General features: G+C 47.7%; 9 protein-coding genes across 16 annotated transcripts; 4 read left to right on the top strand and 5 right to left on the bottom strand.

Moving 5' to 3' along the window:
* Positions 1-2,862: 2,862 nt before the first annotated feature.
* Positions 2,863-9,546, bottom strand: LOC100846417 (F-box/FBD/LRR-repeat protein At5g22660). 5 transcript variants are annotated; one of them, XM_014901493.2, is made up of 8 exons: positions 9,406-9,546; positions 8,592-8,955; positions 6,954-7,027; positions 6,361-6,488; positions 5,808-6,020; positions 3,932-4,863; positions 3,657-3,839; positions 2,863-3,412 (listed from the first exon to the last, which is right to left on the bottom strand). In XM_014901493.2, the coding sequence occupies exons 6-8, from the start codon at positions 4,598-4,600 to the stop codon at positions 3,176-3,178; spliced, it is 1,089 nt and encodes a 362-aa protein (XP_014756979.1). In that variant the 5' UTR covers positions 4,601-4,863; positions 5,808-6,020; positions 6,361-6,488; positions 6,954-7,027; positions 8,592-8,955; positions 9,406-9,546; the 3' UTR covers positions 2,863-3,175. The 5 variants fall into 5 exon arrangements, with proteins under 5 accessions (XP_014756979.1, XP_014756981.1, XP_014756978.1 ...); XM_014901495.2 differs by lacking the exon at positions 5,808-6,020 and having other exon boundaries at positions 6,954-7,030; XM_014901492.2 differs by lacking the exon at positions 5,808-6,020.
* Positions 9,547-9,598: 52 nt separating this feature from the next.
* On the top strand, positions 9,599-12,523 carry LOC104584054 (putative FBD-associated F-box protein At5g56440). Of its 2 annotated transcripts, none has more exons than XM_024461963.1 (4): positions 9,599-9,818; positions 10,013-11,000; positions 11,541-11,694; positions 11,778-12,523. In XM_024461963.1, the coding sequence occupies exons 1-2, from the start codon at positions 9,686-9,688 to the stop codon at positions 10,747-10,749; spliced, it is 870 nt and encodes a 289-aa protein (XP_024317731.1). In that variant the 5' UTR covers positions 9,599-9,685; the 3' UTR covers positions 10,750-11,000; positions 11,541-11,694; positions 11,778-12,523. The 2 variants fall into 2 exon arrangements, with proteins under 2 accessions (XP_024317731.1, XP_024317732.1); XM_024461964.1 differs by having other exon boundaries at positions 10,013-11,020.
* A 947-nt stretch (positions 12,524-13,470) lies between these two features.
* LOC100846109 (F-box protein At4g22280) lies at positions 13,471-15,623 on the bottom strand. Of its 2 annotated transcripts, none has more exons than XM_010236132.2 (4): positions 15,486-15,623; positions 14,022-14,929; positions 13,641-13,819; positions 13,471-13,559 (listed from the first exon to the last, which is right to left on the bottom strand). In XM_010236132.2, the coding sequence occupies exons 2-4, from the start codon at positions 14,865-14,867 to the stop codon at positions 13,520-13,522; spliced, it is 1,065 nt and encodes a 354-aa protein (XP_010234434.1). In that variant the 5' UTR covers positions 14,868-14,929; positions 15,486-15,623; the 3' UTR covers positions 13,471-13,519. The 2 variants fall into 2 exon arrangements, with proteins under 2 accessions (XP_010234434.1, XP_014756982.1); XM_014901496.1 differs by having other exon boundaries at positions 13,641-13,807.
* Positions 15,624-16,475: 852 nt separating this feature from the next.
* On the bottom strand, positions 16,476-18,219 carry LOC100845806 (UDP-glycosyltransferase 83A1). The gene is made up of 2 exons (XM_003571462.3): positions 17,703-18,219; positions 16,476-17,616 (listed from the first exon to the last, which is right to left on the bottom strand). The coding sequence occupies exons 1-2, from the start codon at positions 18,217-18,219 to the stop codon at positions 16,700-16,702; spliced, it is 1,434 nt and encodes a 477-aa protein (XP_003571510.2). The 3' UTR covers positions 16,476-16,699.
* A 784-nt stretch (positions 18,220-19,003) lies between these two features.
* On the top strand, positions 19,004-21,002 carry LOC104584053 (putative F-box/LRR-repeat protein 23). The gene is made up of 2 exons (XM_010238163.3): positions 19,004-19,447; positions 20,024-21,002. The coding sequence occupies exons 1-2, from the start codon at positions 19,065-19,067 to the stop codon at positions 20,622-20,624; spliced, it is 984 nt and encodes a 327-aa protein (XP_010236465.2). The 5' UTR covers positions 19,004-19,064; the 3' UTR covers positions 20,625-21,002.
* Positions 21,003-23,071: 2,069 nt separating this feature from the next.
* Positions 23,072-25,368, top strand: LOC100845499 (putative F-box/LRR-repeat protein 23). Of its 2 annotated transcripts, XM_024460580.1 has the most exons (4): positions 23,072-23,506; positions 23,834-24,783; positions 24,897-24,961; positions 25,057-25,368. In XM_024460580.1, the coding sequence occupies exons 1-2, from the start codon at positions 23,106-23,108 to the stop codon at positions 24,564-24,566; spliced, it is 1,134 nt and encodes a 377-aa protein (XP_024316348.1). In that variant the 5' UTR covers positions 23,072-23,105; the 3' UTR covers positions 24,567-24,783; positions 24,897-24,961; positions 25,057-25,368. The 2 variants fall into 2 exon arrangements, with proteins under 2 accessions (XP_024316348.1, XP_024316347.1); XM_024460579.1 differs by having other exon boundaries at positions 23,834-24,961.
* Positions 25,369-25,479: 111 nt separating this feature from the next.
* On the bottom strand, positions 25,480-26,702 carry LOC104584052 (protein REVEILLE 8-like). Its single transcript, XM_010238162.1, has 5 exons — positions 26,596-26,702; positions 26,397-26,454; positions 26,119-26,290; positions 25,921-26,043; positions 25,480-25,832 (listed from the first exon to the last, which is right to left on the bottom strand). Exons 1-5 carry the CDS (start codon positions 26,700-26,702, stop codon positions 25,480-25,482), a joined length of 813 nt encoding a protein of 270 aa, XP_010236464.1.
* Positions 26,703-28,139: 1,437 nt separating this feature from the next.
* LOC100845196 (putative F-box/LRR-repeat protein 23) lies at positions 28,140-30,994 on the top strand. The gene is made up of 2 exons (XM_010236130.3): positions 28,140-28,553; positions 30,159-30,994. Exons 1-2 carry the CDS (start codon positions 28,210-28,212, stop codon positions 30,823-30,825), a joined length of 1,011 nt encoding a protein of 336 aa, XP_010234432.1. The 5' UTR covers positions 28,140-28,209; the 3' UTR covers positions 30,826-30,994.
* A 1,043-nt stretch (positions 30,995-32,037) lies between these two features.
* LOC112271915 (putative F-box/LRR-repeat protein 23) lies at positions 32,038-33,724 on the bottom strand. The gene is made up of 3 exons (XM_024462166.1): positions 33,592-33,724; positions 33,110-33,493; positions 32,038-32,648 (listed from the first exon to the last, which is right to left on the bottom strand). The coding sequence occupies exons 2-3, from the start codon at positions 33,475-33,477 to the stop codon at positions 32,156-32,158; spliced, it is 861 nt and encodes a 286-aa protein (XP_024317934.1). The 5' UTR covers positions 33,478-33,493; positions 33,592-33,724; the 3' UTR covers positions 32,038-32,155.
* Positions 33,725-59,067: the final 25,343 nt, after the last annotated feature.

Below are 59,067 nucleotides of genomic sequence, written 5' to 3'. Positions count from 1 at the left end.
GAAACCGTAAAACGGAACGCATGCAGCCTAGCCTGCATTCACTTATTCATGCGATATACTCCCTCCGTTCCTAAATACTTGTTGCTATTTTAGTACAAACTTGCACTAAAACAGCGACAAGTACTTACGAACGGAGGGAATAACACACTGGTAATTCGATGGGCACACATACATGCATCATCCAAATACTTGAGGCGCCCGCCCGGTTAAGGCTAGCTAGCAGCCCACTCGGCAGAGGGCGTAGCATCCAGCGACGCATCCAACAGAGACCCCCGTGCGGCAGAACTCGCAGAGACCAGGCACCATGCCGCAGACGCCGCTGCAGCTGCCTGCACGCAAATCACTGCACGCAGTGCCGCAGAACGTGCCGCAATTCTTGCATTCTACCTGCCGCTGTGCCGCGGCCGGGCTTGCGTTCAGGATTAGCAGCATGGCACAGACGGCAACAACCACGGCAATCTTAAGACCGGAAGCCATTGTGTTACTTGTGGCTGTGGATTGAGCTTCACTAGTAGAAAGTAGCGAGAGTTTGTGCCAATATGATCGGCCAGGGGATGCTATTTATAGGCAGGCCAAACGAGTGCTGGAAGTTTGATCCATATATATCCTCCATATATGTCATGCATGATCGATGCATGCATACTATATACATTATTAGTCGCACGCTCCACACGCTGATGAGCATATTATATACAAGCACCGAATCACCTATTGATTTGGAGAGATTTATATATGATACTCCTATTATCTGCGTGGTCATGAGAGAATGCGCACAACTCTTACCCAAAATGAGATGATGCAGAAAAGGTACGTACGTGCAATATTAGAAATATGCATAATTCCCTTTATTTATTTGCAAAGTCAATGGCTTTTGTGGATCGCCTTCTGATCGTTGCCAGCATGCAAGGAAGAAGTGATCTCTCTCCACCACAAATTAAGTCTTCTCGTCATCCAGCTGTACTGCTAGATTTACTTGTTTCCTTTATTTATTCATCACCTTCTCTTTGGAATATATAATTTAAATTTAAATGCTCTAAAAAGCAAAAACTGCCGGACCAAGTTTATTTGACGTGTGTCAGTGGCTTTGCCAAGAGTTTTTGTTTATCGGGCTCTCGACGAAGACTTGACAATCCCGAGAGCTAGGTGAAAAGCACACGGCAAAGCAAAGGTCCTCGGCAAAATTGGATTTCGGCACTCGGCAAAGCAAGGCCCATGGCAAAGGTGGTGGACACATGTTCCCGTCCATCGTGGTTGACATGAAGGACGGCACATCCATCTTTGCCGGATGTCCCATAACAGACACTCGACAATGCCTGATTTTTTTTCATTTTCCTTTAGTGGTGTAAATTATGATGTAAAACACACTTTTTAATTTTGAAACTTTTACTAGGCCTTCATTTAGAATTCAAAATGAGTAATGTGAATTAAAATCTCAAATTATTTACAATTTTCTAGAGCTAATTAATAGGAAAAATGAAATAATACCTAAAAGATTGTCAATATATATGTGCATGGTGCCATGCATATTATTATTATCGGTATATAACATTGTATAATCTTAGGGTAAATATGAAAAGTCACTATAAAAATTTAATGTGATATATGCTTCATAAAATGTACTATCTCGGAAGAAGTTTCTTAACTTAAGGTTTACCTCCGAATTTAAAGCTCGAACCAAGTTGAACGGTGTGCCAGCGACCTCTCTCTTTGGCACCATAGTTGCAGCTCTATCCATAAAAGAGCAATACTCCAAGATTGGGGAATTACGCTATCCCATATGGCTAACAAGTAACAACTTGTAACGTTTACTTTTATACATTCTGAAACCTGTCTGTGTACTTTGGTCCGCCTTTAATTTTGCTCGGCAGAGTTCCCTTCAAAAACGAGCTCCAAGAGACATACAGTCGCCTCTGTGTACGTCGCAACAGCAACAAACAGACTCGACAGACCTTTTGGCCTGCTAGCTAGCTGTGCAAGTTATGAGCTGATCTATTACTCTCCTTATTCAACTTATTTACTTGGCCACTGGTCGTCGGCTCGTCGCTACGGCGGAAAGTTCTCAGGGAAGAATTAAACGCGATAAAATCAAACACGCAAATGAATATGCACCTGCAATTGCCCATCTTCCCTTTCTCTCGCACAGTACTGATCAGCACCTGAAACAATGCTCTTCTGGGTACGTGAAAATGCCACGCCTGCCGTTAGCCCTAAGACGGTGCAGCGTCAAGTTGTTTGCAAACAGGATAAAATCAAACACAAAACTTCACCAGAAGTAAAAATTGATAAGCGCATGGAAAATCTGGTCGGCACGACCAAATCCTGGCAACTGTAAATGACTTGGTTGGAGATCGTTTTGAAACCATAAACTTCCCTAGGTGGGTTTGGCAACTTTCCTCTCGCATGATTCAAAGGCTAACACGCTTAATGTTCAAATGCTCAACAGTTGTGCATGCCCATAAGAGGATGAGTAGAAATTTCAGATGGGAACAACATAAATTGGTGCGCTAAAGCACAAGGGCAACATCAGGGACAAGAAAGTCACTGGAGCATAAGTGCAGCGAGCACAGGAGCTATCCGTCATAAGAGCACTCAAACTAGATTTTACGGTAGACAAGTCACAGGTACTGCTGTGGAAATGAGAAAGCAAAAGTCCTTTAGGAAACAGAAGCTCTAGCCAGTAGTCAGATAGACCCAACCATAAAATCACCAACGCCTACAGCAAGTGAAAATAGTTTTTTGTTAGTTCAATTCCTTTAACAGAAATAATCACGAGCCCCGCCATCTCCAGTGCAGGCCGGGCTGCCTGAGACCTCCTCTCTGGCTGCCCGAGCTCTTAATTTGCTGCCATATTCTCATGTGAAGTTGTGAAGAATCCAATTTTTGATCAATTGATGAAGCTCTGAATATCAGGTACACATGACTACTGAAGATCAGCTAGCAAAACTAGCAAAAAGGCAGCATCTACAAAGTCCAAACCCCAGCTTACAATATTGTCTTCAGTTATTCAGCTCAAGATTCTCGATACTAAACATGGAAACTAAATGCATCTTCAGCATGCATCACCAGAAACACACGCATACCCAGTTCACTTTTACACAAAACAATACAACATGGTTTCATAAAAAACGACAGAGCGTCCAGCGTCAACCGAGAACTAACACCTCCCAACCATCGATTAGGACCTAACCAAATTTTGGAGGTCGAAAAGCTTGCAATGAAAAGTATCAGGCTCGATTACGATCTTCGGAATAGTGATGGCATTGGCTAGTATGACCCTCACAACACAGTCCACTGAACCATCATGCTCCCAGCAAGTGATTTTGACCTCCTTAAGATGTTTACAGTTAAACAGTTTGTCTGCTTTGTAAGCTTCTGGGTCAACCATTTCTTCATCCAGAGAGAAGTTTGCCAACTAATAAAAAAAACTTAATAAGTCCCCAATCAAAAAATCCGATGTGATAAGAATTTTCTTACAATAAAAAAACTACTGACAAGGTAACACATTGTTTCACATGCCAAAGTTCAATATGAAATATAGAAACTACTGACACAGTAACACACTGTTCACATGCAAAAGTTCAATATGAAATATAGAAACTACTGGCACAGTAACACACTGTTCACATGCAAAAGTTCAATATGAAATATATCCTTACCGAAGTGAGATGCACATTAAGTTTTTCTATGTTAGGTGAGCACCGAAGCAATTGGATCAGCCCAAATTCAGTACCATCCCTGGTGGACAATAGTGAGATGCACCTTTCATCGACAGACAAAACTTTCAGTTTGTTGAATGCATGGCACTTCCACATATCCCTTTGTAGTGCGTCCATTGCCATCTGAATATTCCACATGCAAAAAACGAGATATCAGCTACACAACATCAGGAAGAACGAAAAATACAAACTACAAAGTTAGAAGAAAAGGTTACCTGGCAAGGTGGAGACTCCAATGTCAGATCCGTAACATTTGACAGAGCATTCAGAATATTGCAGTGTTCAATGTCACTATTGTGCAGGCAAATTGAGGCCTTTACCACGGATGATACATTCACAAGGTGAGGAGCAAAATATGGAATGTCCTTCAGATACAGCGAAACAAGACTGGGGATATCTATCACAAGTTCTTCAAACTCATAATCCTCAATATTATAACCATAAGCGGGGCTAAGTGATTCAATGATCAAGTTCTTCAAAGTGCGGGAGAAGAACTTGAAGGCCATAACATGACATTTTATAATTGCTAGATCTTCCAATGCTGGACACCCAGAGAAGAGCTTCTCAATAAAATCAGCACTGCCGTAAACACAATAGAGATTGAGTATTTTCAGATGTGCTGAAGTGAATGAAGAGTGGTCTAGGTTAAACAATTCCCTGAGCACTGTCCTATCTGACCAAGTGAAGTAAAGCTCGTCATCTAGGTTAAACAAATGATGATCCTGATTGATCCCAAGCACACGAACATTGCAATTCAGCACATGGCAGACCCACGTGCCAGCTGTGGGGTGGTTGACGAAAACACTACCTTTTGTGTTCCTTAGGCGAAAGCTGTCCAGAGATATACCATCACGGCACAGCAGTAAGTTGTCCATCAACTTCATGAAACCCTCCTTGCTGGTGAATTCACCCACCTCAACATTAACGCATCGTAAAGACTGCCAAATGTGGCGCCACCTTGTAGACAGCGCACACGTCTGCACAGCCTGTCGTGCAGTTGTAAAAGACAAGATATGGTGGAGCACATCATCAGGGAGGCAACTGATCCTGTCGCGGGTGCTATCCTTAACCCATGGTAGTCTAACGCCTGTCAGGCATCTCCATGCACCAGGGGCATTCACTCAAACGGGTGATGAGCAACAGCTGTCTGCACAAAAATTAGAGATAATCAGGTTAGTGAAGGCCATAAGCAGAAATCTGGAAAGTCCAAGTGTGGGATTCAGGAGGAGTAAAGTTCTACTAATTCTGGCTTTAGGCTAAGTTGGATATGACAGGTGAAATGGGACTATCATTACTAAAACCAAATTTGCATTAGAGGAAATATCACCCGACTCCACTTATTGTGTCAGGACTATCACAAAGATATAGATTTAAGAAAACATTAGTCAAAGCCTCAAAGGTATGCACTCTGCATATTTCATTGAGATGGGGAAATATAAATATAGATCTTGTTATGTACAAAGATGGCCCAAAAAGGAAAATAGGAATTACTCTGATTGCTATTATCCTTATCTTCCATAGCCCTGAAAGCTACCTCCAGAACTTCCAAAGACGTTGGTTGGAAGATTTAACTATTTCTTTCCAACCTAATGTTTCATAACATATATGTCAACACCTCCCCAAAAAAGGTCCGCTGTTTCTCGTTGATGTGGGGGATATTTCTATCCCAACAATCATTTAGGGGGCGACAATCAAAGGCAGTATAGTTTTAAATGAAGTTTCATAACAAAAATATTACAAGAGGCCTCAGTTTGCAGAGCACAAGAAGATTCCCCTATACTTAAAATGCCCGGGTGTACATCTAGTCATCTACACACAAATTAGAACTACCAAATGGAAGGTAGAGCCCCAACAAACTGCAATCATCGTCGTCGTCATCATCAAACAATAATTCGCATAATGCATGAGAGGCGTCACCATCAACAAGTACATGCCAAGATCTAGGAAATAATGGGTAAAAGCATCGAGAACTTGAGGCTAAGAGACCCAAACCCTAGATGGCCAACAAAAGCGGATGGAACAAAACATTATGAGGCAAACCCTAGTCACGCGAGAGGGGGGGGGGGGTCGGAAGGAAGAACAAGACACTACCGAGGGTACAAGGAGGTGTCCGATCTCCGTGTGCTGGCATGCGGTGTCCGGTGGAGCAGCCTACGAGGTGCCCCGGCTCGCTTGCCGGCAGCGCCGACGACAGGATGGGCGTCGACTGGGAGAGACAGAGAAAAGAAACGCCAGGACTGTCTAATTGACAGCTAGTTGTTTTTCAATTCACAGTCATATTTTCAACGATACAAAACCTGGCACCTGTCCAACATCAAATTTCAGTCAAAACAAAAGAAAAGCCAAACCCATCTCGCTAACGGGCTCGATGCAGACCAAACGGGTCCAATAAAATTAACTTAAAAATAACCAAATCCACCACAACTACAACACCAAAACAGGCCAGCACAACTAAAAGAAAGAGGGGGAAAGCCATGCAGAACTAACAGCTGCAGCCACATAACGAAGCAATCATGTCTAAAAAAGCCCAACAAAGGAAAGTTTCTTGCACTCTATGTAAACTAAAACAAATCCGCAGGGTATGCTACAGATCGGTCGGTTGATTGAAGAGGAGCAGTTGGGATCTGGCAAAATTTCAACTAACCTAACCAAAGGAGATCAGCAGGTTGATGGTGCCATCCCTCTGTCTTTTATTCTCCTCCTCTGTTTTTCATGTTCTGTTCTCTGCAATGCTCTGAAAATCATCTCTGTTGCTACCTGTAGTTCACAGATCTGAAGAACAAAAAACAGTCAAGATTTGATACAGACACACACTACTACTGAAATTGCAGCAGGAAAATGCAGGGGACACTTCAACAAGAAGAGAAAAAAATAAGCTGCAGAAAGCAGAAAACTGTAGGCCATCATCTCTCTAATAGAATGAATAAATTATACAAAAAGCAATTATAGATAAAAAACACAACAAAACCAGAAAACTGTATACCATCATCTCTCTAATATCCAAAAACTTCTTGATTGACTTTTGAATGATGCACTCCTCTATTGGTAGATTTACGTTGCTGATTAACTACTATGAGTTAACTGAAAAACACGTAGATGGCGGATTGGCGGCCAGTTAATCAGGTGCTATTAGTGGTCAGCGTGTGTGAATGATTAGATTTACATTGATGATTTGGAAAAACAATAACAAATAAATAAATCCACAATGACCTTTAAAAACAGTTAAAAAAACTTTACCTTTGATTTTGACTTGCAGACTGAATATCACACTGATTGTCAACTCCTTCCATGCCCTACCCCTTCCTGCTTGACTGCTTGTACAAAAGCCACATACATATTATATGAAAAAACCAGATGATCTTGTGACCACTCAAAGACAACCTCAAAAGGAATTGACATAACCGAAGTTTGAAATCTAATCCCATTTTTATACAAATTGACGTCAACAGCACCTCGACCCCCTTGTGTCGCCCCTCCCAGGTGACACCAGGGGAAACCCCAGCCGCCTCTTCCAACTCGCATCCCCCACCCCTCTTCCTCGTGGCCACTGCCGTCGGCCTCTGCAATGGTGGCGTAGGCCCCAAGCCTAAAGCGTTAGGGGATTCTAGTGTTGGCGCGATGGCCAGTTCAGCCGTTGTGCGGATGCCAGAGCACTAAGATTTGGCATCCTACGTGCGGGTTCGGGCCCCGGGTGGTGGCCGGCCGCTAACTAGCAGTGGCGCCTCGGTGGTGGCCGCTGCGTCAGGCTTCGTCGTATGGGCGACGCGGCAGGCACCCATGTCCGGTGACGGGCGTACGAGATCTGGAACACGGGCAGTGGCCCTGGTTCACTAACAGTAGTCGACGCAGTGGCCGGATCTTGAGATGGTGATGCCCTTTGGCTCTATGTTGCTTGAGGACGACAGCGATATGAGACGCGACCTCCTAGGACCGCGGAGCTTCTGAGACTGGCGGCGGTATGGGTCACCCCACTCCACCTCTAGGTCAGGTTTGTTCCGGCTCAGCATGTGATACACAATGCCTCTCATGCGGAGTCGTCTTGCCAAATTACTCCCTCCCATCCTAAATTCTTGTCTCAAATTTGCGTATCTATTCATAAAAAATGTTTAGATACATATAACATGTCGACAACAATTTAGGATCAGAGGTAATAGTTGTTAGCATCAACGGGAGAAGTCCCTTTGTCGCCACAGGAGGTGGTGCAACTATGCCTGTAAGTAGACCTAGACATATCCTGAGCCAGGACAGGTTTCAGGACAGGCATCACAAAGCCTAGCAACAAAAGGCCAAACTTGGGCCCGACCCAAGGCCTTGAAAAAAATTTCCTTTTTGGCATTAAAAATAAAATAATCATTTTCGGGGTATAAAACGGTTGTGTACCTATTTTTTCTCAAAAATAATATTTTTAATGCTACCGAGCTTTTTTCGGGCTTTCGTGCTAGGACATTGGGCTTCGGTCCGGGAGGTTGGGCCAGGCCACCTGTGCCAAGTTCTAGCGGGAAGCAAGGTGGTATGGGACGTTTCCTGCTTCTAGCATCTCCTCTAGCGGTATCCGGCTAGCGAGATGTTGTTAGGCTGGCAGTGACGGCTTTCGCAACAAGTTCTTCGTAATCATCATAAAGATAATCACCGCCATAAGGGCTAAGTAAGGAAAAGCCTAAATTCTTCAGAGTGCGAGAGGAAAATTTGGTGGCTAGAACATGGCAGTCTATCAAGGATCATCAATAGATCTTCCAAAGCTGGACAGTAAGAAAAAAGCTTCTCAATGAAGAGGGAGCTGATGGAAAATCATTTGGGTATCTTACAGGTGCACCTAAGTAAATGAAGACTTGTCTAGATTTAATAATTTATAATATGCGATTATATGAGACTCACAGGTTAGCTCTGAGATGGTTTTGATGAGCACCGTAGGTCCAGCTCATGAGGCAAATGCTGTCTAGAAGAACACAATCTCTTGGCAGTAGTAAGTTCGCCATGAACATCAGGAATCTCTCCTTGCAGGAGAATCCAGGCCCCTCAATTTTAAGGCACCGCAAAGATTGCCAGACATAGTGCCACCTCGTGGACAGCGCGCGTGTCTGAACAATTTCTCACTGGGGAGGCTGCAGATCCTGTCAGTGATCATATATCCTCAGATCCTCTTGGTCTCATGTGCTTGTTGGACATATTCATCATCGGAAAAAGAAACTCTCAACCTGGCTTCAGGCCTTCAGAAGATGCCAGATGGTGAAAGGTAGCCCTGCATGCGCACACAAAAGTAGTGACTAGCAAGTTTGTATGTCAAAAGCAGAAAATTTGGAAATTTCAGCTGTTGAATGGTAACATTGAAGTAATTCTTGCTAGGGTGATATTGGATAGGTACAACAATGAGCTGCTGCTAGACTAGTATTCGAGTGAAGACTAAAAATTTCCTGAAGGACCAAAATCCTAAAAAATGCAAGCCCTCACAGTTCCACATTACAGGTACTAAGGTCACAACTCAGAAACTCGTTTTTGAGGTCGAGCTCCATGCTACTGGGCACGGGCGGAGGACCCAGTACGGCAAGGTACGGCGGCCGCCCTGCCTTGATTTTTGCCCCAGTCACGAATTGGGGAAGATTATGAAACGGGGAGCTAAAGGGCGGAATCCGTTTGTGGGGTGATGGGAGGAGAAACCGTCGGGAGCGAGAGAATCGAAGGGGAGATCAACCTGCGGTGGAGGCGCTCGCGCGAGGAAGAAGACGAGCTAGGGGGCTGGGGCGCTCCGCAGCGGGATGGGTGGCGGCGCTCGCACGAGAAGGAAGACGATCCACGGAGTCAGGCGGCTGGGTCGCTCGGCAGCGAGATGGGCCGGCCAACTGCAGTCTGCAGAAGGGTGCCACTCCACCAGTATACAAGTACATTCCGAAGAAATTACAGTTTAGTTTACAAACTTACAAAACGCATACATAACATCTTAAACTGAGACTGGTGATATCATTTAAGAATACATGAAGCAGAGTCCCGATTTTTCATTTCTCCTTCCCTCTTTCTTCCCCTCTGCGCGCCCTGAAGCAGCAACCGCGGAGCAGGACTGCAGGAGTCCCCGCCCTTCGGATTCATTCAGGAAGCATCAACCTCCCGGTGAGTCCTCCTCCTCCGATCCACTACCCTCCCACCACGCGAAGGATTCTTGCGAGTTCTTGTTTTGGGTCGCGAATCCGTCTGGCGGAATGCTGCGTGGCCAAGCTCTTCTTGGTTTCTAATTGCTGCGTCTGCGAATGCGAAGATTTTGGTTTCTCGTGGTCGTTGATTGTTGGTCGTCGTGCTCCGTGCAGGTAACTTGTTCGACGGAATGCTCCAAGGGGGTGGAGGGCAGGGGCCGCCGGGCGACGGGTCCGGCGGAGGAGTCGGCGCCCGCGACCGCCTCAGCAACCTCCCGGACGAGCTGTGCCACCGCATCTTCTCCTTCCTGAAGGCGTGGGAGGTGGTCCGCACGAGCGCGCTTTCGGAGGGGTGGCGCTACATGTGGGAATCCGCGCCGAGCCTCGACATCCGCCATGACGCCAGCGCCGACCGGCTGAGGTGCCACTACCGCCAGTTCGTCCAGGACCTACTGCAATGGCGGGACCAGGACGTGCCGCTGCTCAAGCTCCGGCTGCGCTGGACGTCCGATGGCATGGCCAACACGTGGATCCGTCGTGCTGTCAGACTCCACGCGAAAGCTATTGAGCTCTCCGGGATGCATCACCGCCGGCGGCCGCACCTGGATTGCGAGAACTTCTTGTTTGGTAGCCTCAAGATATTGCATCTCAGCCGTGTCTTTATGGATACCGACAACCTCAAGCAGCTCTCTTGTAAGTGCGTTTTCTTGGGAGAACTGGTGCTCAAGAACAGTAAGATATATGGCACTGAGATTCGATCAGTATCGCTCAGGCGTTTGACTATGGTCAGCTGCTTCACCCCTAAAGGCCTCTTGGAGTCTTGGTTGATGCTCCGGGCCTTGCCTTGCTGTGCTGCATCAGACTCAGACCTTGCAGTGTTCTTCCTCAGATCAAGCGTCCGAGGTCACTAGTGACAGCCAGTATCATGCTTGATGACGGCAGTGAATCTCATGATGATGGTAGCTCTGCAGGATCTCATGCCGAGGACCCTGACGGCAGTGGATCTGATGATGATGGTAGCTCTGCAGGATCTAATGATGTGCACCCCGACCACATTGTTGATTGCTATGGCAGAAATGGTATTGTGGTCTATGGTGGTGATGGTATTCTTCGAAGCTTCTATAACGTGAGAACAATGAAATTGCTAGCTCATCGAGGAGAGGTACATTTATGCCATTGCTGGTATTACCACCTTCTCTATATCTTGTGCTTTCTACGGTGTTTGGCCATATGGACAGGAAGGGGCTAATGGCTTAATTAGAGCATTTCTCGAATTTTACTGCATGATGAATTTTCGTTATTTCATCAATATGAATCAGTTTAGAAGTACAGTAGAACTGTGACACTATTGTTCATATTGTATCGTTGACCACTTAAATATCATTTCTACGTAGTTGTCTGATGGACATAAAGAAGTTCATTTTACCAATGGATCAGCCTATTGGATAGGTTGTACACAGACGATATCAAAACTACCTTAACAGTGTTGATATTTTATTCCTATCAAACATTAATCTACTAGTGCAAGTTTTCCAGTGCCCTGCAATTTTTTTGAATCACTACTGTTTTGGTGTATTGAACTCTGAACCTAACTTACAGTTTGATGCCCTATGATATCTTGTCCTAAATGCTTGGTTAACTTATTTGGCAGTAGACCTAATATGTGCAGACCATCATTACTAACTCCAATACTAATGTGCAGGTTCTACTGAATAATCAATTGAAGACGTGTCCCATGTTCAAAAACCTGAAGACTGTCGCTTGGTGAATGGTGTATAGGTCCTGACTTTGATGCATTATCAACCATTATTATGCATTCACCCAACTTAGAGAACCTTTATCTCCACCTCGATAAGGTACATATGATACGCTAATTGATGAATGTTTGCTCTGAGAGCGTGTGGTCAAACCCTTGAACAAGTTCATTGTTCTGCAAAAGGTCTACGACAACAGAGGTGAGGTCAATCCAAGCGGAAGATCATTTCCTTACATGCAGCTGAAGATGGTCAAGATCATATGTTCAAAGGATGACATGATGGCCCGTAGGTTGGCATAATTCTTCCACGCCGTTGGCGTTCCACATATCAAGATAGTTTTTGTCCCTCGGAACGGCAAGGGCAGCACAGACTCAGGGGAGAAGCGCAAGGCGCAGGAGGGAGATGCCGAGAGTTCAGCAAAGCAGAGGAGGGTATGAAAAAGCCAGGTACCAGAGTGACGGAAAGGGGGTATTATAGGAACAAGGTTGATGCAGTAATACTGTGATTGGTGTAGGTGTAGCTGAATACTGCTTCCAGTTGAAAGGCCAGCTTGCTGCTGTCCCACTATGTCAGTGGCCGTGGTGCCGGGGTAAATATCAAACTCCGAATGTAGAAAACAGAATTCTTAAGTGCATCAGCACCACCTGCTCTCTTAGGTGCATCAGCATCACCTGCTTAGTAAGGTGAAAAACGTGCATGTGTTTGTTGTGTTGCAATAGAAACAGTCTATCAAGATGTACAGTGACTAAAGCTTGTGGTGTCCTCTTCTATATCAGTATAAATGGATTGATTCGCTCAATGAGCCTGTTGCTGCTATCTGACCTGATTTCTGAATGCTGTTGATGTTTCTGAATTGTAACTATGTAGGATGGTCGGTGACCTGAGTTTCCTAAAGTTTAATAAACATACATCAAAGATGCTTTTAGTTCATGTTTTTCCTTAACATGAAAATTGGTCAAATGTCAAGGTCGACAAAACAGGCTTCCTACATCACCCCTCCTGGCGTCAAGAAGACCTGAAGCTATAGGCTCTGCTAGGGCTAAGATATGGTGTAATTACTTGCACAGTTAGTAGGTTACACATCTATAATAATTTTCATTCTTTTGAATTATTTCTTAGCATCATCGAGCAAACTATTGGCTTTATCGTCTTCACGTTTTGCTAGGAACTTCGGAGAACACCAGTGCTTAGGCATTTTTCTTATAAAGACCATTTAGATCGTAGGATTGTGGTTGTTATATGAGTGCATTCTTATGGCAACACCCAGAATGAACTCAAACTAACACCCAGAATGAACTCCAATCAGCAAGACAACAGTTTCACATCAGATGTAAAAATTCAGGGATCAGGTGCCATCAGTGCATAACAAGCAGGAGGTGCCAACGACTAACCACCACGATCCATCACTTGCATCAGCTCCTTCGAATTCGCCAGGAGCACATCTCCAGAAAAGAGAAATACATACTCAAATTCAGTTAACTGGAAGGATAGTGATATTGTTTCCCATGCGGACATCATGGTCATATAGAGAAAGGACTCTAGGTCCCATGAACCATGGTGAAAGAAAGCCATAAACATTGCAACGCATTGTATGCACTTGGATTGAGAACTAAAACTTGCCAGCCATCAAAAGCTCTAATCCTCAGTAACAAGGCCAGACTACCTACAAGAAGTTAACAGGGACGTAAGTTGCCTCTGGTAGCACAACTCCAAAAAGAAACAAACATCAACACTAATGAATGCAGAGAGACTTACTCCAAAGGATACAGAGGCTCATACGGATTGATAACAATTTCTGGGAGAGAGATGGCATTGGCGAGTATGACATTGACAATACTGTGCACCCTTTTGTCACCACGAGCGCATCTGATTTTGACCCTCTTAAGATGTTCACAATTAAACGACATGTCTGTTTTCTTAGACTTCAGGTTGTGCCTTTGGTGGCCCCAACCAGAAGCTCCAGCCTGACAAGAAGAATCAAAGACATATTAACACCTTGATTCACGACTAGAAACTCGTATGTGATAAGAAGAATATATCCTTACCGCACTGAGACAAGTTTCTTTAAGACAGGCGAGCGTCTAAGAAAGTAGAGCAGCGCACTGAGGTCAGCATCCACACACCAGTCACCAACAGACAAGGATTTCAGGTTGCTGAATGCCTGGCACCTCCAGAGATCTCTTCTTAGTACCTTGCTTACCGTCTCCGTCTCCTGAGAAGTGCCCTAGCACATTGCATACAAAAAAGGAGATATCAGCTACACAAGAGAAATAATGAAAAAGAACAATTGCTAAGTTAGAAGACAAAAAATACATCGTAAGCTGTAGGTGGCAACTGCAATTGCATACAAAGCAAGATATCAGCTATACGGCATCACAACATGAAAGAACGAAAAGAAGTCATGCAAAGTTGCAAGAAGAACATACATTGTCAGGTCGAGACACCAACTTCAACTTCATAACATTTGACAGAGCACTGAGAATGTTGCAGTTTGCATCAGAACTGGAGAAACACTCCTCGTCCAAACGAAAGGAGGCCTTTACCACAGATGAAACATTAACAAGGCAAGGAGCTAAAAGTGCAAGGTCTTCCAGATGCAGTGAAACGAGATTAGGGGTATCTATCACAAGATCTTCAAAATCATCATGAACATCGTAATCGTCATTGGGGCCAAGTGAGATAAAGGTTAAATTCTTCAGAGTGCGAGAAGAAAATTTGGTGGCAAGAACACGACTGCCTATCATTGTTAGATCTTCCAATGCTGGACAGTTAGAAAGGAGATTCTCAATGAAGAGGGCGCTGATGAAAACACAATTGAGACTGAGTACTTTCAGATGCACTGAAATGAATGGATAGGGATCTAGATTAAATAGCTCATAGTACTCAACTACCCGAAGCACACAAACTTTGTTAGTAAGAGCATGGGAGATCCACTGGTTGGCTCTAGGATGGTTGAGACAGTGAGCACCATTGCTCCAGCTGACAAGGCAAAAGCTGTCTAGAGGGACAGAGTCACGCTCCAGTAGTAAGTTGTCCATGAACTCTACAAATCTCTCCATGCTGGAGAATTCGGGTCCCTCAATTTTAAGGCATCGCAAAGATTTCCAAACATAGCGCCACCTCGTTGACAGCACACATGTCTGCACTGCTTCCCGTGCAGGCATGAGAGACAGGATGTGGTGGAGAATCTCATTGGGGAGGCTGCTGATCCCGTCACTGGTGATGTCCTCAAACCCTGTTGGTCGCATGCGCTTATTGGAGATAATCATCATCGGAGAAAAAAGGAACTATTGATCTCCGGAGCATTCACTTGAACAGATGGTGAGCGGCAGCCCTGAGCACAAAAAGTAGTGACTACAAGTTAGTGAAGTGAAGAGCAGAAGTTCGCAAATCTCAGCTGTTAAATTTATTTTGTAGTAATATTCCTGTTTTTTATTTCCGCTAAGCTGATATAATGGATAGGCAAAATGTCAAAACCCTCCAAAATGCCTGGCACAATATTCAAGAGAAGGCTCCACGAACCCTCCAAAATGTCAAACCCTCCTAGTCCCACATTACTTGATCATAGTAGGCAAAACAAATTCAATCTCATGGGCATCCAGTCAAATTGGATATGGTACATTTACAAAAAAGCATTCCAGTAACCAAACTTGAACGAATTGAAGACCACGATAAAGGGGTCCTAACCACAAACCCCTTCCTCAGCAAAATCTCATGCAAACCAGAGCCATTTCACATGAATGGGGGAGAAAACGACCGATATGACGGCGGCTCGCTCGTGCCATCGTCATTGAAGCTCCCCGGTGCTATCTAGAACCAGAAAGGGGACGCTACCGCACGATTTAGGTTAACCAATCCTAACAAGGAAAAGTAAACCGCGGGACGCTTACCCGGGAGAACGAAAGCGCGGGTAATCTCGCGCTCCGTCGCCGCGCGGCGGCGGAGCTCCGTGTGGCGCCGGCGGCCGGCGAGACGGTGAGGTAGCTAGGAGAGGGTGGCTTGGGTGGGAGGGAGGGGAACGTGCCGGCACTGGCACTACACGCAGCCGTGGATGGTGGGTAATACGTGGGCTTTTCGGGTTGTGGCTTAGCCTGGGTCGTAAATGGGCTTTCTGGGTTGTGGCTTAGCCTGGGCCATCTTCTCCTCTTCTCTCCTTGGGCTAGATGCCTCCTTTTTTTGAGAGAGAGATGGGCTAGATGCCTCCTTATCCAGCCCCTAAAAAAAAAGAAAAACAAGATGCCTCCATATCCACCGCAAGCCCACCGCCGTCCGAGTTCTGGTTAAGCCACAACCCAGAAAGCCCATTTACGGCCCAGGTCAAGCGCAATGGCCGCTGCGACCGGCGATCTCTGGTTCTGTATCCGATGATGTGTTTTCTCGGTCGACTTCCTCAACTCTAGGTGTCGTTGTACTTTTCTCCCGTTGAAATATAAATGAATTGTCTAAATAAATTGTCTATTTTTTCTATTAGATCGGTCTCTTGGTTGCATTGCTAGCGCATGAAATTCTTTATGGTATCAGGGTCAAGAGGTCTCGAGTTCGAGACCTGGTTGCCGCAATTAAATTGCAACGCACTTTCGATCCACGTTTAGGCCTACGGGAGCCACACGTGAGGAGGAGTGTTGAAGTATAAGTAGATTGCCTACTCTTTCCATTAGATCGATCTCTTGGTTGTATTGGCTAGCGCACGAAACAATTCACTTCACTCCCCATCTTGGGAGCAGCTGACGGTTTCCTATTTTGTTCAACCAACTTGTTACGGAGCAGTAATCTGGTACTCCGTTGCAAACAACTTGGGGGAGGAAAATATGCGCATAAATAATGGGAATGGCAGGCTGGCACCTCACTGAATTTTCATCAACTTGTTGACTCTGCTTGGATTTTAACCCTCTTCCAGCTCCAAATACGTACTAATCTTACATTGTTTTCAAGAAAAGTTAAAGGAGCACCTTATTTTCCACAATCATGCAATCATGTACTCCGTAGAAAGATTTCTCTTAAGAGAAATTCAATTACAAGGCCAAACGAGATTGCAGTCTGTCCAATTTTCCAACTCCCCGTTGCAAAGTTTGCACATTGCGCACTCTCAGTCTGAGCTTGTGTATCATGCCTGCTTCATGGCCTCCACAAACTTGTCAAAATTCCCATGCGAGGATCCCCCATCCTGAATGCTCTCATGTGCCGCCTTCTTCAATTCCTCAACCCTTTCCCTGATCCCGGCATCCCCCATGAGCACCTCAACCCTGTCAGCGATATGCTCCTTCGTAATCACCCCGGCCTCCTCATCCTTGACGGCCTTAAGCCCGACCTTCCACACGTCAGAGATATAAACCTGGTTGACGAACTGGTCAGCGAAATACGGCCAGGCGAGGAACGGCACCCCGTTGCGGACGCCTTCCATGGTGGAGTTCCATCCGCAGTGCGACACGAAGCACCCGACCGACGGGTGGGCCAGCACCCGCTGCTGCGGCGCCCAGGAGACGAGCTTCCCTCTGCCGGTGCCGCCGCTTTCCCCGACGACGCGGTCGAGGAAGCCGTCAGGGTAATCGTGGACCTTGCCGTAGCCGATGTCCGGGCGGACGACCCAGAGGAACGGCCGGCCGCAGAGCTCGAGCCCCAGGGCGAGCTCCTGGAACTGGCGGCGGTCGAACATGGTGAAGCTGCCGAAGGCCACGTACACGACGGACCCCGGCTCCGGCTGCGCGTCCAGCCAGGAGATGCACTCGGCGTCCTCTGGCTGCCAGAGGTGGCCCACGGCCTTGTCCCCGCCGCGCTCGCCGGTGAGGAGCGGGCCTATGGGGAGGAGCTTGGGGAAGAGCGAGAAGGCTCCTGGCTCTGCCGCGTGGAAGGAGTTGCAGATGAAGAACTCGCATTGGTCAACGGCGAGGACTCCCTTGACTAAGTACTTGAAGAGTGTGGCTTGCTGGTCGTGGTCGCCCACGCAGTTCCATGCCAGGTGCGCGCTCTGCATCTCCGGCATCTCCGGGCTCAGCTTGAACGTCTCTTTCCCCATCGCAGACCCTGCCAAAATTGAGAAGAACTCTTCAGTAAAATGTAATTTAAGTTCAATTCAGTTACTTCAGTGTGTTGTTTAGTGCTTGATTTACCGTGTTCTGCGTCGATGATGTCGTCCTCAATGAGTTTGTTGAAGCTGAGAAGGGTGGCCATGACGGCGGCCGAGGCGGGCCAGACGGCGGCGGACCGGATGCCGGTCCGCCGGGCGACGTCCACCGCCCAGGTCCCGACATTGTAGTCAGTCACCATGCACGTGATCTTCTCCTCGCCGTCTTCCTCGCCGCTGCGGTGGATGAGCTCCTCGACGGCCGGCGCCATGAATTCCGTCATGAGGATGGTCAGCCTCACCAGGTTGTTCCGGTCCTCGCCGGGCTCCATGCCGTCCGGCACCGCCACGAGACGGATCCGGTCCAGCCCACCGACGCCGTTGTTTCCAGGGGAGGAAGACGGCGACATGGCGGCGACGACGCGGGCGTGGTTGAACTCGGAGTTGACGAAGGTGACGATGAAGCCCCTGTCCACCATGGCGTGCGCCAGCTCCATCAGCGGGATGACGTGGCCCTGTGCCGGGTAAGGGATGATCAGGGCGTGCGGCGGCGGTGAAGCCATCGAAGGCATTGAGATTTGACAGATAGAGATTTGATGGCGAATTGGCGATCCTGAACCCAATATATGATGCAGTTGTTATGTCAATTGAGTAATGTATGTATGTTGGCTAGAATTTATAGCGAGAGATGTAGTTCTGGACTTTTGTGGACACGCAATGCATGCCACAAGCATGAGCTCATGCATTATTCTTGTTGGAGATTCGACCCACAGCAAGAAGAGAAGTTCTCACTGGTTGTGTTTTTAATTGGTGTCATTTTGTAGTTGTATGTATTTGATTCGTTGGGGTTTCTTGTGAGTGTCGCTGCATTGTTTGCGAAGCATACAAGGAGATAGAATGATAGATAGATACAGTAGCTATTAGCTAGACACACCTGGCCATAAGCTGGCAAGTTAGATGCGGATCGAGTGTCTCAGTGCTAAGTGGTCAGTTCCTCTGTTCTTTAAGTTTTTTCTTACCAAGTCTTTGCAGGACAAGTTGGCCGGCGTTAAGTTGATTGTTGCGTAGCATATGCCAATTAAGTAGCAACAAACAATTTCTGCTAAAATAAAAATGCATACAAAGATGAGTCTTGATTCTCAAATGGATTACTGCATAACTTGGTTCAGTAGCTCAGACACTGCCGTCTGACTCTGTTGGGTTCAAAATCCGGTTTCGCGCCTGTTCTTGTACCCGTGGACTCTGTTGGAAAACGTATTTCGTGAAAGCCTCTTCGGCTTGTTAAACAATGAACGTTCGCTCAGTCATTAATCAACGAAACCCCATGTTCGCTCTCAATCCTTTTGTTAAACAAGCGGTGTCAAATAGAGACTCCGAAAACAGAGTCTTCCGTCGATCGCGAATCGCGATGCCGTTGCTATCTCCTCCTCCGGCGCCGGCGAGCGCGCCAGGCCGCGGGAGGCGGCGAGAGCGCCGTCTCCGAAGGCGCCGATCCAAGCGGGACTGGGCGGGGCTGCCCCTGGACGCGATGCTCCTCGTGCTCCACAGGCTGGGCGACGCCGATCTCATGTTCGGCGGCCGGGCGCGGGCGTGCCGCTCCTGGCGCGCCGCGGCGCGGGAGCCCGAGCTGTGGCGCCGCGTCGACACGCGCGGCCTCTCGCGGCTCTTCTGGAGCGCCGCCAGCGCCGACCGGGTGGCGCGGCTCGCCGTCTCGTTCGCCGCCGGGGAGTCCGAGGCGTTCTTCGGCGAGGGCCACGTCGACGATGACCTGCTCCTCTTCCTCGCCCGGCAGTAAGATCTGTTCCATCCCCGTTAATTCGTGATCCCCCAATTTAATCTAGGGATTCTCGTTGTTTTTGTTGCTCATCCTTGATTTAGTACAAAATACATTCTGAAATTACGTACGGGTACGCCTGTAAATTCAGTACAGTACGATGTTTTCACCGTCCAAAAAAAATCTAGAAAGGGACATTTGTTGAACTTCCAGAAATTTGCAGTATAATCGTGCTGAATAACAAACAAATACTCGCTATCAAACTTTATTTGGAACAGAGTTAATTTTTTTAGGTGGGAATAAATTTTAGTTGACAAACAGATTGGATTCGGTTGATCTTATGTCAGTCAGGATTGATGCATATTTGCAGAGCAACATGTTTATATATGTTAACCTGATAAAGTTTCTTGCATACTAGAATTGTGGTGCCAAATGATATATACCGACTGGCCAACCGAGGTGAAGGTACTAGCTACCAACAATCAACAAACTTTATACAAATGAAATGCTGGAGCAGTGGAAAATGTAGGCTGTGCATATGCCTTGTACTCCATGTGCGTACCAGCAACTAAGATCATGTGAAATCCTTGCAGTGCACCGTCGCTGAAGAGCCTTCATCTCATCGAGTGCCATGATGTACACAACGACGCATTCGCGTTCCCTCTGCTGGAGGAGCTGGAGCTTTGGCAATGCAACAGTATACATGCCAAATGGGTTGTTGACTTTGTTGCCACAGCTTGTCCAAGGCTGAAGCACTCAAAACATGCCAAAGGAAGAGTATCCCGCCGACATTTTGATAGAACTGTATACCCGGCCTACAACAGCGAAGCCTTTGCAATTGCAAGGATGCAGGATCTACGTTCCCTGCAGCTTTTCGACAGTTGTCTCGACAACAAAGGGTTGTTAGCCATCCTTGACAACTGCCCTCACCTTGAGTGCCTTGACATCCGCTGTTGCGACAATGTCTTCATGGATAGCAGTGATCTGCGAGCGAAATGTGCCCGGATCAGGACGAAGAAGTTATATCCACATGTCTGGACCGACATCGATGATGAGCAGGACTGTCTATTTTTGTACGCAGAGTCGGCCGATGATTCAGATCGTTCTGTCTACTTTAGTGGCAATGAGGAGACCGATCTTGAAGAACATGATAGGATTCTTGACAAGGGCGCCCGTAGGTACCTGAGAATATAATGAAACGGTGATCTTGGTGTTCTGATGGAAATGTGTGCCGAAACTGCTGCGCGCCTTCCCTGTTGTCCAGCGTTTATTTGCTTCGATTTCAGGCTGCGGGTTTTCTGCTTGGGAATTGATTCACCTCTCTACACTGAGTTCGAAAGCTTGTTTAATTTCCGTATTCATGCTCAATAACTGACCTTCAGACCGTATATAGTTTTCCACAATAAAAGAGGTCACCAGTGATTTACTTTACTAGCTCGTTGGAAAGAAGATTTTTTTTTAAGTTAAACTGCAAGAGCTATTGGAGTCCGACAATATATAGATATATAATTTTTTATAACATGAGACACCAAAGTGCGACCTTTAAAGATCGAACTATGGTGGTTATCAGCATACCTGGCTGATCACAAAGCTTCTCTCTCTGGAAAGAAGTTGAGGCAAACAAGAACACAATGTTCTGAATCAGACTTGTGTGTACTCTCTTACATCCCGCTTCAAATTTCAGTATATATTATGCTTTCCGATTTCGATTTCACCAATCAAATCCATATGACATACCATTGGTCACTGTATTTATCCATTACTATTGTTTTCATGTTTTTATCTTATTTCAGAAATCTGAATTGACTAGCCGACAGTACTGTTGTTTCCATCCAACGTTACAGATAGCATCACCTTGTTTCATCCCAGGGACCTCAACTGTCTTCTTCTTTCATATAGTCTCCGAAATGGCACATGCAGTTCTATTTTGAACATTGTCCTTGCACTCGGCTTCCGTGGGCCTAATCCTTTACTGGTTTCAACAGTTGAGATACGAAAAATGTATGTTTCTCTTTCTTTTTGCTAGTAAAGGGATATAGTAAGAAGACACAACAATACAATCTTGGAGAACCCCCTCCACTATAAACGATGGACCGGAGCCCATCCAGATAATCGTGTGTTGCTTAACTCTAGCATAGTTTGCAAGCAAATGAGTCGCACGATTTTGCAAATGATGTCCTGACACACCAACACTATAATCTTATACTCAAAGAGTGCCGCCGCCGCAACGACAAACGAGCAATCCGTCTCCACAATAACAGATCGTTACCACAGGTTGATTTAGGCATTCAGCTAGCTAGGCAAATTTCAAACGAACGACCTTTTTACAAAAAAAAAAAACAAAACGAACGACCTAAGGTCATTCAGGAAGCTAGCATGCATGCAGGGGAGAGGAATGTGGCCCCACTATACATGGCCATCGGGACTGCCATTTGAAAAAAATCCGGTGGCCCGGCGGGCCAGGCCCGACACAGTTTAATCGGGCCATGCCTGCCCGTGAGCACGCATGTGTCGTGCTTGGACTTCATCCCAAGCCACCGGGCTGGCCCGGCATAGCACTTATGTTTTTTTAGGTTTAACACGTTTAGCCATTAACCTTCCCAGTTCTCAATTCAGCACCGAAAAGGGACTTTCGGTGACAAACCATATCGGTCAGCAAAACCCTGTCCCGGTCGACTTTCTGTCGTTGAAACTGGTTTTCCCTAGCAACATGTTAGTCAGGGATCCAGTGTTGTAGCCTATCCTTTCTTCTTCTTTTGGCCCAGCCCAACCGTTTTTCTTTTTTTTATCTCTTATCTGGCCCATGCGTTGAGTGGGGCTTCGGTGGGCCCGCAGGGCCTTAACGGGATCGAGTCGGCCCGACCGGGCTTTGTGCGGCACCTGGGCCGAGAGGAGGTATTATAGGGCTGCCCCAGCCCGATGGCCATCTATAAGTCCCACTGACATGAAAACCACCTCGAGGAAGCGGTTGTGCTCCGCCTACTCTGTTGTTGCTTCGGCTTCCTCCCCGGCCCGGATGTCGTCTCGTGGCTCCTACCATTCATCGATCGGCTCCTCCAAACTTCCTTCTCTACGCGGTAGGGTCATTCGCTTCTATGCACCGCCTTCAAGTGTGCTTGCAAAGGTACGCCATCTTTCGCCGAAAAGGATTATATATACCACTTTTATAATGGAATGCATAGGAAAGTGAGTCTTGTTTCTGAACAGTACTCTCAGATCTTAGTATGTACTCCTACAGTAACATATAGTGCATGAATTTTTCGAAAAAAAATTGCGTTGCTGTTCATAGGAAGAAGTAAATTGCACCACACATCCGTCCAATACTTGTAAGGGGTTGCTTGCCTCAGGTGGATTTCATAGGATTTCTACAAAATTTTAGAGATGTACTCCGTAGTTAATTTGAATTTGAATTGGGATCCTCATTGTTTAAAAAATTCCGTGAAATCCGCATGTGCCGAAGGCCAAGTCGTAAAGTGTCCTGTGCCAAAAGGCCAAACTGAGAAGCCCGTTCCATTTGGTTGGAAGCTGAGCTTTTGTCAGTTTGTCTTAGAGTACACGTGTCAGTTCCTGAATGGCCTAAAATCTGATTACTAGCAAACCAAGCAGTGTCAAATAGCCACCCCGCAAAACAGAGTCTTCCGTCCATCACGCCAACTCCCACTCCCCCGCGACGCGATGCAGTTACTCTCTCCTCCGCCTCCGCCGCCGACGGCGGGCGCGCCGGGCCGCGGGAGGCGGCGGCAGCGCCGTCTCCGGAGGCTCCGGTCCAAGCGGCCGGAGAGGCGCGACTGGGCGGATCTGCCCCTGGACGCGATCCTCTGCGTGCTCCGCAGGCTGGGCGACGCGGAGCTCATGTTCGGCGGCGCGGCGCGGGCGTGCCGCTCCTGGCACGACGCGGCGCGGGAGCCCGAGCTCGGGCGCCGCATCGACACGCGCGGCCACTCGCGGCTCTTCCGGGAGACCGTCAGCCTCGACCGGATGGCGCGGCTCGCCGTCTGGTTCGCCGCCGGGGAGCTCGAGGCCTTCCTCGCCGAGGGCCACGTCGACGACGACCTGCTCCTCTTCCTCGCCCAGTAGTAAGATCCTTCCCCCAATTCACCCCCCCACCCGCATTTCTAGGGATTCTATTGTATTTGTTGCTCCTCCTTGATTTGATTTGGTACAAAATATATTCTGAAATTAAGGTTACACGTATAAACAAAATAGAAACGACATTTGTGGAATTTCCAGAAATTTGCAGCATGATCGTGAAATACAAAAAAACTATTTGGAACAGAGTTCGGTAGAAATAAAAAAGGGATTGAACTCAGCTGATCTTATGTCAGGATTGATACAGAGCATCATGTTGGTTGTGCATATCTGAATCCCTTGTACCAAACTAAGATCATGTGCAATCTTTGCAGTGCACCCTCGCTGAAGAGCCTTCATCTCATCGAGTGCTATGGTGTACACACCGACGCATTCGCGGAGGCAATACTGAGGTTCCCTCTGCTGGAGGAGCTGGAGCTTTCGCAATGCAACAATATACTTGCCACATGGGTGGTTGACCTTGTTGCCACATCTTGTCCACGGCTGAAGCACTTCAAACATACCAAAGAAAGAATATCCCGCCGATATTTTGCTAGAACTCCATACCCTGCCAACAACAGCGAAGCCTTTGTGATCGCAAGGATGTGCGAGCTACGCACCCTGCAGCTTTTCCGCGACGGCCTCGACAGCAAAGGGCTGGTAGCCATCCTCGACAACTGCCCTCGCCTTGAGTTCCTTGACATCCGCTCTTGCGACAATGTTGTTATGGACAGCGGCCTGCGAGCGAAATGTGCCCGGATCAAGACGAAGAAGCTCTACCCGTATAACTGGACCAATGATTGGGAGCATTTTCAGTCCGGTAGCCACGATGATGACTTCACTGATGATTCTGAGTATTTTGAGCCTGGCAGCCCTATCAGTTACTGTTCCACGTGTTTCATGTCGTCAGACATTGGTGATGAACTGGACTGTGAATTTATGTACGCCCAGGACTGCGAGTCCGATGATTCTGATCGTTCTTGCTACTTTAGTGGCATTGACGAGACCGATCTTGAAGAGCATGAGAGGATTCTTGGCAAGGGTGCACGTAGGTACCTGAGAATATAATGAAACGGTGATCTCGGCGTTCTGATGGAGGAGTGCGTGGATACTGCTGCATGCCTTCCCTGTTGCCCATCGTTTATTTGCTTCGATTTCAGGCGGCAGGTTTTCTGCTTGGGGATTTATCCACCTCTCTGCATTGAGTTCGAAAGCTTAATTAAGTTCCGTATTCATGCTCAATAACTGATCTTCAGACCGTATATAGTTTGCCGCAATAAAAGAGGTCAGCAATCTTTTACTTTAGTAGTTCGCTGGAAACAAGTTGAGGAGGCAAACAACAACACGATGTTATAATTCAGACTTGTTTTTCGACTCTGTTACTGCTGCAAATTTCAGTACATATAATGATTCTGGGGTTTCGGTTTCATCGATCAAATCCATATGACACACCATTGGTCACTGTATGTATCCATTACTTTTGTTTTCATGTTTTTATCTCCTTGTTGAAATCTGAATTGACTAGTGACAGAGCTGTTCTTTCCATCCAACTTTACAGATAGTTCACATGAGTGTCGCATAACATTTCCCCGCGCAAAATTATTCTCCCATGAGCGTCGTCAGCAACGTCATCACGGCTCCGTCGAGATCCAAGGACGGCGTCAAAATTTGACTGTGGGTACACAACTTGCGAAGTTCATGACCAGATCACAACATTTTTTAAGTTCGGTGACCAAAGTGCACATTCGTGCCATGTTCATGATGAGATAAAATCCAACTGTACGAACTAAACTCATAATAACATGAGGGGTGTGGATTTCGTGGAACATTGTCTCTTGATTTAGCAGAGAAACAAAGATATTTGCATGAAGTTTTCTCATATCACTTTTTGTGGAAGATAAAAATCTAGAGATTTTGCTGTTTATGTATGCTAAAACTCTACTGATATACCTGGTTATACCAACAAGTAGAATTAAACTAATCACACATATGGTGAAGGTAAGTTTGTGTCACACCAGGCACCAGGGACGCCATGATGCGGCGTAGGGCTGCCGCATTCACTTCCGCCTGCGGGAATGATAGAGGGGAAGATCTTCATGTCCATGTCCATGTCTATATCCAACCCGATATCCTTGATCTCCTGCATGATGATGTCCCAAGGATCCATCGCTGCCTCATCAACAGGCAGCATTGTCTCGACCTCCGGCAGGGTCGAGGGCGGCGGCCCAACTGCTGTGGATGCCAAACTTGTGCTGCCAGTGCTACTGCCAACCCACTCCAAGGCCATGCTCATTTCACTGAAGAAGCTCGGTGTCCCCATGAACGAATTGTCGCCTAATTAAACATCGGAGAAAGCAATGTTGTTATCCTTGTGAGTGACAAACTGCGAGTCTACCGGCCAGGTATCAGCTACTAATCTTACCTGAATATGTTGCAGCAGCTGGTTCGTCAGCTGGAACCTGATCAGTTCCTACGCCTCCATGGTTATTCAGACAAGCCGAAGTAGTCCTACCTAGAATGCTCCCACAGCCGGAGCTCTGCATTCCTGACAAAGAAACACTCGAAATGTTAGATCAGTAAATCAAGAAAGCCAAGGAACAATTAAGGAGACAGTATTTACCTGGCGGCGGCGCCCATTGCGACTGTCCGGCCGCCGCCGAGCCCTGTGCAGGCTGCTGCTGCTGCGGAACCGGCGGGGCATGCTTGTGCTTGCGCTTCGGCCTCGGTGGCGGCAGCCCAGTAACACCCATCTTCTGAGCCTTTTCAAAGTACTTCTGAGCATGGCTGCGAAGCTACACACACCAAACCAAACACACTCACCATTCAGAAACATTACAGCATCTGCATTTCCCAAATCCTCAGACAAATGCAGGGCAGTCTCTTGATCACAATGATCACCTGTATGGTGGTTCTGGTGCCGACATGCGCCTCGATCTTCTTCCAGTCGCGACCGAACCTGAGAAGCGAGGAAGGATCTCAGACCTTTACTTAGCACCAGTGTTGATTCAGCTAGGCAATGCAATTTCAGACAAACGAGCCAAGGCCATTCAGGAAGCTAGCAAATCAAGCAGAGGAATCCATAGGCGCTCCTACTCACATGGAGAGAGCGTCGAGGAAGCGGTTGTGCTCGTCGGGGCTCCACCTACTCCGGCGCTGCTTCGGCTTCCTCGCCGGCGCCGGCGTTGTCTCGTCGATCCTATCCATGGATCATGCAGAACCTCCAGACTTCCTTCTCTAACGCTGCCGATAGATAAAAAAGAAGGTGTTTCTAATCGCTCGTTTATGGAACGTTGGGTATGCGGGTGACTAGCTAAATCTTGAGTTTAGGTTTGCAGAGGCTGCTCCCGCTCTTAACACGTGGCCGGGGGAATCAACCATATGTTCGTCGTGACAGCCGCCACCGCTGAAACTGAGTCTTTAACTCTATTTTCCTGTTCTTTTTGTGGGTAAGGATATGCAGACGGTTCTCGTGCAAGAAGGAAGAAAGAAAGAAAAAAAAACAGCTGAATTGATGAAGAAAATTGGTTCACACACATGTTACAACGTTTCAAACTAGGCCTAATTCAGCATGTCAAGAATTATTTTAAAGAGAAAAAGTTTGTTTTAAATTTCAACTTTGTAGATGAAGTCTAGGGAAAATCCTGTCTAATCCTGTCTTCCTAATAGCTGAATTTGAAACTTTGTAAACCGTGGGCTGACGGGTCGGATAGGATCCGACGTGACGCCTGGCAGCTGGGGCCTAGTTGTCGGAAATCGTGTCAAATGGGCAGAGACATGTGTTTTGGGCTAGCTGTCACAATTAACCCGAATAGTTGTGGCTTGGCGGATAAATTAGCAAAAATCATGCATGGTTCTGTGACACAACTGGCAAGAAAATCGTAGTTTTGTGAAATTTACTCATGATGAGTTGTCAGACTTCTTGTAGATCCTGCATGGCACCCAGTCATCCAGCTGCACAAGCCAGACACATATGTCAATATCTTCCGGCGCATAACCCCTTCCACGTCATCAATCCCGACGAGGCAAACCAATCTGTTTTGTAAGGTTAAATTTCGAAATTCATAAATTAGTGTGATTGAATTTTTCATAAATTTTGTCTTCGAGGTTAAGGTTTGAAACCAACATTTTTCTTTTTAGTTACATTGTACATTCACAGAAACTCACGCACATCACTACATGCATGCACTCACACAACTTTTACACAAGACTGAAATCATGTAGCCTCTTAAGATTAAGGTTGATGCCCTTAGCGTCTTGCTGCCAACGGATGTATTGTCTACTACTGAAAAGGTAGTTTATTTAAATGAGACACATATGGTGTCCCGAAGTTTGATCCCTGGTTGGTTATGCCTACAACCACCAAGTACCCTCAAACCAATGGTGGGTCGTCATTAACACTTTAACTTTGGTAACAAAAACGTTTAATTTTTTACAACCTTGTATACTTTTCTTCAGATTACTACTTGTAATTTATTTATTGGTAAAAAAAGTTCAAATTTTAAAGTTTGATCAAATTTTAGAGAAAATCTATCAACCTATGCAACTTCAAATTAGTTTAAAAAAACCTGTATAGGAGAGCTCAAATATATAAACGCAAGATTAGCAAATCCGAAAAATAAAAAGCTCCACGGAAATTCCCAACTGCCCACGCCTTCTTCCCCTAGCCCCAAACCCTCCCAAAAGTCCCAACCCGGCGAAGCCGCACCACGCGATGCCTTCCTCCTCTCGCGGCCTCCAGGAGGCGCCTGTGGCGGCGGAGGAGGCGAGGAACTGGGCGGACATGCCACTGGACTCGATCTTGGCCGTCCTCCACAAGCTCGACCACATCGACATCCTGATGGCGGCGGACCAGGTGTGCCGCTCCTGGCGCCGCGCCGCGCGGGACGAGCCGGAGCTGTGGCGCCGCATCGTCATGCGCGGGAACGCCGAGCTCTCCCCCAAGCTCATCCGCCAGGGGATGGCCTGCGAGGCCGTCCGCCGCAGCGCGGGGCAGTGCGAGGCCTTCTGCGGCGAGCACGCCGCCGACGATGGCTTCCTCCTCTACCTCAGCGAGCAGTGAGTATTTTACGTGCTTTGTTTTTGATTCGATCTGAATCCTAATGCTGTGGTGGCGGCCGATCCGCCGTGAGTAATTTAGTTTAGTTTGTGCTTGATTCGATCTGAATCCTAGTGTTGCGGTGGCCGATCGATCCGCCGTATGTTTGGATCCTTAGCAAGTTTTGTGCCTGAATTGCGTATCTAATTTAGAGATTTCAATATAATTTTTTCTTGGTTGTAGAGCACTTAGTTTCATGTTTTGATTCCTCTTTAATTTGTTCAATTTTTTGTTATCTGGTTGCTATATATTGTTTGTTCCCTTCAAATTTTAGATAGCTCTGGGTTTGATCTCTGTCGGTTGGCTTCACATTCGATTTCTTCCCTTTTTTGGTTGATTCTGAAGTACGCGAATGATATGGCTCTGGTCTGTCAACAGGTTCTATATACTCCTCAATTGTAATCTTAGATACAGTAATTAATAGCCTTCACATAGAATTTAAAGCTGCAGGCTGTAGCATGGAGTGTGTTCCTAAAATATATTCTGGGCATCTGCATACATATGGGCACACATGTGCATGGATGCAAGTATGGAAAAAGAAAACATAAGCTAGTCTTGAATTCTAGTGATCATGTTAAACTAAATATTTGGGCTGCAGAGATATCTTATACTCCAAGGGGAAATAGGTGTGTTGGCTGCACTTCTTAATGAGAATCAAAATTTTGTTTGTCGAGACTTTGTTAATGAAAAGGCAGTGCTCCTGCTGGGTTGCTCTAGAAAAATCACTTGCAGGTTACTAGGCAGATCTCAAGTAGAAGTCTCCTATTTTCTATTCTATTTTTCCTTCCCTTGTTTTGATGAGATATCTTTTGAGTACAGCTGGAGTAGAGCCGTTTCAATGAAAATCTTTGAACCTTACGTATATCTTCTATAGGTTGGAAGGTGGATTGTTTCAAAGGGGTTGCTAGTTAACTGCGATTGATCTCTTTCGATGCAGATAAGAAAAAGGATGAGAACTTATCTACAGATATATAAGAAGAAGAAAACAGTCGATCATCACTACAAAGTACAAATGCTTTCATCTGGAGGAAGCTAGTCAGGCTGTGATAGTTTGTTAACTGTAGGAAGATAATTTGAACTTGTGAAATGCCTGAACTTGAGATACTAGTGTTCGGACTTAGCAGAAACTGACATGAGCTGAAAGTTTGATCATCAGCTTGTGCTTTAAATGCATTTTGAGCATGAAATGTGGACTTGATCGAATTAATTCACTAATGCATCTGTGCTATAGCCTTGTATCCAACATTTGGATACTTAAAGTATATATGGTCAATTCTCATTCCTGCAATCTTCCACATGCTAGATTAGCAACAAAGTGAACGTGTGGCTTATGGGTAAAATATTGTCCAACTGGATCTGCTTGCTCTGTGATCAGATCAGGTCATTTTTTTTAATGACTTCTTCAACTGAACTCTGTTCTTCTGTTCTCTTGCAATTGCAGTTGTTATTTACGAGACTGTAAGACTGTTAGCAACATAGTTATAAATAGGGTTCAATTATCTGAATATTTCCTGATGCCACTGCATGCATTGATGGTTGTTAAGATCCATGTTCTATCTTTGCAGGGCTCCCTGTTTGAAGAGTCTTCGCCTCATCTCTTGCTCGGGTGTCTCAAAGGAAGGATTTGAAGATATAATAAAGGGGTTTCCTCTCCTCGAAGAGCTCGAGCTATCGCTGCATCACAATCAACATCAGAGGGTGTACAAGGTTATTGTAGAAGCATGCCCCCAGCTGAAGCATTTCCGACTGAACAAACAATACTTCAATGGGCAACAATGGACATGGCAAAAGGACATGGATGCCCTAGGGATCGCAACGATGCACGAACTACGCTCAGTACAGCTCTTTGCCAACAGCCTGACCAACAAAGGGCTCGCCACCATCTTGGATAACTGTCCGCACCTTGAGTCGCTGGACATACGCCATTGCTTCAATGTCGACATAGACAACGACGACGATGGCCCGCTGCTGCGAGGGAACTGCGCCGGGATCGGTATGCTGCGGCTTCCTCATGACTCGACCCATGACTACGACCTCGAGGTTGGAAGCCCTAGGTTTGCTTCTGAATACCAATATGAATATCTTGACTGGTGCAGCAGCCCGGACGTGGACAGGTATTGGATAGGAGAGGAATCAGAGGATGACAACGACGATTATTACTCTGGTTCTTCTCTCTTCGAGGCCGACCTCGACAAATATGAGACGGTGCTTCCGAGGAGGTTGCGTAAGTGAGGAAAGCATCTTCGTGCATGCTCTGGTCCAATGTATCAATTTTCTCAGCATATGATCAAACTGCGAGTTTTCGGTGGGATAGACCAAAATTTTCTACTCAAAATGTGGAAACACTTCTGAACATGTGAATAAATCACCAAAAATTTCCAATATTTGGATGTTCCCTTACTATTGCGGTATTGCCTCAAGTCTTTTATGCTGAATTCGTCTTAACCCAGCATTCTCCTTTCGGTCATGTGGAGGAAAAGGAATGAGAAAATGTCGTTGTATGTAATTGGACGAAGTGTTTGTAGGATTTTAATTGGCGGTTTACCAAGTATTTTTTTTTATACATGCCATCTGTATACACCATCAACACACAAATCAGTGCAAGCTGCAGTTGCCGGACATACTCCATCTGGGCAAGGTTCAAAACCATCTCGGAAAACTGCAGTCACCTGGAGGCTACCATGTCAATGACAAGCTGATGCGGCTGCGCCTTCTTCCCCATGACTCAACTCATAACTATTACCTTCAATTCAAAAGCTATGTACGAAAAGTGTACCCAGGACTTTTACGTCAAAAGTGAATGTCAATCTGACCCAGTGCTGAGCTGGGAAAATCAACTTCGTGCCGTCAAGCTAGGGCGCAGTATATCAAGAGAACATAAGTCAAAGGCTTCTACTGTAGTACGAAGAGTATACGATTCTAAGTTGTTTCTCACAGTAACTTCGTAGGTAAGTGCAGATAGCAAATTAGCAAAAGACACCTCCAAACACAGTTTTCTGATAAGCATTTCTTGCTAGACATGAATTCCACTACCTAGTCACCTTTTGTCCCTTCGCTTGAAACTGAAGCTTTAAACTTTTAACGTGATATTGCCTGAAAATTGAGTCCAAAAGGATAGGTTGTTTTCACGGAGGGAGCAAATGTCTAGGGTATATTCAAGCGGCTGTAACACCGCTGAAGTTGCTGTTTGCTGCTATAGTCAGCTCTCCCAGCCGAGGATTTCAACCACTTTATTGCTATCAGCTAGTAAAAGGCAAGAAATGCTACTCCCTCCGTCCAACAAAGGATGTCTCAACTTTGTCAAAATTTGAATGTAGATACATTCAAATTTTGACAAAGTTGAGACATCTTTTGTTGGACGGAGGGAGTACAAAGTTTGAATATTTATTAAGCATCTAAGGAGCAAAACGACCAACTTTATGACAAAAAAGGTTGATTCCTTGATCAAGCACAGCCTCATACAAGCCATCAGCGATGGTCACAGTTATCTGAGCCCAAAATATAGTCAGGCTAGCCATAGAGTTATTAACCACTGCTGGAGTACATCGCCAAAACAATTTTATTACCCAACCACGAAAGGTGGCAGAACCTCAAACTCATAGTCGTCGGTTGAATCTTCAGGAAGCCTGAGTGTCTTGATCCTTGCACACTTTTCTCTCAGGGCATCATTCATGTCGACTTCGAAGCAATGGCGGATGTCGAGAGATTCCAGTTGGTGGCAGTTGTCCAAAATGGCCGTCAGTCCTTCATTGGTGATATGAACTGCATAGAGCTGAAGAGAGCGTAGCTCGCGCATGGTTGCGATCGCACGGGCTTTCTCATCCTCACTGTCATTAACGCCGTCGTTAATGTAGAACCGGGACTTGCTATATCTAAACCGTGTCAGATGTGGGCATGCTATACCAACAACATCAAACACACGATTCCCATTTATCCGCAGACATACTGAAACCTCGAGCTCCATTAGCATAGGGAGCTTTTTTATCGCCTCCGCAAATCCTTCGTTGGATACGAACCAAGTACGGATGATGCAAAGAGTCTTCAGAGATGTTGCCCTGAAATGAGAGTAGTATTTTGGTTATAGGACTTTCACTATTATGGAAATAAGATACCTTCAAAAGAACTGTTAATCGTTTTCTAAAAAAAAGAACTGTACATGAGTTGTACCAGGAGTTTTAGTGCGTGGAAGTTGGGATGTCAAACGCTAGATCGATTACACATTTCACAAAAAAAAAAGATCGAATCACAATCCAGGATCGGGTTCTGCCGAGACATCTATGTTAAGAGCGCTCCTATGATTATCTTTCAATTAAGTAAAGCAAGAGTGCTGAAATCAAATTAATGTTCTAAAACGTGTAGTAGATCTGCTACTCCTCCGGCCGGAATTACTTATCGAAATATTACATGTATCTAGCTAGACGCTTTTCTAACACAGATACATTCATATTTGTGCAAATTTGATACAAGTGATATGGACCGGAGTGACTATTAGAAGTACAGTGTTCCTAAGACATACCTTTGTGCGATGTAACTGAGGAGCGCGTCATTAACAAACCCATCTCCCACGAACACCTCCATCTTCCCGTCAGAGCGATCGACAGCCATCTTGGCCATACCAACGAACATAGCAGACCAGGCAGAACTGCTCTTCTCGAGGATCAGAGACTGGTCGCGCGGCCCACGGCCGATGTCCACCTCACGCCACAGATGAGGCAGCTTGGCAGCGTCGAGCCAGGAGTGGCACACGAGGCCGGCGCCCATGAGAATCTCCACGGCGCCGAGCTTGCCCAAGATAAGAGCAAGCGCGTCAAAAGGCAGCTCCGACCAGTCCCTAGCGCATGGTGGCGCAGGCACGGGCAGTGTGTCTTCTGGCTCCAACTCCATTTCCTGGGACGAGCACCTGAAAACAAGCTAGGAGAGTTAATTTTACAGAGAACAATTAACCAAATCCAGTATTCAGAATATGGTGTGTTAGTTCATGACAGATCACAGCGGTACCTCCGGCAGAGAGGCCGGCGAAGGAGAGGTGAAGCAATATAGGAGTAATCGCTCTCTGTATTTTGATTTATATAGAGAGAGCAGAGACCGGCCGGCTGGCAGGAAACCTTTCGTTTCCCGTTGTGTAAATTGCCGTGCCTTTTCAAGTCGGTTCTGCAGCCGAAGCGCCCCTTCTCCATTGATTAAAGAGAGTGTACGCCCGTGGAGCACTGAGTTAATGCCCGCACGAGTACCTACTCGCTATACAGGGAAGACGAAAGGGTTTCGATTCGTTCGAAATCTATAAATTAACTGCGTCTCGGAAAACAAACTGACGGAACCACAAATTTTACTACTGCAGGGCGCCGCCCATCTTCTTCTCCTACGACGGTGAACTGAACCACAGGAGATGGGCGCTCTTCCTGAGCCGGAGCCAGTCGTGAGGGATTGGTCGGAGCTGCCTCTGGACGCGCTCTCTTTGGTCTTGGGCAAGCTCGGCGCCGTGGAGATTCTCATGGGCGCCGGCCTCGTGTGCCACTGGCCAGTACAAGACAGGCTAGCAGGTGAAATACATGTGTCGGGTTTTCCTGACCGACACTGATCGGCGCTACAGCCGACAGAGATAGATTCCCGGCCGAGCCGCGCGATAGGCCCAGATGGTCTATCAGTGACGGGTGCAGTGTGAGTATTAGTGGCGGTCAATGCCTGACACCGATAGATTTACGGCATTGAAAAAAAATTGTTTAATTTATTTAATTCCCAGGTGAATATACATAGCAATATATCAGAATTATACACAGAAATATACGCAGAAATCACACAGTTCATTTCAGAGCATATATATATTAGAATAGCATCCATATGCATAATAAAAACCTTCATGCAGCACTACATTGTTAAGCTTAGAGGCAACAAAAGCAAATCATCATATTACATGAATGGATTACAAAGTTTAAGCAGGATATGACCGAACAACCGGTCCTGCGTAGAAATCGCTCGCTTCATCAATCACCTCCCTGTTGATTACCTTGGCCATGTTCCTTTGGATGTTGTAGACAAGCCAACCTGCATTGTGTATATCCCGTATCTCCTCATTCCATTTCTTGTGCAGCTCCTTCAATGACGTCCTCCATGCGGGCTTGAAGTTGGTGATCCAATTCTCGATGTGGTGGGCGCAGTAGTAGCCGCAGTAGACGGTGCCTTGAGGCTATTGTAGGCAGGGGAACCTATAATTGTGTTGGAGCCTAGGCCTGCCAAAGGCAGGAAACCCGTCTTTCTTTGCTGAATCCCAAGCCGAATCGATCAGATTTCTGACGGATCCCCAATGGCGCTGTGGTTCATCTTTGCCTTTTCGGATTGAATCGAAGTATGTGACTGTGCCCCACGGTACACAAATGATTATTAGGACCAATGTTCCCTGTTTTGAAAAGAAACAAATAGTTATAAGTAAGGATAACAATGTAGTGGATCAACAGATAGATATATGTTATTAACTAAACTTACTCCAAATAGTAGGTTAAAAAGATGAAGTCACGGTCTTGGTATTTGAGCATTGCTTGCTGAAGGTACAATTGCGACATATCTCTTGAAACATCTTTATGCTCTCCAGGACCAATCATTTGGTAGGAAAATGGTAATGGGTCGAGTACGACCACATCGTGCATCTTTATTATCCGCATGGCCTCCCTTATGTAGTACGCACACCACAACCTTAGCAAGCTGTCGTCAAGCTTCTGGCGGTTGAAAAGGTGAAACATATCCACGAAATCCAGTGTGAAGGTGAAGGAACCTTTCTGCATGCCCCCCTCTACTGGGTTAAAGAAGCCATAGTCCTCTGGCACTAGAACGTTTAGTTGCTGGGCATGTTCTGCAGAACCCCTCGATTGGCTCATATAAAACTCGTGAAGTTGTTGCATCTCTCGTGGCAAGCCACGAAGATTATTGGGCCCTACCATCGGTCGTCCAGTGTAGTAAATGAGATATTTGTCCCTCATTCTACTCACGAGATAGGATCCATCATCCAATCTGGATCCATATTGAGGGAAGCGGTCCAAGCTTGAAATATCAGGCCTTGTTTCCCAATTCTCATCGACTTCTGGCACATGAAATGGATCCTTGCCCTTTTCCTCGGTGTCCTTTCTGCAGCCCTTTCCCCTACTCCCTCTCTTTGTGTTGCGTCGCCTGCTTTTGGAAACTTTCATCTCCTCATCTTTGTAGACCTGGGGGATCTTGCGGCCAAACGCTGACTCTGCGGCCCCCAACAGTGATTCCATCTGAGGTGGAGGGAGGCTTGGTTGCCTAGTGGGTAGGCGTGCTCTCTCATATGGCAGCGACACTTGGGTGTTTTTTGCGCCATCGACGTCAGCAGGGCACGAGTTTAATTCAGGGTCTTGGGAATCCGAGGGGTCAACAGGGGACGGCATACCTGGGGAGTAGCCAAGAGGCGATGAAGAAGGAGCTCGTTTGTTTGAAAGAGCTGGAGACACACCTTTTCTCGTTGATGGAGATGGAGTAGGAGAAGGCATGCTCCGTGTCGCTACCAACCTCCTAGGACATGCAATGAAGTTGCTCTCGCATGCGCCTAGAGTATCCACGTCTTCCTCTGGAGGATAAGGGACTATGTAGTGAACATGTTGCTCGACGACGGAGTTTACCTACACCTTCACATGGTCATCAGGCATGACTCTTCCATGCAAAAGCGCCGGTGTTTGTCTGGGCATCAAGATGCTGTGTGCGGCCACCTCAATTGTGCCATCCTTGTCCACAAGAATCCGGCAAGGGATGCCATCCTGCGCGTAACAATGTAACATTGTGTGAAAGCATGTGAGCAATGAAAGGAGTGAAGTAGGTAAGGCAAAGATGCTTACCGTGATGTTGTCGCTTGGACCCGGATTAGGTATTGTAACATCGGTAGTGGCAGACCCGAAAGCAACGCTACTGCTCCTCGGCGGACGTTGCAGACCCCGACTGCGTGTGGGGAGACCTTGAAGCAATAGACCCTGAATGCCTTGCGCACCGGACTTTTGCAGCACCGCATTAACGTCCACGCCACTTTCGTGTAAGCCATTGAGTAGCACAGAGAGAGCTTTCGCTGCGCCAACTGCTCCGGCCTCCTCCGCCCTTTCGAGTATATCATCGTTGTCGCAACACTTCCTTTTTCGGCACTTGGAATCATCCTTGCCGAAAAATTTCTTCCATGGTGCACCTTCTCCCTCCCTTAGTATACGGCCTGTATGCTCGGGCCTGTTTAAGCTATAGGTCAGAGTCAACTCCCACCTCTTGCTATGGACAGAGTCGTTGGAGCCATCTGACATCTCCTTCTCCTTCCTCTGCTCGTAATCAATAGCTCGGTCCTGTAATAGTAAGACAAAGGTAAAGTGAGTATTGATGGTGTTATAGGAAGCTACACTATAACATGAGCACTTGTAATCATTGCCTTACCCAAACTTCTTGGAGGTCCTCTTGCATATCCTCTTGCCCCGCCCACTGTTCCTTTATCATATGCATTCGCATGAAATCTTCGGTGCGTTGATGCTTAAGCTTCCCTTTCAAAGGAGGCACTATGCCATCTTTGGCCATCTGGGCGTCCTCCTTGTCCCAAACCTTCTTCTTGGCCTCTTTCCCACGACTTCCGAGATGGTGGTTGTGTTTCTTCTTCTTGCGCATCTCAATATATTTCTCTTGCCTCGCAATGAAGTCGGGGTCCTTTGCTTCCTTCATGAAAGATGCCCAATCTTTTGGGGTAATGGAAGGCCATTTTTCCTTAACCTTCTCAATGGGAACATCGAGCCAATGCTTTCTAGTAGTGGATTGCCAGTTACTTATGCCCCTACGCATTACTTGGTTGGCGGCTCTATGAACTTTTTTGACATGCTCGGGCTTAACCTTGAACTTGGCCAGACATCCGTGAAGCCTGTTTTGTACTAGTGACTCCTGGCTTGATGCTGCTAAACTGCCTGAACTCTGGCGTTGCGTCGAGATGGTTGGCCGCCGCCGGACGGCGCCAGAGATTCACAAGGATGCCTTGTGCGCCATGGCCAAGGTGGGCGTGGACCGCTCCCGCAGACGGCTGGAGGAGTGACGAGGGAATGACCCGTCGAGTCCTCAACCTTCATATACCTGATACAGCCCAACAGGGGGTCCACTCGAAGGCCCATCAAGTATATGCAGGTCGAGTCCCTCAAAGAGCGGCTCAAGCCAAGGAACATAATCTTTTCGTACCAGAATAAGCTAATTTGATTGTAACCTTCCCGATTATCACGCCCGAGACCTAGCCGCCAGTATATAAGGCTAGGAGGGGGAGTCAGGAATGGGTAACCTCTACACATTCGCCAGATTCATCTGCGCACCATAGCTTCGTAGCTTCTCTGTAATCTCGACCAATACAATACACCAAAAGCAGGACGTAGGGGTATTACCTTCTGAGGGCCCTGAACCTGGGTAAATCTTGCGACTCCCCTAGTCCTTGTTAGTCGACGAGATCGCTGGTGCACCCCGTGCTCTCCCTCAGTCGAAAACCCTCGAATCAGGGTATTGCCGAGGTAACCCCTCGTCATTGGCGCCGACCGTGGGGAAGAAGTGCATCAGATCTACGATCTTCTTGACCATGCCGTTCTCAATCCACAACGCATCAATCACGGAGGAGCCGATCCGCTTCGGGTCCTTGAGCTTCTCAATTCACCCGCCGGCATTACGCTCTGCTTTCCATAACCTTCGCGGTCTTCTGGAGCTATCGTTTGGAGGTTTTGACCTACGAGTCAGCCGCGATGGAATCATCATCTTCACAAATCTATCACCGTCATAACAGATCTGCGATTCACTGGTGGCATCATCGACTGATCCTTCACCCCCGATGCATTCGATGGGTGAAACATGGCCAATTTTGGCCAAATTTTTTTGCACCGAGTGCGATTCGTATCACTCGGTGTTCGCTGAAGATCCCACTCCTCACAGCGTCACTACCTGTTCGAGTGTAGCAATCAACCCCAATGACGCAATTGCGATCCCTCGCATGACCTTGGCACAGATCTTCGCGGCGGAAGTAGGCGAGAGCAGTGGAGACGGACACCGCACCGGCAGACCCATCTTCGTCGAGGGGACACCACCCCGGCAGACCCATCTTCGCCGAGGCACGGGCAAGAGACGTGACCAATGATCGCCCAAGGATCATTCTCACGCCGGAAGAGGAAGCTCGGGTCGAGGCCACTCTTAACAGCACTAACCCTTTACCAGCAGACGCCACGCGCAACAAGATGACGGCATATCACCATGCACTAGACACTACACATGCTCGACTGTGAGAGGAGCAGGCGGAGCTACAACGACGGAGAGAGGTCGCCGACGCCTCGAGTTCTCGCAGACAGCTCTCAGCGTAGAGTCATAGTGCTTGCTCCCGAAGCACCCCCAGATACAGAGCGCTGTGCTATCAATCTCGGTCGAACAATATTCCCGAGCGAGATCGCATCGGCATGACACGTAGTCTGGACGATGAATTGATGACAGTCAATACCTAGGGAGAGTTGCTTCCCCGGATGCCACAAGGAGCCGTGGTCGCTGCAAACACGTACCTCCTATCCACTATGCCACCGGATGACGACCCGAAGGCGGCAATTCACAAGCAGGTCTTGGCCGGCTTAGGCCTCATCGGGAATGCCCTCATGAGCCCCAACTCGAACCAGATGGAGCTCCGGCGGCATAGGGATGGCGGCACCTACGACAAAACAATCACACGACTCCTCCACGATGAGGACTGGAAGAACAGCCTAATCGCCGCCACAACACCCCCGTACTAGGAGATGCTCGTGATATCATTACGCAGCAAAGAATCGACCGCGAGCGGTCAGCCCGTGCTGGCTGCATCACAGAAGAAGAGGATGAACCTTGCGGCGCGGCCTGCTTTTGCTGTCGTGTTCACAATTTGAAGATGCCCGACAATTTTTCAGTATCATCGAGCGCAATTAAGTTTGACGGCCCAGGAGCCGAGAGCTTTGTTAGAAGATTACCTCACAATGGTACGACTGAAGGGAGGAACAAAGAACACGGCCATGCAGTGTTTGCAGTTGCAGCTCAAGGGGCACGCTCGCACATGGCTGGCTAGTCTGCCAGAAGGCGAAATAGGCTCGTGGGACGAGCTCTACCAAGTTTTCACCCGCAAATTTCGGGCAACGTATAAAAGGCCAGTTTCATTGGAGGAACTCCGAGCATGCACTCAGAGGTCGAGTGAGTCCAGTTTCAGAACTCAACGGCAAGCAGGGATTACCCTCGGGGGCTAGGTCAGCAATCAACGCGGAATAATCCCAATTCTTTGGTTCTGCCACAAGCCACTCGAGCTGGGATGGTCGCGCACAATGCACCACCTCCCCCTCCACTACCACCAAATTTCGCCGGATCGGTGCAACACACGCAGCCCGCGTCACGGCCATCAGAACCACCAGCCGCAGCTGACGCGTATCCGGCGCCTTTGGGAAATATCTGCATGATACAGAAAGGAAGGCCGTCCAACCGACACCAAAAAGTTATCACTCGACAAGTTCATTTGGCTGTGGCCGCACCACCCGCCACCCTAGAGTACCTCGACTGGTCCAAGGTCGCCATCTCATTCTCACGGGCAGATCACTCACCTTAGATTCCGAGGCTAGGATAGTCAGCACTAGTCCTCAAAGCTCAGATGGGAGGCTATGAGATGAGCAAGGTGTTCATAGATGGAGGCAGTGGCATTAACATCATATTTGCGGATACACTAAGGGCGATGAACAGATCATTAACAAATCTCCAAGCTACAGACACATCTTTCCACGGAATTGTTCCAGGAAAACCGGCAGTGCCATTGGGCCGGGTTAGCCTCGACGTCGTCTTTGGCAACCCTGCCAACTTTCGCAAGGAACGGATTGATTTTGAAGTACTCGACTGAAAATCGCAATACCATGTGCTTTTGGGCCGGCCGGCACTCGCCAGGTTCATGGCCATCCCTCACTATGCATATCGCATGATGAAAATGCGTGGTCCCTACGGCATAATCACCGTCCAAGGAAGTTTTACAAGATCGGACAATTGTGGCAGAGAATTCCATAAACTTGCTGAATCATTCGGCATGCAAACAGAACTCGCCTCTTTGAAGGAAACGACGGACAACGACGTACTTCCCATGACGAAGAAAGCGCCACAACAGATAGAGTTCAGCACGAAGAGTGACACAACAGAGCATCAGGTACACCCAACGGATCCCAGTAAAACAGTGCTGGTGTCCTCGAGCGTTCCTCCTGCATAGGTAAGTTCGCTCGTTGAGTTCCTGCGCGAGAATTGGAATTTTTTTGCCTGGGTACCATCTGATATGCCGGGTATTCCCAGGGAACTCGCAGAGCACTCCTTGAATGTGGACGAGCATGCCAAACCCATCAGGCAATCGATGCGACGCTTTTCAGAACCCTAGCGGAAGGCCAGTGGTGAAGAGGTCAATCGTTTGCTCGACGCAAAGTTTATCCGGGAAATCAAACAAGCTACCTGGGTGGCGAACCCCATGCTTGTCCCGAAGAAGAACACGAAAGTTTTGTGCATGTGCGTCGACTTCACGTCACTAAACAAACATTGCCCGAAAGATCATTTTCCCCTGCCTCGAATTGACCAGATCATCGAATCGACTGCGGGATGTGCCCGGTTGTCATTCCTTGATGCATATTCTAGATACAATCAGATTCGATTGAAGAAGGAGGACGAAGACAAGACAACATTCATAATGCCTTATGGAGTTTTCTGCTACACAACTATGCCTTTCGGACTGAAAAACGCAGGCGCTACGTATCAACGCTGCATGCAAGCATGTCTTGGGGCGCAGCTTGGCAGAAATGTTCAAGTCTACATCGATGATATCGTTATCAAGACAAAGACTGAAGATACTCTATTAGAGGATATTCGAGAGACATTCCAGAATGTTGATAAGTATCGGATCAAGCTTAACCCGACGAAATGCGTTTTCGGAGTACCCGCAGGGCAACTTCCGGGTTATTTTCTTTCTGCAAGGGAATCGAAGCAAATCCAGACAAGATTAGAGCAATAGTCACAATGAAAGAACCAACAAACATCCATGCAGTACAACAGCTCACAGGAAGAGTGGCAGCCCTCAGCCGTTTCATTAGCAGATTGGGAGAAAAAGCTTTGCCATTTTACCAGCTACTCAAAAAGGGGGACAAATTCACATGGACACCCGAAGCCAGCAGCGCATTCGCCGATCTAAAATGCATGCTATCAACTTCACCGGTCCTTGTAGCCCCACTCGAGAATGAGCCACTCTTGCTATACCTCGCTGCCACAAATCAAGTGGTCAGCACGGCCTTGGTAGTAGAAAGGGCAGAAGAAGGGAAAGCGCAGCCAGTCCAGAGGCCAATTTACTATGTTAGTGAAGTATTGTCTCTCACGAAGCAGCGTTACCCACATTATCAGAAGCTGGCATACGGAGTATTCATGACGGCCCGAAAGCTGGAACATTATTTTCAGCAACACCCGATCGTCGTAGTAAGTGAGGCTCCACTCGCCAACATTCTCAATAACTCAGAGGCAACAGGACGGGTCGCCCAATGGGGAAGCTTTCGACCAGGAATATCACATACGAGTGCCGGAAAGCAATCAAGTCGCAGGTGTTGCCAGATTTCATCGCCGAGTGGACCAAGATGAAGACTCCAAGCCCACCCGATTTGTCTAGTGCCTGGACCATGTACTTTGATGGATCCAAACAGGTAGAAGGTGCGGGGGCAGGAGTAATATTGATCTCGCCAAAAGGGGACAGGATGCGCTATGTTTTTCAGATGCACTTCCGCAACGCCTCCAACAATGAAGCCGAGTATAAAGCCTTGTTGCATGGCTTGCGGATGGCAAAAGCATGTGGCGCCACTCGTCTAATGATCTATGGTGACTCCAATTTGGTTGTGCAACAAACAATGAAGACCTGTGACGCAACATCAGACACCATGATCGCCTACCGTGATATGTACAACACACTGGAGGGTAATTTTGACGGGTGTGAGCTCGCGCATGTCAGCCGAGCCAGTAATGCAGAGGCTGATCATTTGGCCAACCTGGGATCCACACGGGCAGCAGTTCCGCCTGACGTTTTTCTGGAGATCATTCATCAACGATCCATCAAAGAGAAGAGCGCGACAGTTTCAGTCAAAAAGTCGCCCAACTCAGAGCTTATAACCGACTCAACAGTTTCACCCGACAGCCCCGCAGATGAGCAAGCAGCAGCTGGTGCAGTCGAAGTCCTGGCAATTGAACCAACATGGATGAAGCCTTTACTCGCATACATGCTCCGGCAGGAGTTGCCAGAGGATACAACTGAAGCTAGAAGGATTATGCGGCGATCGAAAGTTTTCACGGTAATCAACAGCTAGTTGTACAAACGCAGCGTCTCCGGCATTTTTCAGAGATGTATTGCACCAGAAGAAGGACATGATATCCTCTTAGATATCCATCAGGGCATGTGCGGGCACCACGCCGGAAGCAAGACAATCGCCGCCAAAGCCTTCAGAGCTGGGTTCTACTGGCCCACGGCCCTACTTGACGCCCAGGCTATCGTCAGCAAATGCGAGGCATGTCAGATGTTAGCCACGAAGCCGCATGCCCCAGCATCCGAACTCAAGACAATTCCCATCGCCTGACCTTTTGCGCAATGGTGACTCGATATGGTAGGCCCATTGAGGAAGTCGCGTCATGGAGGACATCGCTTTCTGCTAGTCGCGGGTGACAAATTTTCGAAGTGGATCGAAGCCATGCCAATCGCAAGTGCCACTTCCACAACAGCTATTCAATTCTTCAGAACTATCTTTTTCCGGTTTGGTGTTCCTCACAGTATCATCACAGAAAATGGAAGCAACTTCAAAGCAGCCGACTTTCAAGACTTCCGCGAGCAGATGGGGATCTGAATCAACTACGCCGCAGTCGCGCACCCGCAGACAAATGGCCAAGTCAAAAAGGCCAATGGTCTGCTCACCGAAGGCATGCGGAAAAGGTTGATGACACTCTTGCAGAGAGCAGCTGGCGCATGGGTCGAAGAACTCCCCTCGGTACTCTGGAGCCTTCGGACTACACCCAATCCACACAGTTCACCCCTTTCTTTATGGTGTACGGAGCAGAAGCAGTGCTGCCATCCGAGGTAAGGTATAATGCACCTCGGGTCACAGCATACGCCAGATCAGATTGCATAGAAGGTATGGAAGATGCACTCGACACAGCATATGAGGCACGCAACATCGGTCCTCGCTCGGTCAGCAATCTACCAACAGAGTCTCCGCAATTATCACGACCGTCGATTACGCCATCGCTCATTCGTTGAGGGCGACCTAGTCCTTCGGCTGAAATAGAAAAGTGATCACAAATTGGCATCACCATGGGAGGGGCCCTACATCATATCCAAAGTAATTCCAGGCGGTGCCTACATCCTGAAGGATCCAGCCACCAGCATCGATTTCGGCACGCCGTGGAACGCCGCACAGCTACGGCGTTTCTACGCTTAGCTTTTTCTACAAACAGACTCGGTTTATTTTTTCATCGTCTTCAGTTTCTATTCAGTCATATTATTTTCGTCAGTACGTCATTGAATAAAGACTAGTTTTTCCCTCGTACATGAGCTGAATTACTACATTAAACACCTCCGTCTCTCCAAAGACCCGAGGGATGTATCTATATAATATCGCTCGAGTGCGGCAACTCCAGCGCCCTAGTTGAAACTCTGCGGGTGGCACTCACCTGACAGTCAATCAGAACTCGGGGGCTGCGCGGAATAGCTGCCAATATAAGCATTGTACAGCTGCATTGCATAAACAATGGTTACCCCCATCCAGGCGAGGACTCCAAACCATCGGATCGACACCCTCATCAACGTCCGACACTCAGGCGCAAGTCTGTCACACTTCATCACGACACAAGATATTCAACATCGGCAAGAAGGATCAATGGGTAAAGGTACGTATTCCAAAAATTTAACTAACAAAGTTTTGGTTGTAGGATAGAACAAAAGGAGAGGAAACATGAGATGTTCGACACCTAATGACAAGAAAAGACTCGGGGGCTGTCCCCCCCCTAGAAAAAAAAAACTCAGCGACGCAGTAGAAATCTATATCATCTCGACAAGATTGACCAGCTCTCGAGCATGCCACTCGACGGCGTCATAGTTAATCTCGTCGTATTCAAAAAACGGCACCATGTGCAATCCCCCCAGATCCAGGCCGGGATATCGAAGCCGAACAAAAGCCAGGCCAACGGTGGCGCCAGTTACAAGCTGCTCATGTATATAAGTCTTGATGACGGCCGAATCCGTGAACAAACGGACCAAACCCCAGAGACTGTCAAGAACCGGTGTGTTCAGAAATAGCGCTCGGTGAATGTCAGTCATAGTTTGGCGGCACGAGCTCAAACAAGCTTTGGCCCGGGCGGCCCGATCCTGCAGAAGCGCCAATACATACCCCCTATCGGAATCGAACCAGAAGAAAGGAATCGTCGGCCCTGCCCGTTGAAGCGTGTTCAGGCGATGACGAACACGCTCAGCTTCCTCATGGGACTCGGGGATAATTTCTGCAAACACAAGACAGCTTGTTCAAGCCGGGAAGCAATACAGAACGGGCAACCACCACGGACAATACTTACCGCACAGATCAGAGCTTATTGAAACAAGCTCCCCAGGAGAAATTCTTCTCGGATGGCAGCGGCACGAGCTTTCGACTTCCACACAGCAACCTCCCCGCGAAGCGCCGAGAGCTGACGTTCAGCGTCCCTCATGCGATCGCGAAGGTACACAATCTCATCAGAGCGACTCATCTCGGCAAAAGCAATGATGCAGTTGATCTAGCCAGATATGTCAATCAATGAGTCCAAACCCGACTATAAATAGTCGACCATGGATTCAGGGGCTACTCCCATCATGACCGCTGTCCGCGCACCCGACGAAACTTTACTAATTCAAGGTCTGTTCGAGTCCGTGCCTAACTCCACGCAGTTAGCCACGCACTCAGGGGCTACTCCAATCGGGAGCGCTGTCCGCGCACCCGACGAAATTTTCCTAACTCAAGGTCTGTTCGAGTTCGTTCCTAACTCCACACAGTTGGCCACGCACTCGGGGGCTACTCCCATCGGAAGCTCTGTCCGCGCACCCGACGGTAACCCAAGCAGCGAATATGGGCAAGATGTACAGCATATGAACATCGATTTATCATCAATATAACAGATCCACTAAAGTGGCCACAAACAAATTTAATTTTTTCTTTCGAGTCCGTCCCCAACTACAAGCAGTTGGACACGCACTCGGGGGCTACTCCCATTGGGAGCGCTGATCGCGCACCCAATATCTTCTCCCTAGGTGCCTACGGTGCGACTTGATTTGCGACCCGGTTCGCCTCAAGCTGCGTTTGCTCCGCCTCTTCACGAAGAAAGATGATCCATCGAGCCGGTTGCAAAGTTCAATCCATCTGGGGTCGGATATCAATCGTCTCCCCAGGCATCACATGAAGCTCGTGGATGTGATCAAGATCTAAACTGGGATGCTTCACAAGGGCAAATGCCAAGGCATGTTGAGCGCCCCTAATCATCACACTCTGGGCAAAATCTTGTACCCCCGTGCCGCCACGAACTTTTTGCATCAAAGCTTCAAGTCCAGCAGGCGGTCGACGCAGAGGAAACATGGCTTGGTATATGTGCTCCAACGTCGATCGACAGGAGTTGGCAAAACCCCCTATCTGGTCAACACGGTCTTGCATCAATGCCAAAGCTCGGCCCCTGTCTCTGTCATACTAAAAGGATGATCTGTTCGAAGTGTTTAGCCTGCTCAGTCAGGAGTTCACCCTCTCGGCCTCCAATTGGGAGTCAAGTTGAAGACCTGAAGCATAAGAATCAGTAACAGCCACAATCGCAAAGGTGATAATTAGATTAGACGAAGGAAGGAAATTCTGTTACCCGCCAATTTCTCGCACATCGTCGACAACTCCTTCATCAGGAATTCCTCGCGGTCAGTGGCGGCTTTGGCTTTCGTCTGTTGCACATCCACCTCCCTCGTGACCACCCGAAGTTTTTGCTCAAGACCCTTCAGTTGGTCCCTCAAGATCGTCGGGTCCAGAAGAGAGGCGGGGGAAGGTGCCGGATCGCTCTACAGCGCCAAACAAGACAGAAAAGCAAATATATCTTTAAAGATGACCAAGAGACATTCATATCACATCAAGAGAATAAATTTCAGGCAGCATAGTACGGGCTCATCTCAAACGAAGTCGTGGCGGATTCAATACTATGAACTATTACAGCAGGGCAAGAACAAACATCACGACGAAGGATGAGCTCCAACCTCATCCGTAGCCTCCTGCGTGGTCCGGACAGTCGTCGCATTCAAGTGCTCGATGACAACGGTAAACTTCTTCGCCAGCTTGCGCCCCCGCTTGACGAAGCGCTTCAACTTGACGACTTGCCCGTCAGGAGTCGTTGGGGCACCGTCAGCAACCTTCTGCAGCAGCATCTGGTCGAGTCCATGCGCGAGCGAGAGAATGAAGGTAGCCTCAGCACCTGCCTGCGTCTGCGCCCGAGTGAAATCTTCGAGTGGATCTTCTCCATCGAAGAAGCTCAGCAAGCCGTCGAGTGAGCTCGGCGCCTTGGCGTCTGGATACATGCTCGTGAATAGTGACCTCAGAGAGGAAGTCACCTTCACGAGCATGTCACCCGCATGATCGCACAATTCTCCGACGGAGCCCACCACGCCACTCAACTCAGTGACTTGGTGTTTGCCACGAAGGGAGGATAATGAGCCAAGGGAATCTGCGCAAAATTCACATCAGCCGAAGTACTCAAGGGGGAAAGGAAACATCCTAAGATATGATCAAACTCACCGATGAGCGCGTCGACGGCAGTCGAAAGTCGTGTCTGCAACTCGTCGTCTCGAGAGGCAATCTCCTTCCTCTCGAGTGCAAAGCTCTCCTGCGCCTCCAGTTTGGCCTGCTTGACACCTGCGTCCACCTCAGCACGAGCAGCCGCCAATTCCTTGGCGGAATCAGCAACTACTCGCTCGTACTTCGACCGCCATTCTTGACTATTTCCAACCGCCACGTCGCGTAGTCGGTTAGCTTGTTCAGTCAAACCTACAAATACAGGCAAGGTTAACAGGCAACAGTCCGAGCACACAGTATGGACAGGGATTAAATCTGGCTAAAGCTCATACCATTCGCGTGAGCAGCGGCCTCTTTAGCCTGGTCCATCTCCAGGCGTAGCTGCTGGTTCTCCTCCTATAGTATCAGGTAGCGGTCGCTAAGATCTACCAACTTTTCAACGGAGGGCTGCAATTGACAGAAACATGAGTGAAAACCCTTAGCAAAACAAATTTCACTCAGCACTCCCATCGGGAGAACACTTACATGGTTTTCCAGAGCCAAAGACCTAATACAAAGCTGAGACGCCGAAGTCAATGGCTGTGTGATAGTTGGAGCCGGTGCTGTCTCGGGAAGCCCTGCTGGCGAGTTCCTCGCTGGCGGAGAATCTCGCACCAAGCCAAAGACGCACTCAGTTTCGAAGGACTCCGGGCTGGAGAAACGGCGCGAGAGTTCTTGGCCGCGGCATCACCACCACTGTGGTTTTCGGCTACTCATCAACTCGGAAAGAAGAAATCCCAACAGGCAAAAGGAATGGTCTTTTAACAAAGCGTACCTGGAGGAGCCACTCGACAAAACATCAAAGATGCGAAGACGTCCCTTCGGTTTGACAGCAACCTTGGCCTTCTTGGTCAGGGGAGCTGACGGAGACGGCGACCGGGGCTTCGGCTCGTTGGATGCGGCGGTGGCACTCGAAGGAATCGGCTCTTCGGGCACCTCGTGCTGATAAGAATCTCCGGTCGATTGCTCCGCCTCACTCGACTGACCAAGCTTGCGGGATTGATGGTCATCTTCATCTTCATCTTCATCCACGTCATCCTCGTAAAGGGCGTCGGAGTTGGAGCAGTCGACCAGTTCGTCGTCATCGACTGGCACTCCTTCGTCCAATGGAGGCTGGCTCATAAGCTCTTGAGGGCCCTGCAGCAACACTTTTCAATAAAGACTAACATGGAAATTGCAGAGTAATAAATGGCGAGTGAGCAAGTAAAAGTCACCTCTTCGCGCGATCGATCGGGTCCGTAAGGCGGCAGAGGCGACTCCAGATCTTCCAAGGTGATCTCCTTTCGAGTGACCACCCTTACTTGAGTCAGAAGATCCTCATTCGACGGCTCGTGTGCACAGACTCGAGTGGAGTCTGACGGCCCCGAGTACTCCCACATGGAGTGAACTCGAGCTTGGATCGGTTGAATCCGCCTCTTCAGGAAAAGAGCGATAAGCTGCAGGCCACTCACCTCCTTTTCGGGAGTCTGCTGAAGCTCGACCACCTACCTCAGCAGAACAGTGGCCTCTGCATCTTCTTCGGATGTCAGCTCGTGGTTCCAAGACTTCAACTTCCTCACCTGAGCAGTAGCGGAGAACTCAGGCAGGCGGAAATCCTTACCGTCGACTGGTTCGTCCTGGAGGTAAAACCACCGACTCCTCCACTGTTGCACCGACTCGATCTGGTGAAGGGAGAAGTACTGAACATCTCCACGAACTTGGATGTTGGCACCGCTGGTCTTGTAAATCCAGTCACCTTTACCCTGCCGCTTGATGATGAACAGTTTCTTCCACAGACCCCAGTGGGGTTTCACCCCCAAGTAGCACTCACAGAGCGTGATGAAACACGCAATGTGCAGATAGCTATTGGGCGTTGCATGCATCTGAAGCCCGTACGCCAGCAGCAGCGCATGGAAGAAGAAATGGACTGGGAGAGAGAGGCCGCGGATAACAAAATCGTAGAAAATAACTTGCTCCCCAGGCCTGGGACGGGGAGTTACCTCATTTCCCGGGACGCGAACCTTGCCGGAGTCTTCTCCTGGAATCAGTCCGTGCTTCCGCATCATCGAGAAGTGGCGCGCCAAGATCCCGGAGCGCTTCCACTCCCCGTATTCTTGTCACCGCCAGGCGCGGCATCGGCAGTCTTCTTGGATTTCTTGTCCAAGGCGGGGGGAGCATCGCGAGATGCTTTCTTGCCGTTAGCGGCGGCGCTGGCATCAGCGGCAGTGGAGATTTTCTTCCTGCCCATGGCAGCAAGCACGCGATGGAAGTGAGGAACGAAGTGGGGAGCGAGAGCGACGGGGAGGAAGCTAGGTTTGAGCAAAGGAGCGGAGCGCAAAAGGAAGCTGCGAATGGCATGCAGAAGACAAGGGGGCAAAATGGGGCAAGAAGAAGATGATTGATAACAGGAAGGAGCGGAATTACCGCCGCACGATTCAGAACGATGCCACACGTTTCGCATCCATGTATGATGCGTGGCCCCAACAGAAATGAGCCATTTTTCGTTCCATCTGTTCAGGAACCCATGACAGCTATTATTGCACCTAAAATCTCGCGCACGTCGTATGGTCAAATCAAACTGACCACATCCAGAGTACTCAATTCAGTCCGTGCATAAAGCATAAGGTACGTCCCATCGACTGCCCAGACCATTTCTTTAATCAAAACGTCAGCAAAGACATCATATCAAGCTCTACAAAACTCGGGGCTGCCACCCGACGGCACAGGAACTCGAAGTGTACCCTACTCGTGGGCACTCGACAGCAATATCCGGGTTGCACAGACTGCGAAACACACCCGAAGCCACGTTCATAACGTAAAGATAAGACCCGATGGATTTTCATGGGTCCTGGAAATCAGCACCTTCAGGCGATTCCAGATTACCCATGCGCTTGCATGAAGAAAAGATCCCAACGGACGGGTTGGTTGATCGCCCCACAGTACTGGATTTCGAGTCTGTAAAGCCCACACCAGGTTTGACTCGAATATCGCCAGTTATCCAGGCTCGAGCCTGGGGACTCGAGTGCTGATGTATGCTAACAAAGTTTTTGCCCTGGTGCTTAACTGGACTCGACCGATCGAGTATTCCAGGCGCGTTACGCAACCATCCCACACAGTATCAGTATAATTCGCAGAAGCGCCCTGTGGTTTCCGAGCCACAAGTCAGAATGTGACATACGTACCTTCCAATGTGACATACGTACCTTCCAATGTGACATACGTCTTAGTCCCTTTTGCCTCACGATATACCTTGTCGAACTATAGGCGATTAATCGTCATCCCTTTAATAGTTCAACTCTCTTCTCGATCTGTGATATATGATTCATCCGACTAACTCTTAGTCGATCGACCCGGTTAACAGTTAACCAAGTCGCGCATGGCCATGCTTCCCGAATCATATCACTCGAGAGGGCCCAGAGAATATCTCTCCAGTCGGAGGGGCAAAATCCCATCTTGGTTATCCACATCACACAGCTTGATTCTCAGTCAACCCGAACTCTGCCTTTATAACTGCCCTGTTACGGAACAACGTTTGACAGAACCTAAGTTGGTGATCCACAACTCGGATTGTGCGATAACCTCAGGTCTAAGGATTACATTGATTGAGACATGCAAATGACGACCTACTCGTTGCATCTCAATATGGGTCAGTCCGACTCGCTAAACTCTTTAGCCGAGTCCGTGTAAGCTGGAATGACATCACCATGCCCATGACAAGTGGAACCGAGTCATCAGCCAACTTTCACATTAGTCTAGGTTATGTGTCCAGCACAACCTCAATGACTAAGGACAATTTAGTATGAACAACATGAATACATAGTTCCACAATCAAATCACATATTCAATGATACATATCAGATTGTTCAAACAAGGACAACTTAATAATATTTATGAATACATTGGGAATTACATCATACATGATTGCCTCTAGGGCATATTCCCAACATCTTGATATACAGTCGAGTAACTGGAATAAAAACACTTGAGTCCCTTCCCGAGCCTACGCCTCGAACAGGGACTCGGGGGCTAACTGACGAGGGAATGGCCCTTCGAGTGCTCAACCTTCATATACCCGATTGATCAATGCAAATAATAGTAGTTTTTGTCGAGGTTCTCCAAAGGGACTAGGCAGCGACAACAATGTTCGGTTAAAGCTAGATCACAGGAAATGATTTTGGACTTTAAAACAAACAAAGAGAAGGTTTCCCACTCAAAAGCAAGACAAGATCATCTACCACGAAACAACACACGCAATGATCCAAGATAGGGATAGAAACAATTATGGGATTCAAGGTACAGAATGACTGCAGTATTTTTTTGGTATTTTCAATTTATTTTAGAATCTAAAACACTAAGACAAGCATACATCAAAGACAGGGGCAGAAGCAAAGACAAAGAACAATATTGACATAAAGTAATTTCACTAGCAAACATATAAGACTAGGAAGAAGCAAGTTTTTAGATAGGGATAGAAAATTGCACGAAAGACATCATCAAGTATGCCGTGGTGGTGTCACGGCAGATGCCATACGATGGCTTAACTTGGGGCCGATGGACGAAAGAGGAACCGGAGGAGGGAGGACGTGAAAGGAAACATGCACAAACACACAAGCACACACCGATGATTTACCCAGGTTCGGAGCCCTCTTGCCGAGGTAAGACTCCTACTCCTGCTTTGTAGTATTAGCCGAGACAGGCAATCTCTTACAATGGTGCTCCTCGAGCTGTATTCTTGAGAAAGAAGAAGAAGAAGGGGTAAACCCTAGATGCCTAAGTGCTCTCTCCCTCTCCAGGGAGGGGTAGTGCTCTATTTATAGGCCGCCCATGTCACACTGACATGCGGGCCGAGTTCTAACGCCACCTTCCTTGGGCCCCGCCGGGCACGCGGCTTGGTTCCCTCCGGGTGGCACCGCAGGGGACAAGACAACTTTATTTTCCCTGGCACCCTGCAACAAGTACTGCTATCCTCTGCCGGCTCTCGTCAGAGATTCTCTTTCGGTGCTTCTTTTGTGCAATCGCCTAGCACCGCTACGTAAGCGGCGACTGCTTTTCCCGTGGTAATGATAGCGCTGCTTTACTTTGCGCCGCACGGTCAGGATAAGACCGTTGAGGGATCTCGGCTCTGGCCGAGATCAAGGGGCTCGTCCTTATCCTGTAAACTCATAAGATAAGATAGTCATGATGGCATACACCCGGTATACCGGCTTAGTGTTAGTTTGGCTTTACGATGCCGGCATACACGGCTATGCCGGCTTCGCCTTCATCATCTCGGCTAGAGCGTGTCGTCATGACCCTATCCGGGGTCATCCCCCGACAAAGTATACACACAGCCACATTCACAAATATTAGAGTAGAACAACTCAAAGATCTTCACTGACATATAAACAAAAAGGTTACGAGTCTTATAACATAGAAAAATAATTAAGTGCACACATGGGCCAGAAGCTAAAGAGAGAGTTTAACACAGTGTAAGGCTCAACTAACTTTCCAAAGATCAACAACATGTTCTTTCTCAGTTCTTGTACACACAAACAGCAAACAACAAGTAGGGGAGAGAGAGAGAGAGTTTGGTGGGGATTTAACCAAAGGAGAGGGCAGCAGCACTTGGAGAAGGGGAGGATGTTGCAGGTGGTCGTCGTGCTCGCGTTCCTTGGCTGTTGATTTCTTCGGTGCGTGGGGGAGCAGCAGGTGTTGATGGAGACGATTCGTGCAGCCCGCTGCTGTAACATCCCAAAATTTCAAACTTTTACATGTGCATTGAATCCATGAGCATCATGCCACAATTGCATATTTGAATTCAAATTTTGAATCTCAAAAGGCTTTAAAAGATTTGGTTTACACCCTTTTGAGCTTTGGATTTTCAAACCAATAGGGCTTATGCATAAAAGGGTTTAGTGCATATATAAGCTATCCCATAATTTTTGGATAATTATTTGGAGTTGAAAAAGTATTTTATTTAAATAGATGTATGGCCCTAAAGGCATTTATAGGGCAAATGTATTTTTATATATTTTATTTTGAAGAGAAACTATTTTCAAAAGTTGTATCACGGTAGAACATGATTTTACAAATTTTCTGGAATTTATTTGGACCAATTTGGAGTTCAAAATCAAAAGTTATCAAAGAAATGACAAAAGCAGAAAAAGAAAAGGGCTAAAAGAAAAAAAAAAGGGGAAAACCGACCGGTCCGGCCCACTTGGACCGAACTGGCCCAGCCAGCGCGAACCGCGCCCGAACCAAACCGCGCGCCCGCGCGGGGTAACCGACAGGTGGGCCCCAGCTGTCGGGTCATCTTCCCCGCAGGGAAGGTGGCCGCGATTCACGCCGGAATCACCGCCCGCGCCGTCTCCACTGGATTTCCGGCGATCCCGTGAGCCTCGCCGCTGCCCGAGCACACCGCTATAAAGCCCTCGACCTCCTCCTTCTTTTCCCCTTTTCCCCGCTCCCGATTTCACCCTCGGCTCACCGGAATTTCTCGTCGGAGATCCTTGCCGCCGCCGCCTCCTCCTCGAGCTCCGGTGACCCGCGCCGCCCGAGCCGTCGACGCCGTCGCCCCGCGTCTCGCGCCCGTTGCCCGCGTCGTGCCCGCCCGCGCCGCTCGTCCGCCTGCCTCCGCGAGCCCGGCCGTCGTCCGAGCAGCCCCGACGCCGCCGCGCCGGCCCCCCGCGCGCCGCCCGCGAACCGCCCCCCCGCGCGCGGCCCTGCGCCGCGCCCCAAGCCGCCGTCCGGCGAGCCCGCGCCGCCTGGGTAAAACCCTAGGCGCCAGCCAGTGCCCGGCCGCCACGTGGCAGGTTCATTTTTTTTAGTTTTTTTTATTTTCTCGGCCGAAATAAAAGTGCACATTTGCAGAAAAGCCCCCAGTGTTTCAAACCGTCATAACTTTTAAACCACTTGTCCAAATTTCACGATCCACACCTTTTTTGAATCCTTAGGAAGTGTAGAATCTTTTGGCACTGTCCAATTTCAAATTTGAATATTTTAATCACATTCAAATTACAGATTTGAGTTTTATGCCATTTAAATCATAACTATGTATTTAGAAATCCTTTTTAATTGAAACCAGTGCCTAAAATTTTGTTTAATCATCCTCTGTCCTTTGGGAGAGAGAAATAAATATTTTGAACTAAATTATTTGGGTAATGCCAATAAAACTATAATTTAGGGTTTAATCAATTGTTTTTGCCTTTTGGTTAAAACCCTAATGCATTACTTTTAAGTACCAATGCTTAGGATCAGTTGATCACCCAAATAAAATAAACCAAATCATGTCACATGTTGCATTGCATCATAGCATATCTCAATTTGTCGTGATGTGAATTGTGTGTTTATGTATGTGTATGTTTGTTTGTCTCGTATAGTTTTCTCGGAGAGCGAACCTTGCGAGTGTGACGAGTGTTTTAACTCAAACTACTGTGACAAAGGCAAGTTCACTTTGATCATTTCACCTATTATTTCCTATGCATTAGATGTTTTATCAGTTGCATTGTTAGGAATATTATTGTACCTATGCTAGCTATGATCTGTCCTAATAGTATAGGATACCGTTTGTCATGACCTTACCACCAATTGCCATCGTAGTAGTAAAATGCTATGCTATGAGAATATACGAGGGTGTTACAATGTGATACTATTGAATTACAATATGATTTTCCTAGTGTATGGCAAAACAAGTAATTCAATAAACCGTCCTGGGTGGGCTGCTTTGAGTTTTCGGATGTCGTGACGTTAGGTCCATTTCTATGGGCCCGCTGAGTCGTCTCTCCGTGTGATTCGGGAGCGTCCATGGTCGTCTCCCTGTGCGATTCGGGGAGCGCCTGCGTCACAATGTGGGATGCCACCCGGGGTAACCAGAGACTGGACTAGTTTCCTGTTTAATAGCTTCCAGTACAACCACATGGTATTATGGGCTCTGCCAGGATGGATGTAAGACATATTATCCTGGATCCGAGGGATTGTGCAGATGTAGCCGTGTAGGTGGGAACGTAGGTCCCTCAGGTGGTCTGGGTGATTATGGTCTGAAAATTCCTGTAATCGATGCCGTTGCTACTCTACCCTGAGGACAGCAAGGGATTAACACGTCGATTTCTGTGGGGAATGTGTACAACCTCTCGAGAGTGTCAAACTAAGTACTTAGCCGTGTCCCCGGTTACAGACAATTATGAGCAACTAGATATTTGGGCTGTAAGGAAGGTCTCACTCATTCCAATTTCTTAAATAAAATGAATGGTTTGAATAGGGTAGGGGCACTTGATGTTTCTACTCAACGTGCTCTAGGTTAATAGGAGCATGGGTGTTTCTACCCCGTGTCCAATAGTGATAAAACTATTTAATAAATGATAGGACAATATGTTGATACTTTTATGCAATTAGCCAAAACCCCACCTTACCAAATACTGCATATACTTGACAGGATCTGTTATAACCCTTTTGTGAACTTGCCAATACATTCAATGTATTGACCCCCTAGCGGCTGTAACGTTTAAATGTTGCAGGTGAACCAATTGAAGAGTGAGGTACGAATTTTAGGGTTACGAGTTTACATTCCAATATGTTTCGCTGTGCAATTGTTATGGGATTTCTACATCTTCTGCTTTCCGCTGCAAGATTTTATCTTCTTCTGAGCTAACCCAAGAGGTTATGCAATATGTAAGTTCTGGATCAATGCGATGTAATATACTTTTGACCTTTGTATCTTGATATTACATCTTGAAACTGTGTGTGCTAGCGAGTCGATCCAGGGACTAGCACTGTAAGCACAGAGATCTAACCCTAGTATGTGGGAGGATCGCTTCAGCTGCCGGCAGAGGCGGTATGGAGGAGGAGCAGTAGTGGATCTCGAGAAGGGGCTGCAGCTAGCTCGGTGGCGCGCCGCCACGCTGGCCTGGCCGCGGCGGCGGCCGGTGGTGCAGCAGGAGATAGGGGAAAGGAGAAGTGCCACGCTCAAGGGGATCGAGAGCAGAAGCTAGGGATTTAATCCCTTTGGCATTTTTGCATCCAAGCCCTTCTCCCTTTCTTCTTTTTTCACAAGTTCATCCTTCCATTCTTTAGTTAGTCCCCTGGAGCTTTTGTCTTCTTGACACTCAGGTCCCTTTGTTAATTACAGCAACAACAGCTTATCTTCATGATCCAAATTAAAAGCATTGTGGGCCTTGTCGCCCTTTTTGTGCAAAAGAGAAGAAGGAATGTAACTTTGCCACAGATTACAAATTTTGTATAAATTCTCAGCATTTTAGAATAAATCAGAGTTCAAATACAAGATTTTAGATATAATTATGGCTAGAAAGTAGTGCAAATATGATGCTTATCACCGGTACAGCCCAACAAGGGGTCCACTCGAAGGCACATCAAGTATATGCAGGTCGAGTCTCTCAAAGTGCGGCTCAAGCCAAGAAACATAATCTTTTCATACCAGAATAAGCTGATTTGATTGTAACCTTCCCGATTATCACGCCCAAGACCTAGCCGCCAGTATATAAGGCTAGGAGGGGGAGTCGGGAATGGGTAACCTCTACACATTCGCCAGATTCATCTGCGCACCATAGCTTCGTAGCTTCTCTGTAATCTCGACCAATACAATACACCAAAAGCGGGACGTATGGGTATTATCTTCCGAGGGTCCTGAACCTGGGTAAATCTTGCGACTCCCCTGGTCCTTGTTAGTCGACGAGATCGCTGGTGCACCCCCTCTCCTTCAGTCGAAAACCCTCAAATCAGAGTATTGCCGAGGTAGCCACTCGTCAAGGAGTTCGTGGGTTTGGGCTTTCGCCAGGCATTCTTCACCGAAGAGCTCATCAGCTATATTGCACAAAGGTAACTCCGTACCGAATTAACTGACGTGGATTTGTATAGATTTAGGTCACTTGATTCGGGACGGAGGGAGTACTACCTATGAGCTTAATTGTTCATCTTTCATGGCAAACAGTCAACCATGACTATATTTTGGCACAAACATACCAAATCGATTTCATATATATTCTCTGCAATTTTGCAGGTCGCCATGCCTGAAAGTCCTCAGGCTCATAGAATACGAGACATATGTCTCGGAGGAAACATACAGCGAGCTGATGAAAGTACCGTCGACGCAACAAGGCCCCACCCCCACCATGGATTCATCGGAAAGTCCAGACGCCGGAACAGCTCCAGACGATGTTATTATGATGATGAGGAAGCACAGAGAGTCTCTGGCCATGACCATGGTCTTTGAAGAGGAGCTGGAAGACACGAGACTCCCAACAATGAACGAGCTACGGCATTTTACTCTGGTCGACAACGGCAGTACCGCCGCTGAGAAGCTTGTGACCTTGGTCGATGACTGCCCACGCTTGGAGCATCTTTGGTTGCACGGCTGCTTCGACATTGTTGTCGATCACCATGCCTTGCGAGCGAATGGGCTGAGGATCAAGAGAATGCTCGGCTGATGTGTTCCGGCCACTGAAAGACATCTGTTATTTCAGACTATAACTTGGATCGAGGTTGCTATCGTTCTTAGTAGTGAAAGATTAATTGCTGTTAGTGTGGTTGTTAATTGTTAATTACTGCCTTGTATGATCACTATTTTTTTTATTCCCGAAAAGCAATCGCTCTTTAATTTCTATATCAATCAAAATGAACTTGACCCCGAGTTCCAAACTGCAGATCTAAGTATTGCCTTGCTTAATCAGTAGGATGCCTGGCGAATTTGGCGATTGCTACTGCACTCGATCGCCATATAGGAAGTACCACTATCCCCGTATTCATGGTTTACCCGAGCAAAGTAATCCCTTTAGTTGCACTAAAACAACGACAAGTATTTAGGAAAGTAGGGAGTAGCATTCTTCAGCATCTATGTATGTATTGTATTCCCTCCGTCCCATATTAAATGACTCAAATTTGCCTAAATATGAATATATCTATGTCTAAAGGTCATTTAGATACATGTAATTGAAAGTCACTCAATCGCTCCCTTTCGAAGAGTTAGGTCGCCCACAGGCCCACTCCTTCTCCCCCACTACTTCTCCCCGACGAAATGGCTGTGGCCCACTTAACTCTTCGGACCGACAACGCCACAGGTCCTGACGTTTGGCTCTCCGCTGGCATTCCCCCCGGCCACGTCAGCCAATTCAACGGCCGCCGTCTCTCCGCTGATCGACCACGCGCCACGTCATCCGAAATGCCACAAGCCGTGGCGTTGCCTTCAGAGTGGCAAAGCCAGAGTGAGTGGCGTTGCCCAAAATGGTCAGTTTTGGAATTAGTTTTAAAGAGGGGTTATTTCGGGCTCAACTTTCAAAAAAAGGGTCAGTTTTGTCGTTTTCGCCTAGTTTCGCTTCATGCTGGGCTTTTCTCCCGTGCCTCTGGCAGTCTGGCCAGCCCAAAAAGCCCGGGCGTTCGATGCTCACCAAAACAAATGCAAACCGCAAAGCCTCCGTCCATTTCCCCCTCTGCCCCGCTCTCTCGTAACCCACGACGCGATGCCTTCCTCCTCCTCATCCTCCCGGTGTCACCGCCGCCGCCGCAACCGCATCAAGCTTCCTTCTTACATCTCGGGCCCACTTGTCAGGTGACACATCGGACAAACCTGACCTGACCCGAGATGTAAGGAAAACTGTCAACAGATCTAGATCGGTTACTTTGAGCTTGTTGGTACATGTTG

Source organism: Brachypodium distachyon, chromosome 3 (assembly GCF_000005505.3).
Source record: "Brachypodium distachyon strain Bd21 chromosome 3, Brachypodium_distachyon_v3.0, whole genome shotgun sequence".
Lineage (NCBI taxonomy): Eukaryota > Viridiplantae > Streptophyta > Magnoliopsida > Poales > Poaceae > Brachypodium > Brachypodium distachyon.
This window is presented reverse-complemented; position numbering and strand designations above follow the sequence as displayed.

Excerpts from the sequence above, each read along its gene's own strand:
- LOC100845806 (XM_003571462.3), bottom strand. The coding sequence starts at position 18,219 with ATGGCTTCACCGCCGCCGCACGCCCTGATCATCCCTTACCCGGCACAG. Across the intron at positions 17,617-17,702 it reads CATCATCGACGCAGAACACG|GGTCTGCGATGGGGAAAGAG; the intron begins GTAAATCAAGCA and ends CAATTTTGGCAG.
- LOC104584053 (XM_010238163.3), top strand. The coding sequence starts at position 19,065 with ATGCCGTTGCTATCTCCTCCTCCGGCGCCGGCGAGCGCGCCAGGCCGC. Across the intron at positions 19,448-20,023 it reads CTCCTCTTCCTCGCCCGGCA|TGCACCGTCGCTGAAGAGCC; the intron begins GTAAGATCTGTT and ends AAATCCTTGCAG.
- LOC100845499 (XM_024460580.1), top strand. The coding sequence starts at position 23,106 with ATGCAGTTACTCTCTCCTCCGCCTCCGCCGCCGACGGCGGGCGCGCCG. Across the intron at positions 23,507-23,833 it reads CTCCTCTTCCTCGCCCAGTA|TGCACCCTCGCTGAAGAGCC; the intron begins GTAAGATCCTTC and ends CAATCTTTGCAG.
- LOC100845196 (XM_010236130.3), top strand. The coding sequence starts at position 28,210 with ATGCCTTCCTCCTCTCGCGGCCTCCAGGAGGCGCCTGTGGCGGCGGAG. Across the intron at positions 28,554-30,158 it reads CTCCTCTACCTCAGCGAGCA|GGCTCCCTGTTTGAAGAGTC; the intron begins GTGAGTATTTTA and ends CTATCTTTGCAG.
- LOC104584054 (XM_024461963.1), top strand. The coding sequence starts at position 9,686 with ATGAAGCAGAGTCCCGATTTTTCATTTCTCCTTCCCTCTTTCTTCCCC. Across the intron at positions 9,819-10,012 it reads CAGGAAGCATCAACCTCCCG|GTAACTTGTTCGACGGAATG; the intron begins GTGAGTCCTCCT and ends TGCTCCGTGCAG.
- LOC112271915 (XM_024462166.1), bottom strand. The coding sequence starts at position 33,477 with ATGGAGTTGGAGCCAGAAGACACACTGCCCGTGCCTGCGCCACCATGC. Across the intron at positions 32,649-33,109 it reads CTCAGTTACATCGCACAAAG|GGCAACATCTCTGAAGACTC; the intron begins GTATGTCTTAGG and ends CTCTCATTTCAG.
- LOC104584052 (XM_010238162.1), bottom strand. The coding sequence starts at position 26,702 with ATGGATAGGATCGACGAGACAACGCCGGCGCCGGCGAGGAAGCCGAAG. Across the intron at positions 26,044-26,118 it reads GCAATGGGCGCCGCCGCCAG|GAATGCAGAGCTCCGGCTGT; the intron begins GTAAATACTGTC and ends TTTCTTTGTCAG. Across the intron at positions 25,833-25,920 it reads AGCTGCTGCAACATATTCAG|GCGACAATTCGTTCATGGGG; the intron begins GTAAGATTAGTA and ends ATGTTTAATTAG.
- LOC100846109 (XM_010236132.2), bottom strand. The coding sequence starts at position 14,867 with ATGATGATTATCTCCAATAAGCGCATGCGACCAACAGGGTTTGAGGAC. Across the intron at positions 13,820-14,021 it reads TGGTGTCTCGACCTGACAAT|GGCACTTCTCAGGAGACGGA; the intron begins GTATGTTCTTCT and ends GCAATGTGCTAG. Across the intron at positions 13,560-13,640 it reads AAGAAACTTGTCTCAGTGCG|GCTGGAGCTTCTGGTTGGGG; the intron begins GTAAGGATATAT and ends TCTTCTTGTCAG.
- LOC100846417 (XM_014901495.2), bottom strand. The coding sequence starts at position 4,600 with ATGAAGTTGATGGACAACTTACTGCTGTGCCGTGATGGTATATCTCTG. Across the intron at positions 3,840-3,931 it reads TGGAGTCTCCACCTTGCCAG|ATGGCAATGGACGCACTACA; the intron begins GTAACCTTTTCT and ends TGGAATATTCAG. Across the intron at positions 3,413-3,656 it reads TTAATGTGCATCTCACTTCG|TTGGCAAACTTCTCTCTGGA; the intron begins GTAAGGATATAT and ends TTTTTTTATTAG.